The sequence below is a fragment of the Pteropus vampyrus genome, unplaced genomic scaffold (genome assembly GCF_000151845.1).
Source record: "Pteropus vampyrus isolate Shadow unplaced genomic scaffold, Pvam_2.0 Scaffold125, whole genome shotgun sequence".
Classification (NCBI taxonomy): domain Eukaryota; kingdom Metazoa; phylum Chordata; class Mammalia; order Chiroptera; family Pteropodidae; genus Pteropus; species Pteropus vampyrus.
Window position 1 is genome coordinate 1,805,925 of NW_011888906.1, and position 57,392 is coordinate 1,863,316.

General features: G+C 46.5%; 1 protein-coding gene across 1 annotated transcript; it reads left to right on the forward strand.

Moving 5' to 3' along the window:
• The first annotated feature begins 24,127 nt into the window (after positions 1-24,127).
• BPI (bactericidal/permeability-increasing protein) lies at positions 24,128-51,907 on the forward strand. The gene is made up of 15 exons (XM_011366598.2): positions 24,128-24,342; positions 27,048-27,162; positions 28,396-28,524; positions 29,973-30,134; positions 31,372-31,435; positions 35,719-35,782; positions 37,186-37,277; positions 40,210-40,386; positions 41,465-41,524; positions 42,910-43,077; positions 44,194-44,261; positions 46,502-46,544; positions 48,914-48,977; positions 49,972-50,048; positions 51,549-51,907. The coding sequence occupies exons 1-15, from the start codon at positions 24,213-24,215 to the stop codon at positions 51,585-51,587; spliced, it is 1,452 nt and encodes a 483-aa protein (XP_011364900.1). The 5' UTR covers positions 24,128-24,212; the 3' UTR covers positions 51,588-51,907.
• The last annotated feature ends 5,485 nt before the right edge of the window (positions 51,908-57,392 follow it).

The window sequence follows — 57,392 nt, forward strand, 5'->3', positions numbered from 1 at the left end:
AAGCCCTTTCACTTCCTTGGATCTCCATTTGCTCATTCTTAATTTGAGACAAATAATCCTCAATAGTTCCACCATGCCACATAGCCTAGAGATTTCCTCAGCAGTGTTTACTAACCACCCAGGAGCCAGTCTGGGTGGTTTTGGTAGCACTACTTCAGACGTGAGTTTGGGAGAGAACAGACTGTCCAATGTCAAGCGAAGAATTCCACTGGGAGTTGGGGGATGTAGCTTGGAGACTCTGGAGTCCCAGCTTTGCAGTGAGACCGAATTGACATGATAGCTAGTGTTCTGGGGTTGCAGGCAACAGAGACTGACTCTGACTCCTGGAGAGGAGGTGCCCGAGAGATAGGCGAAACCTGGACTGGAGACACAGAGAGATGAAGGAGAGACACAGGAGGCACAAAAATAATGGATTAGCAGAGTGTCAGGTGAACACAGAATCAATGAAAAGGCTGGGGGTGCCTTTTTCTAGAAAGCACGGGAACAAACAAGATGCGCCAGGGGTCCCATTAGCAGGAATGAATTGTAAACCCTTAAAGATTGGTGGAATTATCTCAAGACAGACACACACACCAAAGTAGAACTTTCTATGTGTTGGGTACTTCTCTAAGTGTATAACAGTCATAAGGTAGATTCTATTATTGTCCTCATTTTACAGATGAAAAAGAACAAGGCACAGAAAGGCGATGCAGCTCGCTCAATGTCCGATGGCTAGTGAACTGTGGAGTCCAGAATTGGACAAGGTTATTCATTTCCAGAAGTTATTTTGTTTACCCCCCTTTCTGTGCTCTCTGAATGAATCTCAAAGCTTGTGTCATTCCTTGCTAGATGTGAAGACTTAAAGGAGAGATTCTAATTGGGTCATGTGCTCAGGGTCTGCTAACACTGGACATATCAGGAGTCGTTGGTCACCCAAAAGGAGATTAGATTGCCTAAGAAGGGTGGGAATGGATCTAAAAAGGCTTATAAATAACAAGTGCTCATTACGGCCCACCCTTTGGGCATCTTGACATCCTTTGCACCTTTATTCTCAAGCATGTTTTCCCAAAAATACTCTCTACTGACATGGTACAACTCCACACGCACCCAAAAGGGTACACACACACATACATACACCCTCGTATGGTGTGGCCTCATACTGTGCATGACCTCAAGGAGACTCACCTTTCGGAAACTAAGATTCATCCTTTGTAAGACAGAATATTTACTTCCTTATAGGACTATGCTGGGGATTAAATAAGTTAATGAATGTAAGGTGTTTTGCGCTGTGCCTGGTATGCAACAGAATTAGCATACAACACATGAAATAGTGTTGTTTATGTTAGGGGCCAATGGTTGTGAAATCAGTCTCCAAGTACACAGGCTTAACTGCTGAATTGGACTGGGTTCGTCCCTTGGGGACTTTCCAGAGAATTTTCCAAGGACTGTTTAAGTATTCATTTCCTTTCTCTTTGGTAAATGAATAACTGAATCATGCTCCAATTGCTACACTAGATTTGGAGAAATAGCAAAACCAGTCACTGGTCTTACACACAGTGGAGTGGAGAAAATGGGGAAGCAGTGTGGAAATGGGCTCCACTACTACTGACTTGCTGTGTCATTTTGTGTAGATCCTTCCCCTTTTGGGGTCACAGTTTCCTCAGCATAAAGTGGATATTATAATCCTCTCCTCATGAGACTTTCGTGAGAATCCACTTATAGGGCCTATCATGTGTCCCCAGCAAATGGTAGCTTCATCTGAGATTCCCAGGGCCAGATGCCAAGACATCTCACCAGGGGACAGTCTCACTTAGAGAAAGGGAATCGCCTAATTTAAACAGAATGTCATGTAGTTCAGAATTGATTCATTCAATAAGTATTTATTTGTTCCAACTATAATGATAGTGAATACTTAGCACACATGTTTATACTCGCCCCTCTCTTACCCATGGTAGATATCATTCATCAAGCATGGAACTTCCTGCTGAACCTTAGAAGCAGCTCCAGAATCCTCCTCAACACAGAACTCAGGCAACTCTGTCTGATTGGTCAGAATAGATTCTATCCACACCCTTAGGTGAGAACACATGATGGTGACTCTACCAGGACAGCATGGAGTGGAGAGAAGGTCTTCAAAGAAACCAGAAAGAGAGAGATGGAAACAGGTTAAGTCGACAGGTTAAGCTTTGGTGATCACCGTCCACTTCATGAACACTAGGAAGAAAAAAGATGGAAAAGACAGGGTTTTATCCTTCAGTGACCTACTCTTCTTGCAAGGGAAAATGTAAAGTTTAAGTGAGCTTCCTGATACCAAGTCTGGGAATGGGAGTGGAGGAGACCTGTGAATGCACAGGTACCTCAGACACTGTCCCATCCTCTCCTAGCATGCCCACATCTGGTGACAGGGACAGAGATGGAAACAACCCATGAGAACAAAACCTCTCGAAGCCCCTCAGTCTTGAAATTTGCTTTTTCAATTGTCCTAATTCATAGCAAGGAGATCCACTCAGAGATGGGTGACTCACACAGTGTCACACTGCCCAGCCAGGACAACTACCTGTCATACTTGGTCTGCTCCTAAAATTGCTTCATGGTACAGGAGCCCATGATACATATGTGGGGGCCCTGAGTTCAAGTCTCTGCCTGCCCACTAACTTCCTTGAGGGTCATGGGGTTTGCCTGAATTCTGTGAACCTCAGTCTTCTCAGCTGCACAATGGAACCAGTAACCTCTGCTTTGCCTCCCTCCCCTGCTGTTTGTGAGGCACTAGCCACGAGCATTTGTCATATCCTGCAAGGGACAGAGGTCATGAGATGCATTTATCGATCACCCACTCTATGCCAGGGACAGTGTGCTGAGTGCCGGGGAACATGATAGACAGCCCCTGCCCTTACATAGCTCACGGTGTAGTAGGGGATCAGATCGTAATGATGAATGCATCGTGAAAATGGTGGTACAGCTGTTAAAAAGGGGGAAAAGCACATATCGAAGGAATCCGGTAGGTTCTAAAGGTCTGCGAGAGCTGCTCTGAAGGCTTAAACTGAGATCTGAAGAGAGGAAGAATTAACTAGTAATCAGAGAAAAACATCCTCGTCGGAGGGAACAGCACATGCAGAAGCTCTGTGGCGGGAGAACAGGTTAGAGGCACAAAAGTGGCGGAGTGAGAGAGACAGGGGCACGAGAAGAGGTGGGAGAGGTGGGCAGGCTCTGCAGATCACAGAGAGTTTGAATTTTCTCCTAGGAGCCATGAAAAGCCATGGGGGGAATTAAGGAGGGAACAATATGATCAGATTAGGGTTTTTTTGTTGTTGTTTTTAATATTTCTCTAGCAGCTGGGTAGAGACAGTAGAAGGAGGGCAGGGGCTGAAAGGAGACCACCAGCAAGGGAGCTGCCATAGAGGGCTGGAGAAAGGTTTAGCTCCAAAGGCAGTGGACACCAAGACCAAGGCCCCAGGGGGACTTGGGGCCGGACACCCCAAGGCAAGGGGGTGCTAAGGGCGGTCCCATTTCCCCCAGCCCATGCCGTAGCTCATGCCCCTCTGCGCCCTGCACCCCCAGGGTTCTCTTTCCTCTCAGTCCAGCCCTTTCTTGTTATTGTGGGACAGACTCCATTGATGACTCATCCAAGACTTGGGTTTCTTGTTCCAGCCGTCTCCCCACTTCCCCCCTACTCGGAGCTCCTCAGGACCTTCAGACCTCGCCCCTCACCATCTGGGGAGGCAGCCAAGAGCCCTGCCAGCTGTGGGGAGGTCTAAGGAGGAAGGAGCTGGGACTCTGCCAGCCTTAGGCACCACCCACGCTTCCCTGCCTCTGTGATTTTGCCTAACCTCTTCCCCCTGCCACAGGACTTCCTTTCTGCAAGTCCTTTTCATCTTCCCAGGACCATCTCCTCTGGGAAGCTCTGCCCAGTGCCCCAAGGTGATTGTCCCTCCTCCGCTCGGCAGCACCTGGTCTTTTTTATTCATCCCTCAGGAGCTCACCTTCTGAGGAGGGAGGCAAGGAAGTGCAATGATGGAGAGCCGTGGAAACACGCATGATAGGAGCCTAGAGTAGGGAACCAGTAACAGCCCCCAGAGGTGGGATCAGAGGTTTCCCAGAGGCAGTGATGTTTGCATCTGGGTTGTGAAGGAGGAATAGAAGTTTGCTGAGAGGAGAAAGGGGGGAAAGCATTCCAGGCCAAGGAAATAGTGTGTGCAGGCGGCGACTGCGAGTCATTTCTGTAACGTGTGAAAGGGGCCCAGTGCATACAGATGTTTGTTGAATGAACGAATGGGGAGAACGTTGAGAAATTCGGTGTGGCGGCATCAGAGTTTGCAAACTGGTGATGTACAGGCCAAACGAGGCAAACACGGGGTTTAAAAAATAAAAACAAATACTGACAATATCTAACGATAGGGAGGCTTCACGTAAACTTCTGCAGCTGAGTAGCAGCCTGTCCCTTCATCCAGGCACGTGGTAGCCAGCTCGCCCGAGCCCCCACCTGGTTCAATTTATTCACTTACGCTACTTCGTGGACCCTGAGGCATTTGAGTTTTCACTCCTAATCCAGATGATATGTTCCTCAAGGTTGTGGACTATGAGCTGCTCCACAGGGCCATGCATACAGCTAGTGCTCAATAAATGTTGAACTAGGTAGATGGATAGTGTGATGGGTTTAAAACACGTCCACAAATTTCTTAACACTCCTCCCTTCCCAAGGTAGAGCCTCCTTCAACATGGGCTGGATTTAGAGACTCGCCTTTAAATGTAGAGGAAGCGATGGTGTGTGACTTTTGAGTCTAAGTCACAAGAGACATGTGGTTTCCACCTTGTTATCTCTTGGATCACTCGCTGTGAGGGAAGCCAGCTGCCGTTTTGTTAGGACACTCAAGCAACTATGGAAACTCCCGCGTGTTGAGGGACTGAGCCCTCCTGCCAATAGCCAGCACCAACTTCCAGCCATGCGAGCAAGCCACCTTGGAAGTGGCCCTTCTAGCCTTCAGATGGCTGCATGCCCAGCTGACAACTTGCCTGAAAACTCATGAGAGATCCTGAGCTAGAACCACCTAGATAAGCTGCTTCTAAAAACCTGATCCACAGAAACGGTGTGAAACTATAAATGTTTATTGTTGTTTCAGATGTCGAGTTGGAGGTTATTTGTTATGCATCAATAGGTAATGAATATGGATGGATGGATGGATGGATGGATGGATGGATGGATGGATGGATGGATGGATAAGTGGATGAATACAGAGTGTGTTAGAGAGGGTGGGAGATTCCATTGGAAAAGTGAATGGGGATCAGATCCCAACTGAGTTCACCCTCCTGGAGAGCTGGAGGAAGTTTGTAACCCAGGAGTGTTTAGTTTAACACTCTAAGTTTTAGGAGGAGATGTCAGGCAGCCAGGTATGGGAGGATAGAGTTGACAAGCCTTAAAGCTGAGAGGTAAGCAAGAGGATGAATCAGTCATCCTGGAGAGATGGGGTACCCTGTGTCTCCAAATTCCAACTTCCTCAAGCAGCATCTCACCCAGTCTTCCGCACCCAGTGCTCTTGGCTCCGTCATCCCTCAGCCCCAGCTGGCCATCTGAACTGTGGAGAAGGTCAAGAGTTCAGCATTTCTCAGAGGCCAAGTCATCCTCCTCACTCAGAGTCTTCTTTGTGTGAAGGAAGCCATTGCTCCCTCAGCTGGTGGGGGGAGGGGGAGGTCAGTGGCATTCAGAAACCCAAGAAGGGGACTGAGGAGCTGTGACTCTGCGGAGACCCCACTGGCCCCTAGGTGTGATAGGAAACCACAACTCCCAGCAACGCACGGGGGGTAGGTCAATCCTGATCCAGTCTATTGGGGTTGTTGGAAATAGCCCAATCACATGTTCTGGAAACATATGAGAAATTTTAATGCAAATCAAACTATGCTGAAATGCCATTTCTCATCCATCAAGTTAACGAAAGTTCAAAAGCTTGACAACACATGTTGGGGAGGCCTTGAGCAGACAGGCACTCTCATACATCGTCGGTGGGAATGCCAGTTGGTAACAGGGCTTATAGAAGGGAACTTGGCAATATCTAGCAGAATGACATATGCTGTACCCTCTGACCCAGGATTTTTCACTTCTAGAATTTATCCTAAAGATATAATTCCACAAATATGAAAGACACATGTATAAAGTTACTCATTGAGATGTTGTTTGTAATAGCAAAATGTTGGAACACCCAAATGTCTATCCATTGGTAACTGGATGGATGAACTATGGTACCGCATAGGGGAATATTATGCAGCCATAAAAGCAAGGAGGAAGATCTTTATGAACCTACGTGGAGGGATTTACAGTATATATTGTCAAGCAAAATAAAATAAAAGAGAAGCAAAGTATAAAGGACTGCATATAGTATGCTACCTTTCGTGTAAGAAAATTTTTAAAAAGCATTTTTTATTTATATACATACTTATTTAATTATGGGAAAGAAACTCAGAAAGGATAAATGAGAAACTTATTGGAAATGGTTACTCAGAAGGAATTAGTGGGAATGCAATGGAGAAGAAAGAGATGGGAGTGAGATTTTTCTGAATATATTTTTATATGGCATTGACTTTTTAACTATGTAAACATTTTACATTTTCAAAAATAAAATTAAATAAAAAGATGAAAACCTAAGCTCCAAATTTGAAAATAAAGAGGAAAAAAAGAGCTTAACTGTATGTATGTCAAATTAATAATAGAACCACACACAGAACATAAATAATTCAAGTTTCTTTGGCCACGGGACTCTGGCTTCTAACCTCTTAGTGGGATATATTCTAAAGACAAAAAGAACTAAGAAGAAATTTTGAACTTTAATTAGCAGAGGTGTTGATGTTATAAACCTGAAATTGTTATCTGTGTTGTACAGTAGAAGAAATGAGTAAATATATTAATGATTTGGGAACCTGGATTCTCATTATGGGAAAAGAAAGTTTAAAATATAGACTTGAAGGAGGATCTGTGACTATGAGTTTTAATTGCGGTCATCAGTGAGAGCTCATGCTTTAAAACACACACACACACACACACACACACACACACACACACACACACACACTCCTTAGCTCTGCGTACTGAGAGCACCGAGGAACTGCAACATCCCCATAGCAATTAGCACACCCAGTACTCAGATCTTGGTTGCTAAATATCATTCCCCACTAAATGAAGCCCTTAGAGAAATGGCTGATTCCAGGATTGAGTAGAGAAAGAGCAAGGTAAACCTGAAATATATTGTGTCAGAAAGCAAGGAAGCCCTCAAAGAACGATTTCAAGTGAAAGGAGCCAACTTAAAGGGTTTCTCATTGTTGGAGTGAGAAGTTATAGACAAGCAAGGGGCTAGAATGTTCCATGCGGTAATGGATTAGAGCTGGACACAGTATAAACTCATGCTTAGCTTAATATAGCTACAGATGTAAATAAATTAATAGATTTATAGATAGATACATCTAAAAATGTTTATAGATATGTGTGTCTACAGAAGTTAGTATATACACATATATTTTCTTGTTCCATCAGCTGAGTAGGCTTAAAGGCAAAGACACTCCATTAGCAACACACACCTAGCACCCAAGTCTTGGCTTCTAATACCATTCTCCAACAAAAGAAAACAGAGCTTTTTAGAGAAATAGCTGTTTCTAAGCCTGGAGTAGGAAATTTACAAGATGAACCTGAAGCATCTTTACAGTGCCAGCAAGTAAGAAAATGCTAAAAACAAACAAAGAAAATTCACACTGATGGAAAGGGGGCACAGAAAAAAAAAACAAAAGAGCTTCTACTAACCAAAGTTGAAAATGTTGAGTAAGAAAATAAAGTATTATAGTGATGCAAATAAATGAGTCAATAAATAAATAAGTAGAAGAGAATAGGCAAATCTCCCATGCAGAAGAATTCTAAATAATTTATGTAGATACTTCACCTTCCAGGAAGTGGAGCATAACTCCCCAACCTAAAGTGTGGGTGCACGTAGCGACTTTCTTCCAAAGAATACAGTACGGAAAGGAGGGAAAATAGCAACTTTATTGTGAAGAAACCTGACAAAAATGACCTCAGCCAGGTGATCAAAGTCAATATCAACAGTGATAAGTCCTGTTAATAGTATGTACCCTTGATATGCCATGCAAGAATAGTATAATTAAGTTACAGGCTACCTCAGACACCCTCTATTCCGCCCCTACTTGCCTTGCAGAGATGCCCAGAGAGGGTAATAGTCTTCACCAAGGCCACACAGCATGTTCATGGCAGAGTCAGGATTTGAATTCACTGTCCTGACTGGGGATCCATCTGCCTCCAAGTTCCAGAGTACTGAGAATGGCAGGCATCAAACAGCGCTAGAGCTGCCACTGTGAGGACACCCACTGAGAAGGTAAGGGGGCTCAGAGAGCTGGTGGGATTTCCCCACGTCATCTTGGAGTGGCAGAGCTGCAAAAAATAGGAAGTGAGGATCCCCCGAGCCACACCCCCTGCAAGGATGGCAGCTTAGCTTCATCTACACCCATTTCTGGGCTTCTCAGCCCTGAAATGCCTCCTTCCTCGTGGGGACAGTACCTTTCTCCCCTGGCCCCACTTTGGGACTCCAGGGCCACCCATGGACACCCTGGGCTTCTTCCACCCACTGACTTCCCCAGGGTGAAAAGGCCTGGGTAGGATGAACAAAACTGGGCAGATGGCGCTGTGGCGGCTGCGCCGGCAGAGGGGCTGAGGTCGTTCCGTGGCCTCTTCCCGCCAGCCGAGAACTTAGCTCCTGATGAAAGGGCTAAATTGTCCCGTGCAGCTGTGCCTGTTTTTCTTTTCCTTTTGGTCTGCAGCCCGAATCCGGGAAGGGGGGGCATCATCTTCTTCCTGCCCATGCCCTACCTTCCCCTGTAATCTTCTAGGACTGGGTCCTTCAGGGGCCATCGAGTGCCGCCTTCCACTCCTGGTTTCTTGTCAAAGCAGAATGTCATGTCTGTAGAGTGAAATTGGGTCTCAGAAGCCATGGTGTCTAGCCGTCGACACTTCAGCGTGACCCGCGGAGGTGCATTACATGCAGATGTGCCTTTCTTCTCCGGGATCAGAATCCCCAGGGTTAGGACAAGAAATTGTATTTTTAATAAACACAGCTGTTTCGTGAGACACCTGGTTACACAGACTGAGAAAAACTAGGGTCCGGGGAAGGACATGGACTTGCTCGGGGTCATGGAGCGAGTGTTATGGCTGGACCAAAGCAGATCTGTTCATGCATTCATTTATTCATTCATAAAAGTATTCACTCAGCACTGACTATACCAGGCTCTATGCTAAGGATTTACCAGACAGAGGGTTTGATCATAAGATGGTCACAATACACAAGCAAGAAAACAGCAAACAGATTTTTCAAAAACACAATGATAAGAACTGCAATTGAGATGTCCAATATTCTGCAGAAGCCCAGGGAAGGGTTCTTAACCCAGGCAAGGGGGCAGTGATCAGGGAAGGCTGCCTGGAGGAGGTAATAATCCAAGCAGAATCTTAAAGGAGTCATTGAAAATCTCTATGCAAAAGAGGAAAGACCCTCCGGGGAAGTGGATCAGCGGGAGCAAAGCCTTGGAGGTGAGAAGCAACATCTTGTGTGTGGGCAGCCGAAAGCAGTTAAATGTTGCTGGAGGCCAAAATATGAGACAGGAAAAGGCAAGCTTACTCACTGATTACGTCTGTTGAGTGCTTACTGTTTGCCAGACCCTATTCAGGCACTGGGTTTGGGCACAGTGAACAAAGCGGACAAGTATCTGCCCTCATGACCTTAAATTCTAGTGGGAAGGAGAGAATCACACAAAGTATAAGCAATTAAGTGCATAACATGTACGAGGTGATACGCGTTGAGGAGAAATATAAAAAGCAGGGTAAGGGGCTGAGGGTTCTAATTTCATGAAAGGCAGCCAGAGAAGGCCTTTGGGGATAACGGCCATTAGTGGAGACCTGAAGGGAACAAGAGACTGAGTTGTGAAGAATCTGCGTGGAGCTTGTTTTAGGAAGAAGGGGCAGCAAATGCAAAGGTCCTGAGGCAGGAGGGAGATGAGGCCGGAGAAACGTCGACAGGGCCAGTTCAAGGAGGAACTTATCCAACGTGCTAAGAATGTTCTTTTTTCTTCTTTTCTGTAAAGTATAGGAAGCCAGCAACAGGTTTAAGCAGAGGAGGGATCATGATCAAATTGAGATTGTAAAAGTCCTCTGGCTGCCATGTGGAGACCTGAGCAGGTGACAGCAGGAAGACCAGGGAGGAGGCTGCTGCGATTGCCCAGGCAGTGGTCTGTGGCGGGAGGACTGGCAGGGATGAGGAGAAAAGAAAGGCTAAACTAACTCTCCGGGATGCAAAATCCACGGGGCTCAACTGGTCGCTATTGTTGGGGAAGAAAACGTCCAGGATGGCATCAGGTTACTGGCGAGAGGCAGGGCCATCTCTTAGATGGAGGCATAACAGGACAGCAGGACTGAGAAGAAGATACATTTCGCTTTGAACTCCTGAGCCTGAGGCTCCTGTGGGACATCCTTGTCCAGGCAAATGACCATCGAAGGCTTTCAAGAGATCTGAGCTGGAGAGTGGAGCTGGGAAGTTGGCAGGAGAGGCGGGACCCACTGGTCCTTTGAGATGGCTCATGACTATTTGAGCAGGAAGGGAAGGGGTCCCAGGCCAGAACTCCAGGAAGCCTCTGGCTTTAAGGGGTGAAATAGACACCCACAAGAGAACCAGAGACAGTTGTCTTTAAAAGGCCACCCAGCTACATAAGCATCTGATGTCTATTTCATAGAACTTCTCTGAGAGGATATGCTTCTCACTGTTTGTCCCTTTGTATTTTGTACGTGTTTCCCTATTCTAATAAATACCTTAAAAAAAATAATAATTTCCAGCTGACGAAAAGAGTGTCCATTGAGTTTGGAAAGAAGTTCTTTCGTTCCTTTGAACAACAAATATTTTTATGGAGTTCCTACCGTGTGCCAGGCATTGTTCTTGGCACTGAACGGAGCAGAGTTCCTGCTGTCATTAGCTGGAATCGTGTGCTACGGCTGTCATAACAAAATACCACAGACTGGGCGGCTTAAACAACAGAAATTTATTTTCTCACAGTTCCAGAGGCTGCGAGTCTGAAATCAGGGTGTCGGGAGGCTTGGTTCCTCCCTAGGGCTGTGAGGGAAGGATGTATTCCAGACTTCTCTCCTTGGCTCGTGAATAACCATCTTTATGTTCACACAGCCTCCACCCTGTGTGTATGTGTGTCCAAACGTCCCCTTTTTATAAGGACACTGATCATACTGGATTAGGGTTCATGCTAATGGCCTCATTTTAACTTGATCGCCTCTCTAAAAGGCCTGTTTCCAAGTGAGGTCACTTTCTGAGGGACTGGAAGTTAAAACTTCAATGTATGGATTTGGGAGAACATAATTCAAATCATAACATCTGCCTTACAGTCTAGCGAGGGCGACGGATGGCAAGCAAATAAGTATATAATGCCTCAGGAGGTGAGGGGTGTTATGGTGAGACAGACATCAGGACAAGGGGATGAGCGGGCCAAGGAGAAGGTGTTGCTCTCATCTGTGGGGTGGAAGGTTCCAGGGGCTGAGTGGGAGGGTGGCCTGAGGGCAGCAAGTGGGAGTCTGGACCAGGGACTTTGAGGACGTTTGGCTGAGGATGGGAGGGAGGGCAGTAGCTGGAAGGAGGCCTGGGATTAAAGGGAAATTTTATCTGATTTTATGAGGGAGAATTTTGTGAGCTGAGAAGACTCTAAACATTTCAGAAAAAAATAAAAGGACGTCTAGGACTCTTCCGGGCCCTGAGAGGAAGGGAGGGAGGGAAGAGGCAGGTGTACATGCATGAGTGTTGGGGAAAAGTAGAAAAAGGGAGTGAAAGAGGCGATTCGCTAAGAGTGGGGGTGCAGGGGGTGGAAGAGAGTGAGAAGGGAGAAGGCTGAGGGCTTGGCTGAGGAACACAGGGAGCTCGAGGGTGGCGGCTCCCCAGAATGCCCTCAGTTCCCAGACCTCCCTCTCAATCCCCCATCAGTGCCTGAAGCCTCTGTCCTTCCCATTTCCTCCCCATGTCCCCCAGGACCCTCTTATGACGTGTCTGTGGGACACTCCCTCCCATCTGCTGTCTACTCTGATCAATGGATGCTGTGTTCTCTCTGGCACCCCCTCCACGCATCCCTCATCCAGGGACCACATGGGATGGTCACGGCAATCTCCATCTGGCCGAAGGGAAGTTCTGCCTCCACATCTCTGCCAATATTTGAAATTCTTAAGAAGTTGTGTTTTGTCTTCACAGCCATTGGACCCTGCCCCACCTTTTGAAAACCCATTGCTCAGAAAACAGAATCTAAATACTTCAGAGAAATTTCTAAGACCCTGCATGGTTTGGATTCTGTAGTACTTTAAAATAATTTTTTTGAAATAATTTTAATTTTGCAGAGGAATTGCAAAGATACTATAAAGAATTCCAATATACCCCCACCTAGGTTTCCCTAACGTTAATATTGTATATTAACGATATTAATATACTGTAGTACATTTATCCAAACTAAAGAATTAGCATTGGCCCAATGATGTGTTACTTTCAGAGTAAACAAAAATGCATATGGATTTCTTTCATTTTTATCGTGGCGTATTTCGCAGATACAAAGGCATGTATGTACAGTTTGAAGAATAATGATAAATGCCCTTGAACCCACTAGTCCATTTAAGAAATAGAACATCCCCGTAACCTTGATGCTCTCTCTACGCCCTCTCTGATCAAATTCCCAGTCTCAATGATTGTACCTGCAGATTTTAACTGATAGAAGTGACTAAGTGACTGCTAGGAGAGGCGAATGTCATGGAAAGAAAAATGTATTACTTACATTTCCCAACGGAAGGGGGCGCCCCATACCACGCGGGGCTACATGGGAACAGCATCTGTGCGGTCAGGAGACAGAAGCAGGGGAGAAGGAAGCACTTAGGCACAGTGTTTATTGGGGTTTCCGTGGGAAAGTGCAAGGCCGAGCGGGGCAAACAGTTTAGGATTGGCTGGTTTGAAAAATCCAGTGGACTTCGGGCTGTAGGGTTAGGTCTCCTATCGCTGGCCCTGAAACGGCTTCAGGGAAATACTGGCTTGGTGTATGAATTAAATAAACTGGACCCTAGTGGTTTGCCTATAAAAGGCTTGCTCTTGGCCGAGCCCCCTGCTAACTCCAAGAATTGGCTAGCCCTGGGAGGGCCCTGTCTCCTCGGCCAGCAAGATTTTTAAGATGTTAAAAGACCATAAGATACAGAAATTTTTTAAAAAAACATGGTTAATACACCCCTCTGTCCATTCTTCTTCCCCCTGCCGGAGGTAACCCATCCCCTTGCTAGGCTCTATAGTACTGCTGCTTATATATAGACCCCTAAACACAAGTTTCTTTTGCTTTGTCTGTTTTCAAATTGTATATAAATGGAGTCATAGTGAACATATTCTCTGTGACTTGCTTTCCTCCCCTGGACATTCTGCTTTTAAGATTCTGCCGTGCGAATATAGTAGCAGAAGTTCATTTGCTTTCACTGCCATATAGTATTTCATTGTCTGCATATTAAATGTGTACTGTACAACTGCACATTGCAATGTATCTATTTTCTATTGTTAATGACTATTTCGGCTCTCTCCGAGTTTTTTGCTATTGTGAACAATGTGTCTATGAATATTCTTGCATATGTTGCTGACGTATAGGTATCCTTCTTTTGGGTAAACCTGAGTAAAAGTGCGTGTGCATCTGTGTTCACATCACAGTGCAGCCTCTTCAGCTCTACGGAAGGTAATGGAAAACTGTTTTTCAAAGTTTATATGGCCACCAGCTCCTTCCAGACCCTCATCATCTTTTGGTGCTTTCTGAAATGCAAACTTTTGCTAATCTGGGAAGTGTGTAATGATATGTCATTAGATCTTAGTCTGTACTTCTTTGGCTGATAATGAAGCGGAGTGTCTTTTCTCGTGTTTATGGATCATTTCTCTTTCTTTAATGTAATTTCTGTTTAAGTGTATGCACATTTTCAATTTGTGTTCTTTATCAGTCTCGTATTGATTCACAAGCATTTTTATATATTACGGATACTTTTTGGTTAGTTACGTGTGTCATAACTAACCAAATTGTCGCCTGTCTTTTTATTTTCTTTAATGGGGTTTTTCGATGAATGGAAGTTCTCCATTTTAATGTAGTCAAAGTTATCAAATATTTTCTTTATGGTTTAAACTTTTTGAATCTTAGTTTAAAAAGCTTTGGTTAAAGAATCTTTTCATAAAGATACTCACCTATATTTTATCCTAAAGTCATAAGTTTTCCCACTTACCTTTAAATCCTTAATCCAGCTGAAGGATTTGTAATGTATGATATGAGATAGGAAATCTTTTTCATTCCCTTCCACATGAATAGCCAATTTTTCTGGTGCTTTTTATTGGAAAGGACATTTTTTCCTTCTGGATTTGCAGTGCAGGTTGTGTTGTATATCAGCTTTTTATATACGCGTGAGAAAAAATGTGAAGGAAAAAGTAAACCGAAATAGAGTGGCATGAAAGTCTTTGTCCCCGTAAGTCCATGTCTAGTAATTTATCCTAAAGAAATAAGCATAAATGTGAAACACTTAGCTCAAGGGTCTTGTTTATAAGAGCTAAAACAACAGCAACAACAACAACAAAAAAAACAGAAAACAATCTACTCGTATATCCAACAAGAAGGAGATGCTTAAATAAATTTCTGCACATCCATACAGTGGAGCATTGTGCTGTAAGCTACAAAGATATGATAGATTTTAATGTGGCGACATGGAAAGAAATATTGAAAGAACGCAGACTGTAGAACTATTTATATGGTATAATCCTATTTATATAATCTTGAGGTACTTTCATAGATGCATTTCGAAGAAGGAAAGATTTATATTAAACTGCTAGCAGTTTATCTGTATTGTTTGAGTTTTTTAATAATGATATCAGACAAATATAAATAAAACTCAATTTTTTAAAAAATGATGTTGAATACACTTAAGGCTGTATCATAAGATCCAGTAACCCCCGTCTTAGATATTTATTTACTGAAGAGAAATAAAAACTTATGTTCACACAAAAAGCTGTATATGAACGTTACAGCAATGCTATTTATAATCAACAAAACTGGGAACAACTCAGATTCCTTCAACTGGGGAATGAATAAACAAACATTCATACTATGGAATATTACTCAGCAATAAAAAGAAACGCTATTGATAGATGGATGAACCTTAATGCACTATTCTGTGAAAGAAGCAAGACTCAAAAGTCTATGTATTCTGTGATTCCATTCATATGATATTCTGGAAAAGGCAAATTTATAGGAAAAGAAAACATCAGAGGTTGCCAAGGACTGAGGTGGCAGCAGGGGTGGACTGCAAAGGAGTATGAGGGAATTTTTGAGAGGTGAAGGAACTGTTTTATGTGTTGATTATGGTGGTGATTACATGACTATGAGTTTGTCAAAACTCAGACATAAACACTAGGAAGGGTGACTTTTACTGTCTGCAAATTATACTTCAATAAAAATGCAAACTATAAAAGGTACTGTATGTAATACCTTTGTCAATTAAAATAAACCAACAATGGGAAAGCTAAAGAAAAATAGATTGTAAGAACATTTCATGCTATGGAAAAACATCCACGATGTTGCCAAATGAATATATCCACGTTACCCAACTATAGACTAGGTTTCCACCTGTTCGTGTACATACAAACGCACACACTGCTAGAAAATGGTGTCCACGAGTCTCTCTTGACTGGAGGGGTTACAGCTTATCTCTATTTTCTTTAGCTCTTATGTCTGTTAATTTTCCCACGATGATCATATTTTGTCCTGGCTCCTTGGAATCCCTCCCCCCACCCCAGGGGCGGGGAGGGGGCTGGGAGGGGGCTGGGAGGAGGCAGCCATACCACAGCTGGGAAAACAGCAGCCCCCAGATGAACCCTGGGCCTCGTCCTGTCAATGTTTGTTTTCCTCCCTGAGCAGACAAGGCAGGAGACTGGGAGAGGGGGCAGAAATTCAGACTCAGAAGCCCCCTTTCAGTTGTCACCAGGCAGCCTGGCCGTCTCAGAGCCAGTGGCCCCCACTAGCACACCCCTCCCCCTCTGCCTGGGCTCTTGTAGATGAGTGTAAGGTCAAGAGGGTGGGCTCACTAGATCAACTCCCAATTAATCACTTATCATCTGTGTGTCTCTAGGCCAGTTACTCAACCTCTCTGTGCCTCCACAGCCTCCCTTGTAACATGGGAATAAAGACAGCGCATACCTCATTGGGATGCTGTATGCGTATACATGCCTGTGTGCATGTGCGAAGAGTTTAGAATATTGCCTGGCCATCGAAGAGCTCAGTAAATGTTTAGGAGGAATGTTGTGAAAATCCAGCTGATAGATGTATGAGCGTGCTGTTTGCCTCTCGGGACACGAGGTGGTCACAAGATCAGAGTCCTGACATCTTCAAAATAATTTTAAAATGACTCAAGTTCTTCACTTGCGGTTTAGAGCAACCTGAAAGGAACATGGAGTCAGAAATACTTCCAATATTTCCCTCTCTTCCACCAGCAGCTGCTCTCACCACCATCACTATCATCTCTTTTGGGTTCCTCTTTCTCCAAACTCTCTTCATTCGGTCAAGTATTTACTGAGTACCTACTATGTGCCAGGAGCTGTTCTAGATACTTAGGATAGAGCAGGGAACAAAACAAATAGGAATCACCACCATCCACGTGTCCACACGGAGATTACAGAGCCATTCCTGGAGCTAGCCCAGCCAGGAGGCTTGGGGGCTTATAGAAGTCACATGGCTCCATCCCTTCTGAGGCCTCCACCTGGCCAGTCTCTCAACTGGTTCAGTCCTCAAGGCATCTCTATGAGCTCCATGGGACAGGCAGTGGGTGTGGTGGGGGAGGCCAGAGTTTGGACTTATCCTCAGCCCTACTTCATAGGAGCTGTGAGGTCAACAACCTTCCTGACCCCGAATGCAAATGTTAACCCCTTCCTTGGCAGAGAGGATTAAATGAGATGTGGCATTTAGAAATATTTTGCCTGTCTGCCCTTTTCTTTCACAAAAGAAGCCTTCAGATGCCAGGACACTGCCATTCAGATGCCAGGACACTGCCATTTGTGGTCTTTATTACTGTGGTCACCTCAGTCTCTCAGAGCCACACGTGCATGCGCGTGTGCACCACACAGACACACAGACACTTACGAGTATTGTACAAATCGGGGTTTCTAGTTGCAAGCAACAGAAAACAACTGTGGCTGATAATGAGCAGAAAAGGAATTTACGGAAAGGATAAAAGTTCGACTTATGAAATCGATGCAGGACAGGGCACATTCCCCCAAGTGACGGGGAGACCAAGCCCTGCATCGAAAGAAGAGGGTCCTTTGGTGGAGAGTGTAGAAAGAATTCGACACACACGCCAAAGTTAGAGTCAAAAGGAAAGTTTATTAGAAAAGGGATAGCACTCCACAGACAGAGTGTGGTCTCCTCTCAGAGACAGAGAGGGACAGTGGGGGGGACAGTAAAGGCACTGAGAGGGACCCTAAGTGTTTGGGGAATTCAGTTTATATATCATTCTTTAGTTCCTGTTGAGTTATAGTTTAAAAGACTTCGTTAACTCATTTCCTTTGACATGGACATACAGTGAGGAAGGGGAAGAGTATGTAGCCTGAAAAGGTAAGACTATGTAGAGTGAAAGGCCTGCTGGCAGTTCCCAAGTTCTCACTGGTCTTAGCCATAGGGAATGACTCTTGGTTCCTGTTTCCCATCACAGGTGTGGGGAACGGGTTATTAGCCATCCCAGCGGAAATCTTCCTTTATTCTGAAGGTGTCCTCCTGGCCTGGCCGCAGGGCTGATCAGCATATTGTGGTCTCTAAATGTAGCTTGATTTAACATTTTAATTCTCTTGCCTTCTCCCTATATTAAAATCATAGAAGTTCTCCAGGCCTCTACCCCGAAGGCAGAGTGAACTTCATCAGAATTAACTAGGAGGCACAGGTAGCCTCCTGCCTTGCATAGAGCTAGTACTCCATAAATGTTATCTGATAATAATAAAAGCTCGTCTTCTTATGTGATTCCTCTGCTTAAAATCCTTTAATAGTTCCTGCTGTCACCAGAAAAGTCCTGGCTGTGGACATTCGTGGTGGGGGTGGGGATGAAGGCTCTGAATTCTTTCCAGAGAGTAATGAAGCATTGTCTGGAGGCCAGCACACATGCCCAAGTGAGGGAAGAAACACTCTCACCCCCACCTGCTTCTCCTCTGTCCCGACTCTCCTTCCCCCTCCCGGAGGAATCTAGAATTGCTACTCTGATTGGCTGGATTCTAGGACACTGATTGGCCCTTGTTTTCTAGTGGGCAGGAGTCTCTGTGCTACAGGGCCACACACCCGAGTGCCCTTTCTCAGTTCCTGAAATTGTACCACGTGACTGGGAAGCTAAGCGGAGCTCTCTGCCCCCTCTCCTCCACCCAAGCCAGCCATCCTGGGCTTTCTCCCTTACACAGTCAGCCAAAGACTGGGAGGCGAAGGGGCTGGCAGTGGGAAGAGGCCAGCCCCACTGCCTTCTGTGCTCCCGCCCAGCCTCAGCCATTGGCCACTGGCCCAGCTGACTATGAATCAGTACTTTGTTTCTGAGCATGATAGTTTCTGGATTCAACTCCCCAGGTAGCGGGGGCCAAGGAGCAAGGAACTGGCAGGGCCAGTTTGGGCGTGCAGAGGTCCCTTAGCCAAACAATATCAAATGTCATCAAATATACTCTCCTTATTTCAAATGTCAGTAACTGGGGAGCTAAAATTTGCAAATTCATTTCGAAAGGTTGCTAAATTTGCAATGACTTGGTTTTTTTTTTTCCCCAACTTACTGGTTGCAAACCTAACTATCATTATGGGAGAACCCTCCTACTTGAAAAATTGGGAGAAGGGTCACTGGCCTCCCAAGAACCAGACCACATCATGATCTCATAGCCCAGCCCCCACCATGCTTCCCACCCCACACCTTGCAAACCCGCACTGCAGGCTCTGGGGATTCTCACCCTCAGTGCCTTTGCTTGAGCTCTTCCTTCTGCTTGGCCTGTCCTCCCGCCTTCAGCCCAGGCAACGTGTTGCTCCAAAAGTCCTGGCATTCTCTTCCATCACAGAACCTAACAGGAAGTGCCCCCTTCCTCATTTTGAAGCCTTTAACATCCATTTGCCACTTCTCAGTGTGTGGCCTTGGGCAAGCTACTTAACTTCTCGGAGCCTCAATTTTTTCAACTGTAAAATGGAGCCAATGAGATCAACTTTCAGGAACAGGTGAGGATTAAAAGAGAAGGTTCGCCAAGGGCTTGGCTTGGTTTCTGGTGCGGTTCAAGCCCTTCAGAGATGGAGCTGCTCTTATGGATGAGGATCCTGGAGCAAAAACTCATCCAAGTTCACATAGCCATGTAGAGGCGAGACAGGTCTCAAAGCCATTCCTCAGTGACCTCCCTCTAGTCCAGGCCTGTCGGTGTCCCCAGGCTGGGCAGAACTAGGCAAGAAGCAGTTTACTTTTTACCAGCAACAGTTTCCTTTGGGACCAACCCTTGGCCCCCTGGGGCTGACAGAGCACACACACCTATTTCCTAATGTGACTGAGGGGAAATGACTCTGGGTGTCGAGGCCCTGGGAAGTTTGGCAACTACCTTTTGCTTTCTATATCCTGTGATTTCTCCCTGGGGCTGGAGGAGGCCCAGCCTACTGCAGCCAACCCTGTAACAGGAGCAGAGCTCTTCGGTTTCCAAAGAGAAAGGAGAAGTGAGAGGACACTCTCCCTCCCCTCTGTTCCCCTCTGTTCCCCCAGAGTGACTTCCTTTCTGTTTTCCTTTCCCTCAGCCTTCAGCTTCCTTGAGAAATTGTCCTTCTTGCAAAGCTAATGCCTTCAGTATCAGAAGCAGCCCTCCTTCCATCAGCCCTGAGACAGCGAAGTGGGCTGCCATCCCAGGCCTAAAGTCTATTCTCACCTCCTCCTGGAAGCCTGGGGGAATTGCCAGGTCAGGCTGAGCTTGTCTTTCTCAGGCTCCAAACAATTATTGTCTGAGATTTATGCTCTGGGTTCTGACCCTTCTTTCATTTATTCATTATTAAATATATCTTGTGATCTAATCTGAGACTGCAGTAATAATAATAATAATAATAATAATAATTAATAATGCCATGAGAAAGACCTGCCCTCACCTCCAGGACCAAGGTACGTACCTTTTATGAGACTCGAGGCTCAGGAGACAGACACTTTTTAAGCATATCAAGGTAGGGGAGACAACCTCTCAAGACAGGGCAGATGAAGGGAAGGAAGAACGAGGGAATCTGGGGCTGAGGGGCAGGGAGAGGCGTATGAGGCCTCAGCAGACCACAGGGATGATGGCCTCATGGTCAAACCTGAGCATCTGGGCCTAACCGAGGGCCTGCACCTGAAGAGAGAATGTAGGGACAAGTAAGAGAACTGAGGTTCAGCGAGGTTAAGCTCAAACTCACACAGTGAGCCAAGTGGCAAGCTGGGATTTGTACTCAGGTCTGTAAGGTCCCAGCCCACAGCTTAACTGCCATGCTGTACTGGGACTGGCCACTTCTCTCAGTGGTGACCGAGTGGCAGGCTCACAGACACAATGCGAGCCGTGGATTCCTCTTTCTTTGCGTGTATCCAGCCCAAACCCAAAGACCAGAGCACCTAGATCTCACCTTGTGGTACCACCGGCATGTTTTCCTGGGGGCCCCAGGGCCCTCCAGCCAGCTAGTGATGAAAGTCGAATTATGACTGTTTACTGAGCACCTTCTCCAGGCAAATCGATTCACACTTATTATCTCCTTTAATCCTCAGAACAACCCCCATGACGGGCATTGTGTCCCCATCTTTAATAAGAAATCCAAATTTCAGAAGGGTCAAGACCAGATTCCCATACAGCGTAGGTAGCCTGGCTGGGACTCTAAACCCAGGTCTGCAGGCTCCAAACCCAATGCACTTCCTTATGGAAATAAGGACCAGAAGAAGACTGCAGAGTGGAAATGTGGACAGCTCCTGAATGAAGCAACTCTTGATCCACCTCGCCTCTGAATTCTTGCAGAGATTATGTATTTTCCTTATGATTTAAGCCATGTTGAGTTGGGATAGCAGGAGAGAGTTAGAGGGGATGATGGAATTATCCTATATCCTTATTGTGGTCCTGGTTACACATAGATATACATGTACTAAAATTCACAGAACTAAAAGAAATTGTAAGAAGTAAATATAGCATTATGCTAAGATTTTGTAAACCTGGGTAGTCTATTCTTATCTATATATTTGAAATATTTTGCAATAATAATAAAGACCAGAAAAGAAGGGGAAAGAGAGAAAGAAGAGGAGCAGGAGGAGGGAACATTGGAACAAGCCTGTTTAGATGCGATGGCTGGAGCTGCTGCAGCCATCTCATGACCATAAAAAAAGCAGCGTGAGGGTAAGTCTGAGACACTACGGTGGCAGAGGTGAGAGATGGAGAGATGGCAACTGTCTGTTAGCTGCTGAATCAAGCAGAACCTCAAATGTACTCTTTCTCTGGACTTCTTCTCTGAGGTAATAAATGTATTTATTATTGAAGCCAGTGTAAGTTGGGAATTTCTGCTACTTGGGTAGAAGACACTGTCACTTATACAGAGTAGAGAGTCAGATCTGAAACAGTGGGGAAACTCCATGGCCAGTGGCAGTACTGAAAGAGAGGTCAAAAGGTCACTAATGGACTCACCTGGATTTGGCTGGGCATGAACCGTGAACCATCAGAGGGAATCCAGGGGGGGTGGCTGACTCAGAAACTTGCTAGTTGGTTTTAAGATTCTGATTTTGTAGCAATGTAAGTCATAGTCATGTGAATTTCTTTTTTAAATGCTCTTTTCCTGTCTGCCACTCTTACATAATGCCATATCTGCCTGGGCCCAGGGGATTCAGGAATTTTGCGCAGTTAGAGCTGCAGGTATTCAAAACTAAGTAAGATAATTTTTCAAAAATCTCATTTTCTGACAGATCACCTATCTGTGTGTCTTGGCTGCTAATTAGACCTATCTTCCTTGTACAGATACAAACATCTGACTCTGGGGGCCCAGGAAGATAGAGCTAGGATGAGGACCCAGGGTGACAAGTCCTCCTGGCAACTGCCCTGGTAGGGAGAGGAAGTCTTCTCTCCATGAAAGGTAGTGTAACCTGGACAGGGACGTAATTGCTCTGTGCCTCAGTTTCTTCATCTCTAAAATGGAGACAAATTATTCTTCCCTCATTGTTTGTTTTTAGGTTTGGAGAAAATATATGAAAGTGTCTGGCATATAGTAGATGCTGTACATAGGTACTGTTTTCATTCTCGAGAAAGCCAGAAAGGTTCCTGATGTTGTGGATGGGGGCAGGAAGGGAGACCCTTTTAAAACCAGGCAAAAAAAGGAAAAAAAAAAACAAAACCAAAACCTCAGGAGATCTCCCATCTTCTTGCCTCAGGGGGCTTCATTAGACTTTCATAAAATCAGAGTGGGGAGACAGGGCACCAGGGGGCTGATGGGGACCCAGCAGGAGAGAAGCTGGCCTCCCCCTCTGCAGGCCCACCCCTCCTCTCATCACCATGGAGACTGAGCTGCCTGCCCTGCAGGGTTCCCACCCACCCAGGGCCTGAGGCTGCTGCAAAGGGAGGGGCAGGAGCCCAGCAGACAGAGATCTGTCTGGAAAGCTGGGGGTGGGGGTGGGAGTGGGGGTGGGGGGGAAGAGTGTCTACGCCTCCCCCAAACCCCCAAGGTGCTGAAGGACTCAGGCTGGTGTGGGATGCATCTGGAGTCTGAATCTCAGCTCAGCAGCTAGCTGTGTGACTGTGGGAAGAACACTTTCCCCCTTGAAGCCTCAGGTTTCACATCTGTCAAAGGAAAGGGTAACAAGAATGAAAACAAAAGCTCGATGAAGAAAACTGTGGGATGAGAAAGCAGTGAAATATGGCACATGTAAAATATTTAGTGCTGGGGAGAACGTTCGCTACGTACTGTTTATTGAAAAAAGGGAACTTTACAAACCGTCCAGTATAATCTCACTTTTATTTGTTAAAAAAAAAAAAAAAAAAACTCCACTATTTTATGCTTACAAAAAAGAGGGGAGGAGAAATACTCTAAAATCACGTCTGCTTGTTGTCTCAGGAATGGGGATTGCACATAATTTTTACCCTCTTGGTTCTTTCTCAAATTTTGGCCAACGAACATGGAATACTTTTAAAGTCAGAGTGAATCGATAGCTACCATTTGTGCACTCATTATGCAGGGGCTTTGTGCTAAGTGCTTCACATGGTTTAAAACCCTTTCTATCTTCATAATCATCCAGGGAGGGAGAGTACTCTGATTATCCCCACTTTACAGAAGAGGAAATTGAGATTCAGAGAGGTTAAGGGGCTTGACTAAGGTCAAACCACCAGAGAGTAGTGGAATTGAGATTTAAAATCACAGCTGAGATATTGGACTCCAAAATTCAAGCATTTAATTATTACCGCTACTGCCCCTCAGAACAAGAAAATGCTAAAGGTTCTGTTTTCTTAAATGTTTTACTATAGAAAATATCGAGAAAATCAAAAGTAGAAAGAAAAACGTATCTTTCAATTATAAAATGAGTAAGTTCTGGGGATCTAATGTACAGCCTAGTGACAGTAGTTAAGAAAACTATATTGTACACTTGGAATTTGTTAAGAGAATAAACCTTAAGCATTCTCGCCACACACAAATACATGATAACAAATAAATGAGAAGCTGGATGTGTTAATTAGTTTGGTTGTGGCCATCACTTCACAATGTATACATTTTTCAAGTCATCACGTCAGATACTTTAAATGTATGTAATTTTATTATATATGTCAATTACACCTCATTAGAGTAGGAAAAAAAAAAAAGAAAAATATAACGCACACTGATGTACCCACCACCCAGTTTTAGGAGGGGAACGATGCCAGGAGCCAGAGTTCCGAACTTACACACGCACACACACGCGCACAAACACCCCACTTACACACACCGCACACTCACACCTCCCAGGCTCTATTTCTGGCTGCCTTTGGGGCTGTAACCCCGACCAGGATGGGGAACGGGAAGCAGCTGTCCTCCCACCTCCCGCCTCCACCCACGTTCCTTCCTCCTTTCTACATTCTAGTGACTTTCATTTCCACAGCCAGCTCCTTTATAGGTCCCTGGTTCCCCGCCAAGGCCTCGAGGCTTTGGCAGCTCTGGAGCACAAAGACATGGCCAGGGGCCCTGACAACACGAGGAGGTGGGCAACCCTGGTGGCGCTGGCCGCCCTGGGCACAGCTGTGACAGCAACCACCAACCCCGGCGTCGTGGCCAGGATCACCCAGAAGGGCCTGGACTACGGTAATCAGATGCCTTTCTTCCTACCTCTCCCATCTCTGAGGGGCATTTATTGAGCACTTGCTGTGTGCAGCCCTTTAAATCCAAGGCATGGCATGCTCACAGCTTTTTAAAGCAGGCCCTCTCACCTGTCTCACATCTTCAGAAACCGAGGCGAGGCGAGTTGCCCTAGATCACAAGGTTGGGAAGTGGCAGCGCTGGGACTGGAGTGCGGGGCCTGGAGGACTCCAGGTCCAGGACTCAGGCCCCTGAGGGCCCTCACAGTCCCTTCCTTCCCTCTATCCCAAGCCCAACTCGGGCTTTCGGGCCCTTTACTGCCTTCCAAAGCTGGTTCTCAGCCCTGCTATTTGCTTCGAAGTTGCTGGCTCAGCTTTGAGCGTGGGCAGAGCTCAGGCTGTGAGGAGGCTGAGCAGGGAGCAGGGGAAGCGTGGGGAGGGCCCTTCTTAATGGTCTCCCTCAGGGCAGCCACACTACCCATCTGGGTGACCCAGAGAGGGTCCCTCAGACCACTCATCCAGGCCCAGGCAGAGGAGAAAGGGACAGGAAGCAGCCCCTGCTGACCTGCTCAGATCTGTGCCAGGCACTGTGCTAGGAGCTTTGAACGCACGATCTCGTTTCATTGTCATTTCAACCCCGGGCAGGACACGCTGTTACTAGCAACATTTACAGGTGAGCAAACTGAAACTTGGAGAAGGTACTGCGTAGGCCAGAGGGCAGGCTGGATTTGAGCTCTGGTCTGATGTCCCAGCGTGGGGTTGTTCGATGCTGCCTCCCAGTGGCAGAAAGCTGAACTGCAGAACAATTAAGGGCTAGCCTGTCCCAGAGAAATCCCACAGAGAAGGGAGAGCCTCATCTGCTGGTGTACTACTGGGGTCATCAGGACAGGACTCAGGGGGACCTGGTGTACCATCCCCGAATTCCTACTCCAGCCCAGGCAGGACACCCCTGAATACCAAGAGGGCAGACAGAAAACCACATGAGCTAGGAGAAAGGAGTATGGCCCTGCTCTGAATACAGGGCTAGGGTGGCCCTGGAGCCTTCCCCGGGAGCAGAGACTTGGGCTCAGCCTTCAAGCCCAGAAGTCTTCATATTCTGTCACAGCAGCCTCAGTCTCCCCTTCTACTCACACCGCATAGGGCAACCACAATGGGATTTCTGAAATGCAGCCAATCTGCTCATGTCCCCTTCCTTACTTACACTATTCAGTGATTCCCTCAGGCCCTCGGAAGATGTCCGCATTCCTTGGCATAGCATTTGAGATCCTTCGAAACCTGGTCCCTGCTAACTCACAGATCCCAGCCATCCCACATTTTCTTTCCTCTCCAGGCAGTGCCGATATATGAATTGCTTACTTTTGAATTCCCAGAAGGCTTATCTCAAGTCATAGGTTCTAGGCCTAGATTCAGATCCTGCCCCCATCACTCGTCAGCTGTGTGGCCACTTTTGTGAATCTCCGCTTCCTCATCTGAGAATTGGGGTTGGTAATGGACTTACTTCCTACGATTGTTCAAATTCACTAACGTAATCTAGTAACTGAACAGAGCCCAGAACAGTGGCTGGCACACAGTAAGAGCTTAAAAAATGTTTATTGTTGTCGTTGTCGTTGTTGTTGTTGTTGTTGTTATTACTTCCTAATTGGCTCTTAGAAAACACAAAGCCTAGGATCCTTCATTTTACTAGTTACTCCTTCTCAGGTAATGTGTGCCTTTTAGATGGTTATTCGATGCTGTTAGCCATGTGATAACTGATAGTAGAATTCCTGACATTGGGACAGTTACTCATTTATTCATTCAAGAAATATTAAGTGCATTATAATATTAAGAGCCAGTCACTGTGGTAAATGTAGGAAACATTTATTTACATTAGTAAGTAGAACGGACATTACCACTGACCTTCAGGGGCAGGAAGAGATATTAGTCAAGAAGTCACATGGATAAATGCACAGTTACAAACAGTACTGGGAGCTCCAAAGGAGATGCCCACACTATCAGAAGAATGATAATAAGGGGCTTGCTCTCATCTGCTGGGTCAGAGAAAGTTCCTCGAGGAAGTGATGGTCAAGCTGACTAGAAGTCGACCATGTGAAGATGGGAGGAAGGGTTTCGTAGGCAGCAAGAATGGCATGTACAAAAGTCCTGTGGCGAGAGAGTCCAAAAGCCAGAGAGATGGAGCACCTATGAGGACACAGCACAGAGCTAGGCACAGAGTAGGTATTCAATAAATACTCATAGGATTCAGGACTGGGTGTTTGGAGGGCAGTGATATTTTAGACTAGGGGTTGGCAAACTACAGCCCACAGGCTAAATCTGGTATAGCCTATGAAATAAGAATGACTTTTACATTTTTAAATAGTTGAAAAAAGTTTTTTAAAAAAGATCTGACAACATGTGAAAAGTATATGAAATTCAAATTTCAGTGTTCATAAATAAAGTTTTATTGGAACATAGCCACACCCATTCATTTACATTCTGTCTATGGTTGTTTGGGGGCAATAACATTAGACTTGAATGGTTGTGACAGAGACAGTATAACTGATGGAGCTGAAATATTTACCATCTGGCCCCTTTACAGAAAACCTCAGCTTTAGATCTCTTCGACCTCACTGTCCTTGTAATGGACAGGGGCGAGGGCCCAGAGCCTGCCCTGACCTGCCAGCTCAGGCTCCTGGGCTGCATCTGTGACCATTGCTCCCTGCTCTTTCCCCTCAGCCTGCCAGCAGGGAGTGGCCATGCTGCAGAAAGAGCTGGAGAAGATCGAGATCCCCTCTTTCTCAGGAAGCTTTAAGATCAAGCATTTGGGGAAAGGTGACTATAGCTTCTACAGGTGAGGCCTGTCTAGCTCAATCCTCAGTATGCAGGACCTTGTAGTGTTCTGGAGACACCAGGGCCTAGAATCGCAGAGCCACAAACTCCTAAACTCAGAGAGGTTAGGATCCCAAAGCTAGTTTTCACACCATCCCAAGGAGATACAATCTCCCAAGCCGAGTGTGGAGGAAACCATGAAAACTGTCTTTCAGGCATTCACCATGATTCCTGGAGGGGATGTCATCACCCCCAAAACCCTGTGCCAGGCCCATGTATCAATTAGGATTTGGGGGAGGAAGGTTCAAGGACAGAAAACCTAATCTGAAACCACCTAAGCCAGAATTTATTGGCTCACATAACTGAGATGTCCCTGAAATAGTCTGGCTTCAGGTTCAGCTTGAGTTAGGCTCAAATGCCACTGGACCCTGTTTCTCTCTGCCACCTCTCAGTATCACTTCCCTTGAGGAGATCTAATTCTCATGGAAGGTATCAGCACCTTCTCCAAGCAAAAACCCTAAGATTCACCCTGATTGGTCCATCTTAGGTTATGTACGCACTCCCGAACCAATCACTGTGGCCAGAGGAATAGAATATGCTAAATAGCTGATGCCCAAGTCATAAGCTCCACCCCTTGAAGATGGAAGTGAAGTTAACTTTCTTTGGAGTAACATGGAATATATGTGGGAAGGGAGTTCCTTCAAAGTTAGATGGCAGTTCTATTACCATACGAAGCGGGTGTGGGCGCTGGGCAGAAAATTCATAAATGTCCTATAGAGAATTTTATATACCAATTCACTCAGCAAATATTTTTGAGCACCTACTATGTGTCAGACACAGTAGGTTTTGCCACGGTAGTGAAAAAAGACAGACACATTATGCCCCTTTACAAAATTTGTAGTCAACGGGTTAATATTTGTTATCTTCATTGATAGTCATACACTCTGCAAGACAGAAATTATTGTGCCAATTTTACAAATGAGGAAACTGAGGCTCAGGATGATTAAGTGACATGCCCAGGGTCACACAACAATAAAATGAAGAGCAGGATTAAAATGCAGACTTGTCTGACTTCAAAGCTTAGCCACTCTGCCCAATCCCACAGAGTTCCCAAGACTGCTCTCATAGCTTCTGGGTTGTCCTGGAATGTATGGGGTGAAGGGCTGAGGTAGGCGAGGGGTGAGTCTACATTAACTATTGACTGAGTCCTTGTATGGGTTCCCAGGAGGCTAATTGAACATTTTTTTCTTTGCAGCATGGTTATCCATAGCATCGAGCTTTCCAGTTCCCAGATAAGACTATTGCCCAATGAGGGTCTTGAGCTCTCCGTGACAAATGCCAATGTCAAGATCAGTGGAAAATGGAAGGCACGAAAGAATTTCATGTGTGTTTCCAAGCTTGGGTTTGTTGAGTGTATGGGTAAGCTCTTGGTGGTACTAGAAGGGATGAGAGCCAGGATCTCAGGAATGCCCAATTTTTGCCTTGTTCATAACCACTTGTCCCCACGGGGTTCCTGGGGCTGTTTTTCATGTAAGAAGGTTCAATATAACCCTTGGCTAATAGCTGAACATTTGTCCTCGTCTCGATGAAGGACACTGGCAAGGCTGATTTCATGCCATGTGGCTTAGGATGAAAGGCTAACTGAGACCTTCAATTTATACCTTTATCAGTTAGCTATTGCTGTGTAACAAGCATCTCAAACTCAGTGACTTAAAACAGGTCATATATTATCATTTACGTATCTCTGTGTTGACTGGGATTCCCTGATCTAGGTTGGGCTCAGCTGTGCTCCACCTGTGTCTCCTCCTCCTCTCTGGATCAGTGGGCTACCCAGAGCATGTTCTTAATGATATCAGGGGAGCCAAAAGGGCAACCAAAAACATGCAGATGCCCTTAAGGTCTAAACTCAGAACTAGCCCACGGTCACATCTACTGATATGCCATTGGCCGAAGCAAGTTACATGGCTAAGCCAAAAGTTAAGAGCATGGAATTGCACCAACCCCCACCCCCGCCACCAACATAGGCAACAGTGAGCATAGGGATGCACAGAGGAGTGAAAAATTGGGGCAAATCATCCAAACCACAACTCTGAAACAAAATACTGGGCTCTCACCACAGTGATCCTGTCTGCTAATGGTAGTGGCCTCGGACTGACCAGTCACTTTAGCAAATTCTGTTTTGTGGGGAATCCAGGGAAAAAATGGAAGAGAAGACGCTTTGGTGGGGAGAGGGTTGTGAATCTTCTCTCCCTTACAAAGACCCCCAGGTCTGTCCATTCTCTATGACAAGAATTGCTTAACTCTTTACTTGGGCCCTTTTGCATCTCACTTCACTTACTGATCATAAAAAAGTAACAAGACTTCATTACATTATATAAGCGTTGACAAACGACATTCATGTCCACTGTCTTATCTAAAATATTTCATCTCCGAGGGAGGAGTTATTCACCCCATTTAACGAACAAGAGCATTCATTAATTAAAGTCATTGGCCCGAAACACCCAGCTTTTTAGTGGCAATACTGGTGTCTCACTTCTGATCCGGGGTCTGGGTAAGGAAACTGAAGCTCAGAGAAGTTAAGAAACGCTCCCAAAGCCACACAGCATGGGCAGAGGCTGAGGCAGTGGGTAAAAGCAGGGTTCTGTCAGGTGGACCTGGCTCTTTCACTCAGCTGCTGTGTGACCTTGGGCAAGCAGCCTCCCTCTCTGAACTCCATTTCTGCACCTGGAGTGGGAATAATGGCAAAACTACCTTCTAGCATTGAAGTGAATTTCGAATGGCAGTGGAGAAGAAAGTGCTTGCTTCAACTCTTTCCTCTTTGTCTCCTTTCAGCAAAACCAAAGGCAACTTTTACCTGAGCGTGGAGGGTATCTCTATTTCAGCTGATCTGAAGCTGAGCTGCGACCCCACCTCTGGCCACTCCACCATCACCTGCACCAGCTGCAGTAACCAGATTGACAGTATCCGCATACACATCTCAGGCAGCAGCCTGGGGTATGTATGACTTCCTGGGACTGCGGATGGGAGGACGGACATCAAGGAGAACTGTCCTAATCATCCCCATGTTCAGAAAACATGCACTGAGTGCCACCTCCATGCCAGGCCTTGTGCAGAGACCTCGGGTATAGGGGAGGGACAAGGGTCCACAGATGGAGTGGACGCCGTCCCTAACTTGAAGGGTCACTTGTTCATTCAACATGCATTCAGCAAACTTTACTGAGCACTGACTATATGCCCCAGGCTCTGGGCTAAACACTATATTTGCACTAAGTTTTACAATCCTCACCATAAAGCTATAGGCATTCATCCATTCATCCAGTCAACAAACATCAACTAAGAATCTGTTATGCACCAGGCTTGTGCAACGTGCTAGGGAAACGGCAGTGGCCAATAACAATTTAGAAATAGCTAACAGCTATTGGAGGCTTACGGTGCACCCTGTTTTAAGCATGTGCCTTATCCCATTCAATCCACACAATGACTATGAGGTTAGTTTACTATTACCCATTTTATATAATAATGGCAAACCAAGACACGGAAAGAATAGGAAATAACCTAGCGAGTACTGGGAGGGATTCAGCCCAGGAATATCTGGCCCCAGATTATTAGCCACACAGTCCCTATTCTCTTGCAGCTTCCAGCCCAGTGAGGAAGACAAACATTAATCAAATCATTGCATCAATGAGTGGCTCACAAAGCATTTCAAAAGGATATAAGAACTAAGAAAAAGAGGCACAGAGTGCTGCGAACACATAGAACAGGAAGATCTGAACTAGCCTGGGAGCTGGCCAGTTCTTCCTTTGTGAAAAGACATTTGAGTTAAGATGAAAAGAATAAGTAGGAGTTAATTAGATAGGTGTTGGGGTTGGGGGTGTTTTCAGCAGAGGGAACAGCATGTGCAAAGGCCCTGTAGTGGGAGGAGGCACGGCACACAAGAGGATATGGCAGAGCAGTGTGGCTGACCTGCAGAGAGGAAAGGGAGTAGTGAGAAATGAGGCTGAGAGCGGGCAGGAGCCCAGCTGTGCCCCTATTGAAGAAAGAACCTCCTATACAGGTAACTGCACACAGAGGGAGAGGTGTCTGATGGGGCGTGTGCAGTTGCAGCCCAGGGACAAGGGTGCCTAGGTCTATTTGGAATAGGAAGGACGGCTTCCCAGATGAGGCAGCCTACCGAGTACAGCTCAGGGACACCTGGGAAGCCTCATACCTGTCCCCACATGTCAATCTCCAGGTGGCTGATCCAACTCTTCCACAAAAAAATCGAGTCTTCGCTGCGAGACACCATGAACAGCAAGGTAGGAGGGGCTCAGGTTCTCCTCCCTGGTCAGAGCGGGTGGGGCCCTCCCCACCCACACACCTCATGCATCACTGGACACTTCTGCTCTCGCCCAGGCCTCTCCAGCAGTCCTTATGGCCCTTTGAAATGACGAGTCCGGATCTAAAATTCGGCCATGTCTATTTTTCTGTGGAGTCCAGTGAGAGACTAAGAAAGGGTCACATCACAACCCAGTAACCCCCGCCTCCCGCCCATGTCCACTTAGACTACTTCTCTCCCCTCAAGATTCCTGCCTTCAGAGAAACCAGCATCCTTTCCTTTAACCCTCTCTTCCCCATCCCCACCCCACCCTGAACCCCATCTGTGGTGCTCCCCACACAGAAAACATGCGATTAATGAAGCTGCTAGACTGGCGTGTGGCCAAACAATTTCCCGAGGCTGGAACTGGCCAGTGCTCTAACCCAGCCTTCACCCTAACCTGCCGCCCCCCACGCCAGCCAACTTCTTCAGTGGCGAAAAGGGGCCATTCATTGGGCTGGGTTTCCACCATCAACTTCTAGAAATCCCGTGGGCCTGTCTTGCAAGCCAAGTGAGCTTGGCCTTTCTCTAGAGGGCAGTGGGGAGGTTCTAGGCAAGGGGGTGACCTGGCTAGGTTTGTGCTTTAGAACAATTTCTCTGGCTGCTGTGAAATGGCTAGAAGGGCCAAGAGTGGGGGCAGCGCTCTTGGGGAGACTGAGGAGGCTGTGAAGTCTTTTAGATGGGAGACGCTGGGTTTCTCAGTCAAAGGCATCAACAATGTGGGCGGGGAGACATCAAACAAATGAGATCGTTTATCTGAAGGCACATTGTCAAAAAAAATTTTTTTTTAATCAATGCGCGGTTGTCAAAATGCATAACAGTGGATTATAGAATAGCTATTAGAGTCAGAATCTCTAGATTTTCATTCCGGCTCTAAGGATTAAATAGCCATGTAATCGTGAAACAAATTACTTGACCTTTCTGAACTTTACTTCCATCATCTGTAAAATGGGGACATTAATACCTTCTTCACCAAGCTATTGTAAGGATTGCTGCTATCCTTAGCATGCTCGCCCACTGGCCTGGCAGACCCATAGTTCAACTATCTTTGTAATTAAGTAATAATCGGAGGGGAGTGTTAGCTCATATTTAACATTCGGAACTATTAAAACAAGTAATTTCTTGATAATACCTTAAGAGTGGCCTCTCAATAGCAGCCTACCTAAAAAGTGATAATGCTGCTGCTTCTGGCGAAGATGATGATGATGGTGGTGGTGGGGAAGATGATAGTGGAGAAGATGATGCAGTGAAGATGGTGCTGGTGACCGTGATGGTGGTGGAGACGAGGAGGAGCAGAATGACCTGCATAGGCTGAGTGCTTACAGTGGGCTTGGCACTCTGTTAAGAACTCTTTACAAGGGTTCTAGAGTTTAATCCACACAAAATCCTTACAAGAGGGGTGTTACGGTTATCCCCATTTCACAGATGAGTAAACTGAGACACAGAGAGGGGAAGTGACAGTGCCAGGATGCCAACCAGGCCACCCCACCTCAGAGGCGAAGCTCTTAAGCATAACAAGATGTTGTTTAGAAACGAGTACTGGCTGGAACGAATGAACTGACAGGTGGATGAAAGAATGAATGAGGTGACCGGGTTGTCCACGGTGCTAGGAAGGGCCCGAAATGGGGAGGAGTGAGCTGAGGAGTGGACTCCCAAGGAAACCAGGGTGAAGGGTGGGTATCTGAGGGAAGGAAGAGCCTGCTTGAGTCTGTGTCAGGTATGTATGTGGGGAGTCTGATGGGATGGAGCATGGGAAGTGGGGGCCAGCAGCAGGAAGCCAGGATCCAGGCTGTGATGTGATTTTCTGTGTTTTGGAGCCATCTGGTGGCTCATGAGTGAGTGGCATTGGCGGCCAGCAGCAGAGGGACAGGCAGCCCAAGAGTCCAGCTGGCCCCAGCTGCCAGATGTGCTGCCCCTTGCACCTTTGGGCCACTTGGAGAAGAGGTACAGGCTCCTTAGAGAATAGCATTCTAAGCCCTCTTAGGACATGGGTGCATGTGGCAGGGTGCATGTGGAGTCTTATGAGATAGAAACACACTCCAGGAAAACAAAGGTTCTCCTTCCTTCATTCCTTTCTTCTTCCCTTCGTCCCCCAGATGAAATAACTTGATTGACAGAGGGGAAGGAGGAAGTGTGGAAGGTGCCCTCTGGGCAGATGAGGGGCAGCCCTGAGCGGGAGTAAGAAACTGAGAGGTTTGGTTGGGATGAGTTGGCCTTGGGGGCCTGTGGCTGGGAGGCAGGTGGTTCCTCAGGCTGGCGCTCAGGGGAAAAGTGTGGGCTGCACGCCCAGTTCTGTGTGCTGGCCGTGTGGCAGGAGCAAGGAGGAGGTGACTTTCTTGGGTCTACTTCAGGCAGGTGCTGAAACAAAGATTCAGGTGCAAGAAGTTTATTAGGAGGCCAACCTAGGCAGCGCAGCGAGGGGCGTGGGGGGAGCAGGGACAGGAGCATTACTGAGTGGGCTACTGCTGCGGGCAACTGGGACTCGGTCCTGTGGATGATTCTCGGAGGAACCGTGGGACACATGCCTCAGAACTGCTCCCAGAGGGTGAGGAAGCTGGGAAATTTATCCACCAACCCTCACCCCTTTTTGGTTGGGGCTGTTACTGGCAGCTTTAATGCCTCGGCACTTGGGAGCAAGGACCAGGGAGCAGGGAAGGTCCTCAGGCAGACAGAGTTGCCAGGTGTGTGGAGACCTGTTCACATCAGGTGCAGGTGACCTGCAGATGGACCATAGCAGGGGCCATGGGTGCATGTGGCAGGGCTCTGGGAGAGCATGTGGGTGCAAGCAGCAGGGAACCCGGAAGGAAGCCCCAAGGAGCTCTGATCCTCAAGAGGGAAGAGCAGCTCATCCGGGTGACCAGGGAAGAGTTGGTGAAGGGACAGGCAGAGGGGACAGTCCTTGGTCCCAGGACTCTAGAAAGAGAATTTCTAAGAGACAGTGATCCACCATGCCAAGGGCCGCCAGCAGTCAGAAAAGGCAAAGACTGGAGAGACTCAGTTGGATTAATGATGCGAAAGTCACTTGAGACTTGGGCTGAGCCACATGGTAAAGGTGGGAACTTATCTGGCCACTCTGCCTCCAGCCCCCATGCCTTCACGTTAGGGAAGCCTGTGATATTAATCCTGTTTTCCAGCTATCGGTTCAAAACAAATAGCTCTAAATATAGTATCATAAAGCAATTACCACTTTATAATGCTTATGCGTTCCGTGGATCAGGAAATCAACAGGCACGGTAGGGCTGGCTTAGCTTGTCTCTACTCCATGATGTCTGGGTCTCATCTGGGAAGACCTGAAGCTCGAGGCTGGAACCACCCCATCCATGATGCCTGGACTGGAAAGACTTGAAGGCTCCACTCAGGTGCAATTACCCGTGGCCTCACCATGGAGCTGGGGCTTCTCACAGCATGTCAGTAGGTTCCCAGAGGGAGTGACCAGAGAGGCAGCATTTCAAGACCAAAATAGAAGCTGCACAACCTTTCGTGACCTCATCTTTGAAGTTATACAATTTCACTTCTGCTGCAAGTGACCATGCCCTCCCAGATTCTAAGGGAGAGTACACAGACTCCGGGTGTGGCCAGGCCATATTCCAGAAGAGCAAGTGGAATGGAAAATATAACCTCCCGCATTCCATTTTACAGATGAGAAAATAGAGGCCTAGAGAAGTGGAGTCACTTCCTCAGTGGCAAAATCAGCAGGGGACCCAAGTCTTCTTAGACCTGTGCTTGTTCCCCTGTGGGTCATGTGAGGGGCAGGAAGCTCCTCTGGCCACGCTCAGCCAAGGTGACAGTGCCCACCCAGACTTGAGCAGAGGGCCCGCCTCCTGCTCCCAGAAGCACAGACAGAAGGCCAACCACTGATCACCTCCTGCTGGTTTTTCACTTCATTTCACAAAGGATCTGAGACAGTAAAAGCAAACCAAGAAACACAAACAAACAAAACCCTCGCATTAAATAGAAAACATAAATACCCATTAGGAAAGTTTCATACTACGGCAGGAAATAAAGTGCAGACATGTAGGTCATCCAGTCATATATAATTAGTATTTCCAGGCTACCTGTTGGACTCTGAGCTTCCTGGTGGCCAAAAAGAAAAGGGAAACTTGATTAGTTTCATGATTTTCGAAGAAACATTCCAGGAAATCAAAACGTGTTTAGATCATTATTCCCCAAGGACATTTTCCGCTATGGGAAGCCCTCACTGATCACTTCTTTCGTTCTTCCCAGATCTGCGAGGTAGTGACCAGTTCTGTGTCCTCCAAGCTGGAACCTTATTTCCAGACACTGACAAGTGAGTTCTGGGCAGGGCTGAGGAAGTTGGTATGAAGGGGTTTGGGGAAGGGAAACAGAGAGAGTGTGATGGATGGAGCCAGAAATTTTCCCACATGGGCTTGGGCCTGGGTGGGAATGGATAGAACAGATTATTTTCAAATGGCAGTTGGCATTGGATATCTATTGGCCCAGGTCCTTTTGGCAGGTCCAGACATGAGGCAGAAAAGCAGCTCACACCTGCTCATTCCCCTATCCCTGTAGAGGCCATAAAACCAAATACCCCCAGCTCTCTGAGGCCAGACATACATACTGACCTCAGATTTGAGGCCGGTCATTTCACCTCCCTGGGCCTCAGTTTCCATATCTGTAAAATGGGGACAATTCTCTTTAACCTCAAGGGCTTGGTAAACTGCGAAGAGCTATAGTGAGTGAGGGAGGGCCCCTCTGGCCTAGTGCTCACCATGGGCCATGCACCCAGCAGAATTGTCTCCTCTCAGCTTTCCTATTTTACCACGAGGAAACCGAGGCTCAGAAAGGAGCTGTGACTTGCCCAAGATCACAAAGCCAGTCAGAAGCAGAAGCAGGATCCAAATTCAGGTTTCCTTACTCCAGAGTCTGCGCCCCAAACTGCTACTTCGACTTCCTCTCTGGAAAGCCTGGCACGGCATGCACATAGTCCATGCCCATTGACAATGCATTGCCTTCTACCGGGCACCACCCACTCTCTCCAGGGGCAGAGCCCATCCTGGGGATGTTCAATGCCATTGCAGTGTCTAAAGTTCAACTTCATCAGGCAGGAAAAAGATATTGGTTTGAGTCTCAGCTCCGTCGCTCACCAGATGTGCCATCTTGGACAAGTTGCCATTTATGAGCCTCTAACATGGGAAGGAGGGGCTATTTAATTCTCATTGATTACTGCTGGGAAACAGAGAAACCATTCAGACCCGAGCCAGCCTGGGCTCAGCCTGGGATATTATCACTGCTCATATCAATGCCTTCTGGCTCTCAAGGCCCTACCATGTACAAGGCATTAGGCATACACCTTCTCATTCGCTTCTCCAGAACCAGTGAGCCACCAGTATTACCCCATTTTACAAATAACAAAAAGCGGCTCAGAGAAGCAAAGGACATGTCCAAGGTCATACAGAGTCTGATTCAAGCCCAGTTCTCTCTGCTCCTTGACCTTGTATTTCAGCCTCATCTAGGAGCTATTGGAAGAAGGGAGGAAGAGGATGTCTGTGAGTGTGGGATGTGGGTTCATTTTCCTTTAAAGGGAGCTCAGGGTGGGCTCTCTAGAGGCGATGTGAATGGAACTAGCACTGCAGTTTTTGATTCAACTTTAGGGGGTGCTGACCCTGCATCCCAGGCCCCAAAGACGCTGCCATGGGGAGCCAGCTCATAGTCCATCTTCTTCCCCTCTAGTGACAGCCAAGATAGATAATGTGGCTGGGATCGATTATTCACTGTTGTCACCTCCGACAGTCACAGCTGAGACCTTGGATGTGCAGCTGAAGGTGAGACTTACTCTTGAGAATCATATACCCTTGCTCCAGGGGTTCCCCATCATCATCTGAAACAAATCTTACAGTGATTCCACCCCCTTCCTTTCTGTCCTCAACCATTCCCCCACTCCACTCTCTGCATCTTCTGCTCCAGTCACCCTGGCCTCCCTGCCATTCCTGAAATGCACTTTGCCTACCCTCTCCTCAGGCCCTTTGCACTTGTTGCTCCTTCTGCCCAGAAGGCTCTCGCCCAGATATCCACATAAACTCTCACTGCCTTCCTTCAAGTCTTTGCTCAAATATCCTCTTCCTAGAGATGACTTCTCAGATCATTGCTCCTGAAACAGCTCCCTTTTCTTCCCCCATATCCTGCTTTATTTTTCTCAGCAGCACTTATTACTAACATACACACACACGCGCACACACACGCACACACGCACGCACGCACGCACGCGCAGTCACAAGTCTATCTCCCTCACGAGGATGAAAGAGAAGGGCCTATGACTGCTTTGTTCTTTATTGTATGTCCAGCACCTAGAACTGTGCTTGGCGTATAGTAGGTGCTCAATAAATATTTATTGGCTGGATGGAAGGATAGATGGATGGAGTTTCATTTTATGCCCCTTCCTCCTCACTCACCACCCTCCAACCAGATACACTGGACTGGTACTTTCTCAACACATCACAGTTGTTCCCTCATCAGGAACCTTGTCATATCCAGTCCCTCTGCCTGAACTCCCCTCCCCGCTCTACCCGCTGGCTTCTTACACTCCAGGTGGTTCTGTGCTAAACGTTACTCTCAGGCAGCCTTCCCCGACCATCCCAGCTGGAGTAGGTCCCCCTTCCTGAATTCTTTCTGGGTGTACCTCATTCAGGCTCTCCACAGTTGGTGATTATCTTGCTGTTTACTGTTTACTCGTTTGTTCTAAAACACATTTGTTAACAAAAAAGAAAAAGAAAAGAAAATTTAGAAATTACAGAGGAGCAGAGAAATAAACAAATAGGAAGGAAGAAAGAGAAAGATTATCTAAATACTACAACTCAGAGGTATGCACTACTGACATACAAGTTAGATTCCTCCAACCCTCCAGTAGTTGTCTATGCCAAGACCCAGGAACACACACACACACACACACACACACACACACACACACACACACACACACGATACAGAAACAAATACACATAAAAATCACATACAGACATAGAAATAAATATACACATTTTTACATGAGTGATGTTAGACATATTGTTTTACAACTTTTTAAAAGCAGAACAGTGAATTGGGCTCATCTTTCCAGGATGCCCTCCTGTAGCCCTTAAACTGGCTCTTGGGTCTTTCAGTGATGTGGTGACATTTGGGCTCTTTCCATTTTTTCCCCACAAACATAACCAGAGCTGCTGTGAACATTCTGGTAGGTAGATCCCTGCCCATCTTAGACTATTTTCTACAAGTGAAATTATTGGACCAAATAGTATGCTTTTTAAAAAAAAAATCTAACTAAATATAGTCAATAATATTATAATAACTATGTATGGTGGCAAATGGGTACTAAACTTATGGGGAGATCACTTCGTAAATTATATAAATGTCTAACCACTATGCTGTACACCTGAGACTAATATAAAATAATATCGAATGTCAAAAAAATAAAGAGGAAAAAAAAGAAAAATCTAAGTAATATAACAGAATAAAGGATTTAAAGGATACATACTTATCCCCAAGGAATGAGAGATGAGAGGGTCCTGTTCCCCACCCCTGCCCTATTCCCCTCCCCCTCTCCCAACCCCCTCCCCAAGTCTCCTACTCAAAAGTAATGACTGTCAGCCCTGGGCAGGGGTGGGAGGTTAGCCCTCCAGTTTCCAGGTTCTAGGCATTCGAATACTCAATCACAAAAACCCATCTAGGTTTTCCTGAAGATCTGTTCCCCTGAATGGATCCACACCATTCTTCCACTTGCTTTTCTCACCGAACGACATGTCTTAGCAATGAACCCTGGTTGGTACATATGTCCATCTTATTATTTTTAAGAGTCGCCTGGAATTCTATAATGTAGGTGTCATGGTTGTTAATTTTCAGCGATGAAATGATTCAGAGGTACAGCGACTATTACACACTCTCACGAAATCACCACCCAGATTTAAGAAACGGTACCATTTTGTCATATTTGCCTCTGATATTTTGGGAAATGAAATGTCATGGAAACAAATCGTTCAGGCCCCCTTGGGCCCCCTCTCCTAACCAGCTCATCCCACCCCCCTGGGGAAATCACACTGATGACACCAGTGTGCGTCCTTCATGTCTGTGTTTTATACTTTTACTCCATACCTTTGTGTGTCAATAATTCTTATGCAGTGTGTTTTATAGGCCTCTAAATTTTACATAAATGGTATCCTACCACATGTATCCATCTACAATTTGCTTGTTTATAACTCCGTGTTATTTTTTTTAGCTAAATAAATGATCTGCTTTTGTAGCATGTTGCCAAATTGCCCTTCAGAAAACTATAAACATATATTCTCCAGCAGCATATAAACGCTCACCAAAAACTGGATAGCATAGATTTAAATGACATATACAACACAAAAGTTTACTTCTCTTTTTAAAATCATTGCTAATTTGATAGATTAAAAAAAACACACAGAGCCTGTTGTTCTTTTAGTAGAATTTCTGTGCTTCCTGGCAAGGTTGAGGCACAGCCAATACAATGGATGGGACTGTGCTCCCGGACCCTGGAGGCCGGGGTGCAATTCCAGTTTGCCACTTACCCCTGAGTAACCTGGTGCAACTCACTTCACCCAAGAGGCATGTGATGCTACTGCTGGTTTCTGGCCATGGCTTCCTGCTCTGTGAACGTGTGGTTGGTACCCACAGCCGGTTTTTTTCCCATCGAGTTATGATTCCTGAAGGATGCCAGTCTCACTCTGTCGCCTCCATCCTCAGGGGGAGATTTTCAGTCTGGCCCACCGCAGCCCCCCTCCCTTTGCCCCGCCGGCACTGGCCTTTCCCACCGACCACGACCTCATGGTGTACCTGGGCATCTCCGACTACTTCTTCAACACGGCCGGGCTCGTGTACCAACAGTCTGGAGTCCTGAACCTGACCCTCAAGGATGACATGGTGAGGCCGGGCCGGGGTTGGTGTGGAAAGAGGACTCAGAATGCAGCAGACAGTCTGGTTTGGGGGAGATCAAGGTCTGGAATCTAGAGGCAGCCGGACCCGAGTTCGAATACCAGCCCCCTCTTTTGCAGCTGGGTCACTTGCTACAGATTTGGCCAGTGACTCAACCTCTCAGAACCTCACTTTCCTTACCTATAAAATACCAAGAACAATAGCTTCCTCTCAAGGGGGTAATGAAGATTAAATGAGATATAAACACATGAAAAGCACTCAGCACAGGCTTAGCAGGTAGGAAGTACTTGATGTGTAGTACAAGTACAGCTAACATTGAATGAGTTATGAGCTTGCTGTACGCCAGGCTCTATAATCCAGTCTTAGCATCATATTGCCATTATCATCATCACTGTCATTGTCTCAGTCTGTATGTTTGTGGCCGAGTCCTGCTCTGGGCCTCAGTTTTCCCATGTGTAAAATGAGGAGATGACCATCCTCTCCAGAGTCTAGATGCAACCAGATCCCAACCCAGTCACCAACCACGTGGGGTTCCTCCGATGCTGCTCCTGGAAGAGATGCAGATTCTCCCTCTCTGTAGGGCCACCAAAGGGGTGCTGAGCCCCACCTGTGCCCTGCGGAAGTAAACAAAGGCCACTCATTGAGAACTCTTCAGAGTAAGGGGGTCAGCCACCATCATTTGCATTTGGTAGACTCAAAGGTAGGCAAAGGGGTGGGAAAACTTTATAGTGAGAAAAAGAGAGGGCTTCAGGTGTGTGCTTAGGGAGATTGTTGACTTGGAGAAGGTGGATGTGGGCTAATAGAAGCTGGGCATCCTATGTGATTGATTTAGGTGTATATCTGGCTTTTTTGAGGGCAAAAAAATTGGGAAGCTGGTAGTCACTGACCAGTACTGACTGTTTTGGGTTGATTGCTGCAGAAGGTGTGGGTCAGCATTCCATTGTCATATGTGGTCTGGCCATTGTCTATTTATATATTTAGTCTCTCACTCCTCGTATGGTATTTGCTCACCCCCAGTTTATAACAAAATCCCCCAGAATTCCCTTCTCTTTTTCCCTTGCTACAGATTCCAAAGGAATCTGAATTCCGACTGACGACCAAATTCTTTGGAACTCTCATACCCCAGGTAAGAAAAGGCCTGTTCCCTTTTATAAAGTCAGCTCATGAGGTGGTCTGGGGGTGTTAGGAGGACAGGGCTCTGCTGAGTGGCCTGATGAGAGCCCCACTCCAGATCCAGAGGCAGTCCAGCCTGAGAGAGTGGCAGTAGCTTTGTGCAGCCCATCCCCGAAACAGAGAAATGCTCCCAGCAGTCAGGTGCCCAGGTGTGCGGGTGGATGCTGGGGCTCATCCATTCAACAAATATTTATTTAGTGCCCACCATGTGCCAGGGGCATCCAGCAAAACAAACCATATCCCTGCCCTCTTGGAGTTCCCATCCAGTGGAGAGAGAAACTTATTATTCAGGCACTCAAAACAATACAAAAGGAAATGCAAACTGTGATAAGTGAAGCCAAAAGGTTGATGAGATCACTTTAGACAGGGTGACCAAGGAAAGCCTCTGTTTCAATCTGTTCAGGCTGTCGTAATCAAATGCCACAGACTGCGTGGCTTAAACAATAGAAAGTTATTTCTCACAGTTCTGGAGGCTGAGAAGTCCCAGATGAAGGTGGCAGCAGATTCAGTTTTCGAGGAGGGCTCTTTGCCTGGCTGGTAGATAGCCACCTTCTTGCTGTGTCCTCAGATGACCTTTCCTGTGAGCACCTACGGAGAGAGTGAGCTTTCTGGTGTCTCTTCTTATAAGGAAGCTATTGAATCAGGGCCCCACCCTGATGACCTTATTGAATCTTAATTGCTTCCTTAGAGCCCCATCTCTAAATACAGCCACAATGGGGGTTAGGGCTTCAATATATGAATTGGCCAGGGGCGGGGGGGGGGGGGGGGGGGGGGGTTGACATTCAGTCCTTAACAGCCTCTCCAGTGGTAACACTCAGAAATTTTTGTACAGGAGGTACTGGTGTGGAGGAAGTGTGACTTATAAGCTTAATTTGCATAACGATCACATTATTTTTACTCAGACTGTGAGTGAGTTTACTTGGGGGAGGACTGGAGGCCAGCAGAGATGGAGTGTCACCAAAGCCCTCCTCATTCCCCCTTGAAGTCACCACTGCTTTCTGAGGAGGTGACATTTGAACTCAAACCTGAGAAAAAGGAAAGAATCAGGCTAGGGAAGAATAGAGGGACAAGCACTCAGGGAAAGGAAGCAGAAAGTGCAAAGGGTCTTGGGAAGACAACATGTCATATTTGAGGAGCAGGAATCCCACGTGGCTGGCATTGGAGGCATGTTGGGTGAGGTTGGCAGGGTACCAGTTACCAGATCGTGCAGTCTTTAGGATTCAGTCAAAAAGCAATGAGAAGACATTGGAGGTGTTTATTTGGGCCAGGACAAAGTAGGATTTAGAAACATTTAAATAAAATTGCTCCTTTTGTTGGTTGCCCCACTGGGGACTGCAGGTGGCCACAATGTTCCCCGACATGAAGGTGCAGCTCCTCCTGTGGGTCTCCTCCCCACCGCGCCTCACCATATCCCCTGCTGGCCTTGCCCTCATCCCTGTCCTGGAGACGCAGGCCTTTGCTGTCCTCCCAAACTCCTCCTTGGCCCCGCTCTTCCTGCTTGACATGGTAAGCTGTTCCCGAGTGTGGGCAAACGGGGGGGCCCTGGTCCGGGCCAAGAGCCCTGCTCTCAGAGTCAGGGAGACCAGCGTGAATCCTGTCCAGATTCAAATCTGGACTGTGTGGCTGCAGAACCTGAGACTGGAGCCAACATACTAACTGCTTCGGGCTCCTACAGGCATTCGTTTATTCAATTATTCGTTCCGGCGTTGACTTGAAATATGTGTATTGTTCCTGATTCATTCGCTCTTGTCTTTGGTCATTTCGTTATGTATTTGTGTATTGTTCATGTATTAATTTATTTATTCAATTATTACTTCATTCAATTATTCATTAGATTGCTAACTTGAAATATGCTATACCTTTTCTGGTTCATACATGCATCATTATTTATGTATTCATTTACTTATATCTTTGTTCTACTGAGCGTTCATTTGTATACTTACTTGTTCATTTATTCATCATTTATTCATCCACACATATCTTTGTTTATTCCTTCATTTGTGTGTTTAATCCTTCACTTATTCAAGTTCTTATTCCATTGTTGATTTGTGCATTCATTCGATCACTCCACGAATATTTGCTGGCATCCACACTGGCCGCTGGGAGTGAGTGTCAGACTCTCTCTCCGCCAGGAGGTACTCACAGACCTCAGGCAGTTCTGCCCAGTCTCAAGATGAGGACCATTTTATCTACTTTGCAGATTTAATAGTTTTTGGGTGTTGCCCAAGGTCACACAGACAGTGGGCAGGAAAGCTGAGGTGCGAACCTCAGTTTTCTGACTCAAATATTTGTTGAATGAATAAATTAATGAATGGCTGTAAGAATAGGGCTGGCCTGGACTCCACCCCCATGGTCTGGCTTACATAAGCCTCAGGAGTAGGCTGAGAACTCTGACATGGTCTCAGAAGCCTGGGAGAAAAAGGTACTTGGTCGACAGTCCAGGATTCATCAACAAACATAAAGCAAAGGAAGAGGCCCTTCCTCTTTGGGTTCTGTGGGTCTGACCTGGCCGTATTGGCTCCTCTGCTGGCCTTTCTGAAGCTGACCCTTCTGGTCTTGGAGGACTTCCAGAGCCCCCAAGCCCTGGGTCAGGATTTTACCTCCTGGGCTGTTGCTTTGCAGAGCACGAACATTTCTGTGGAAGTTGGCACCAGGTCCAATAGGCTTGTTGGAGAGCTCAGCTTGGACAAGTAAGTGGGCCTGTGGGGACGGGAGGAGGGGGCTTCCCATCTGTTCTGGTGTCCATAGGCTAGCAATGACCTTACGATGTCATCTTTGCTTTCCTGCGTCATTGCTTTCCTGCTCACCCATCACATTTAAGCTTCAAACAGTGCAGATGGCACAATATCCCCATTCTGCAGACAGTGAAATGAACGTTTAGAGATGAAGTGACTTGCCCAAGACCACACATTGTAGGGTGACCAACCATCTCAGTTTGCCTGGAGTTTCCCAGTTTTGGCACTGAAAGCCCCACATCCCAGGACACCCCTCAGTCCTGAGCCCACTTATGGCTGGACAGTGCAGGCTGATGATCCACTCCACATTGAACCACAGCAGCCCCCAGCCACCTCACGTCCCCAGCCTTCCTTGGCACTTGGAAAACCCACGTGAACTTCTTTGTCTCCACCCTTGGGATTTCATCAGTCCTCCCCCTGCTGGGAGATTCTGTGATCCATGTGCCTGGCTTTGAATCCCGGCAGCAGAGGTCATGGTTAGGAGTGTGGGCTCCGACGTTGAGGCCTGAATTTGAAGAAAACTCACCTTGGCAAGCACCAAACTCTCCAAACTTCAGTGTCCCTGGCTGTGAAATAAGCCTAATATTTGTTCTTTGCTAACAGCATCGTCATGAGGATAAAATGAGGTATTATTATGTGCTGAAGTGTTTGGAATACTGCAAGGGATGAAATAAATGCTCAGTAAGCAAGAGGGAAAGACAAAGAGAGACACACAGAAAAAGAGAAATGCAGAAATGGAGGGAGAGAGAAGAAAAAGAGAGACACAGAGACAGACAGACACTCAGAGACACATACACACAAAGGAAAGGAGGAAGGGGAGAGACGCAGAGCAAGAGAGACAGACAGACAGACAGACACGTTAAGAGGGAGCCTCTCAGAGAAAGACAGAAAAACACAAAAGGAAGAAAGAAGGAGAGATAGAGAGAAGGTGACACACAAAGAAAAAGAGAGAGGGAAACCCTCGGAGAGAGTAGATGTGATGACCCCAACATTTAGACCCGGCCTCTGCCTCTGAATCACGTTCACACTGTTTAACTCGAGTCTTGACCCACGTTCCTGCCCATATCTGCCTTCTTCCTGGCACAGAACCGTCCTTAACCTTGAGATCAGCTCCTGAGGTTTACATGCTGCTCATTTCCAGGGGCATCATTCTGACAAGTGTTACTGCTTTGGAAACATGTGGATTTAATTTTCCTTGAAACACCTGTGGGCCTCTCACGTAGAGGAGCCGGAGAGGATACAGCTGGATTATGGCTGAGCACAGACTTTCTGAAGTATGCAGGGGTAGGGGTTGAGAATCCATAGGGCAGGAGTCCTAGGGCTCCCAACTGTTGGAGAACAAGAGTGAGTTTTGCGAGTTTTCGAGTTTTGTAGGGTATTGGATACAACAAGAGTTTGGGCACCAGGGAGACCTGTTTGAAATCTTACTTTGCTAATTATTACCTGTGTGACCTTGGGCAGATTGCTTGACCTCTCTGAGTGTCAGTATTCTTATCTATAAAATGGGAGTGTGATGGCCCTTGCCTCTTGGAGTGTTATAGGAATTCACTGGGGAAAGTACTCAATATAGCGAATGATAGGGGTTCAATAAAATGCTATGTATTACCCTCTTTCTCTGAGATCACTGTTAAAATGCCACACAGGCTATAAAGAAGGGATAGTTTATTGGCTCAGATAATTGAAAAGTCTAAGGATTTCAGGCAAGAGTGGATCCAGATGCTTAAATAAAGTCCTTGTGACTGACTCTCTCCATCTCTTGGTTCTACTATTCCCTATGCTGGCTTCATTTCCTAGCAGGCTGTCACTAAGTGGTGGCAAAAAACGGTTACCGGCAGCTCCCTAATTTTCCTGGAGGAAAGAGAACACCTCAGTCCTAGTACTTCCAGTAGAGGTGCTGGGACCAACTCTCATTGAGCCAGCATGGGTCACAGGTCCATCCCTGAAGCAATCTCTGTGGCAAGGGAGGTGGACTCTGCCCTTCGGCCAGCCCACCCCAGAGCCCAGCACTAACCATGCGGAGAGCGAGTGACTTCTCCAGAGGAAAAATCGGGAAACTGTGACGAGAGGAGGGGGAATGGATACTGGGTGGAAAAACGAGACGACATCCAGTAGAGCAAGCCCCTTCTCCCCAGTAACTGGACCCTCATATGGGTCATGCACATGGTGGTCTCAGCCTCCCCCACCCCTTCTTACAGGCTGCTCCTAGAACTGAAGCACTCGGACATCGGCCCCTTCTCGGTGAGTCTGAGGCCTTTGGTGGCTCCTTCCTTCCCCTGACCTTGAGATAACTGTCTTGAGGGCTGCTCAAGCTCATGGCATCATTTAAGGAGGCCACTGGTTCATTTGCATATTATTTGCATGTGAAGTGATGATGGGAAGAGCTTTGTGGGCAGAGAGAGCTGAGCTAGAATCACTTTTCCATGTTTACTCACATCACTGTGGGGTTTGGGCAAGTCATTTCCCCTTTTGGAACCTCAGCCCTTCCCCACAAAGAAGGAATAATCCTTTCCACTCAAGTTAGTATGGTGAGGTTTAAATGGGATTAAACGTGCACAAGCTAGTATGGAAAATCTGCTCCACAAGTATTTGTTGAATGAACAGTGAATTAGTTTACTGAGCACCTACTAGGTGGCAGGCATTACCCCAAGTGTGGGGATATGTTTGTGAAGAAGACAGGCAAGTGACCCCATGTAGAGCCTTATATCATGGTGGAGAAACAGACAATAAGAAAAGAAGATCATTTCAGGCCAGATCCATACTATAAAAACAAAACGGGGGTGAGGTAGAAAGTGACGAGGAAGTTTGAAGATTATATGGTGTGACCAGGGAAAGCCTCTCTAAGGAGGTGATATTTGGGCCAAGGGAGCCAGCAAGAAGATCTGCTGTAGGCAAAGGGAATAGCAGGGGCAAAGGCCCTGGGGCTGGTTTCACCCCCAACCTTTTAGGCTAGAATAGATTTGGTTTGAAGGGCAGTGAGAAGTGATGAACTGTTTCACGCAGGAAGTGACATGAGCTGATTTATGTATACCTTTATGAAAGATGTCCCCAGCTGGGGTTAGAAAAATGGATTACAGGGGACAAGAGTTAGAACATGTGGAGAGGCATCTGTATTTGTCCATCTAAATGGAGAGGCAGATGTGTTTGTCCATCTAAGAGATGATGGGGCTGGGACTAAGCCAGGGAGGAAGAAGAAGATGGTGGATTGGGGACATACAGTACTTTTGAAGTAGGATTAGACAGAACTTGGTGAGATATTTGATATGTTCGCGAGGGAAGTGGCAATGAAGAATGACGCCTAGATTGTCGGCTTGAACAGCTGGGTAAATGACAAAGTCACTTACTGAGATGGAAATGGGCAGATAGAAGAGAGAGGAACAGGTATCTTGACAGACCAGGTAGATGATTCCGCTACCTGGAATCACTGACCATCATTAAGTAGACTCACCCCTGCCTCCCCTGCCCAACGAGGGCACTGGTGGTGAGTGGCCCACTCAGTAGCAGCTTAAATGCTCTTCAACAGCTATCCTCAATGAGCACCAACCTTGTAACTTACACTGGAAGTCAGAGTCTCCCAGGGGCCTCTTGTTGAACCCCGGAGAACATTTCCTTGGACCTCTGAAATACCCCCTCCAAGATCTCCCCCAAGTGGGTGCCTTGTAAGCCACCCAACCCCAAAATCAGACTGTCCCAATGTCCCCTCCAAATCTGATAGAAATGCAGCCAGCCATTTCCAGCCAATGAGATTGCAACAAACAGACAGACTCAAAGCAATCTCACTGTAATTTCACAGATTTCCTGATGATAAGCCTCTCCTAGTAACTTGACTCAGTGTGTAACTAACTTCTGCTTCTACAGAAAATAAAAATTTTAAGTTCCTAGATTCATGGGAAGAAGGGCACCACATTTGATGAGCCCAGAGAATTATAGCATGGGGAAGGAAACTCTATTGTTCTGGGAACAAAAATGTACATATTTACAAGTCGTAAATGTCGCCACTACAGGCAATCCTCTTGAGGGTGTTATATTATTGTTGAATTTTTTTTGTCATTGCAAAAGCAAAACATATACATTATAGAAGGATCAGACCCTGCAAAACAAAATATTTCCTATTTTCACCACTTCGTTAATAATTTGGAGTCTCTATCCTTCCTGACCTTTTGCTATGCATATTTGATAACAAAATGGAATTACATAGTTTCTACAGCCTGTTTTTCCATACTCAAAAATAGATTATGACTATCTCTGTAATGATAAATATATTTCTACATTGTTATTCAAAACCGTTGCATAGTATTTCCTAGTATCAAAGTGCCACCATGTCCTGCAGACGATTTCCCAAGATTTGGACATTTAAATACTCTCTGCTGACCTTCTTTATTTCTGCCTTATACCTTACAGTTCAGAATTTGCTTTGTATCTGGAAATTTTAGGGCAAAAGAGATCATTTCTGTGACCTTGATCTCGCTGCAGGGTTTCATGTCATCACCTGGGTCCACCTCTCAATGGTTTTCCAGCTGTGAGGTTGCCCTGCACGGGAGGGAGGGTGACAGAAGATCGTGGATGCCTCAGTGCCCTGACATGGGTCCCATCTCTCTTCTGATTTCCAGGTGGAATTGCTACAGACCATCATGAACTACATGGTGCCCACTGCTGTGCTTCCCAAGATTAATGGTAAGGAGCTTTGGAGAAACAATTGATTTTTAGTCCTAGGGGAATTGGTGGGGTTAATTCCTAGAGCTATTTAATGCCTGGTCCCAGTTGTGGGGGCTAAGGGGTGGTCACCTCAAATGAACCTTAAATTGCATCTGATGCAGAAAAGGAATGGAAAAAAGGCACCCCACCCAGGTGGAGGTCCTACTACATGCCCATCTAATCCTTATGATAGCCCCATGAGATGGGGGATTATTACTATCTCCAGTGTTCATGGGAGGAGATCGGAGAAGTTAAGGGACTTATTCCAGGTCACAGAGCAGGTGGACCTCAGTCTTTTCTCAGCTCTGGGAGGAAAGCCAAGGAAGAAGGGGCTCGGCTAAGGGCTTATGCTCACCACGCTTGTAAAGGCCCTAGGCAGGCCTGTTCATAACCTTGGCAGGGTCAGGGGCAACCGTACACATAGAGGCCCACATAACGTGTGACTAGAATATTTAATGATAAATTAATCTTAACGAAGGTAGCTTCATAATCACCTAGGAGACCAGGTTTGAATTAAGGATTCTCTAGAGTTCTGGTTCAAAGTGTGATGGTATAGGCAGAGCCTCCCCCGGCCACCACCCAGCTCCGGTTCCATCCTAAACACTGAGGGACTTCACGTGGACATGAGTAGACCCTCTAATCACATGTCCTCAGACTCTCCATACCCCTATGAGCAGCCTCCCCTGACTGTCACTCAGGCCTGTCGTCCACCAGCAGCACCATCCATCACCCTCAGGAGGGTGGTCATGGGCAAGACTCCTGCACAGGTCCTGGATGTGAGCTTGGGTGATGGGGCAGAAATGCCAGGGTCCCAGGTCCCTGGAGCATGATGGAGAACAGGGTGGGAGACTCTAGGGCAGCCTTCTTTGCCAATCCCTACCCAGAGCCAGGCACACCGGTTCAGGGAGGCCACTCGCCTGGCTCTCTCGGGCTCCCTTCTCCTCCCCTATCCTTACCTTTACCTCCATTGCAGAGAGGCTGCAGAAAGGCATTCCTCTCCCATTGCCTGGCCAGATGCAGCTCTTCAACCTAGAACTTCAGTCTCACCAGGTAAGTCTCAAAGCTCCCTTTTCACCAAATCTCCCACCACAACAGCAACCTGGTGCTCAAAGTTTTCTCTGTGCAAGCCCCATGTCGAGTGCTTTCTACCCTTAAAGCAACCCTGGAAGGTGGGTGCTCTTAATAAAAAGGGAAAGAAGACTAAACTCAGAAACGCCAAACAGCTATTGAATAAAGTTCAGGTCCAAAGCCATGTCCTTGCTTTTAACCACTGCCTGCATCATTCTCACACGATACTTGCTAAAAAATGAAACTCACGTGGTGGCCAGGGCCTCTTTCATAAGATAGCTGCATTTAAATACTGACACTTGTGTTGCGTGCCATCCTTGGCATCCAGAGTCATTCTAGGCCCGTGAGGTATAAAGCGTGGTCAGCATCTGGCAGATTTAGATGCCAGAATGGACAGCCTCCTCCTGCCTTTCCCCCAGCCTGACTTCCGACAGCATCGGACACTATTTACCTCATCTTTGGGAGCTTTCTTCCCTTAGTTGGGAAGCCCCCTGCCCTCACCCCCACTCCTCACCAGGCTTTTGCAGTCTCTTTTTCGCTGCTTCCTCTTTCTCCTTCCATCCCAAGGCGAGTTCTCCACGGTTCCTGCCCAGGCCTCTGCCCTTCCCCCACTACGGGCTTTCCCCAGGCACTTCCATCAACTCAGGCTTACCAGCCACCTTTGTGCCACCCAGTGACTCATTCAGCTGCACTTCCAGTTTCTGCCACCCTCCCGACTTGTGCATCTGCTGGCTTTCTTGGCACCTCCACCCCGGGGCCCCTTAAACCCAGCATATCCCAACGGAGCTGATCACTGTAACATAACCTTCAACCCCTGCTCCATTCCTTACCTTGGTCAAGGGCTTTCCTGATAACCTCGTGGCCCTCCTGGAAAACTCCTATCACCCAAATTCCTTGATCTCCCTCACTCCCAATGTCCAATCAACCCCCAGTTCCTTAGACCAGGGAACAAATGGAGCTAAGAGACTGTGGAATAATAGCTGAGAGAACAGAGGAAGCACATTCAACTACGTTCCCCGCCTTTAAGCAAGTTTATCCTTCCAGAAAAAAAAAAAAAAATGACCCCATGGCACGATTTAATTTCTTCATTTCCGAAAATTCTGAGTGAAGAGCACGAAGGAGCGAAGAGAAGTGGTTTTGCAGTCTTGACTGGAACGAGGTTCCCTTAAGCTGCCATGAGGCTAGGATGACAAATGAAGGCTTCCAGAGCTGCCTGGGAGTCTCCGCGTCTGAGAAGGAAGCAGCTGCCAGGGAAGCTGCTGACAGATTCACAGGCACTGGCGGCCACTGTTGTGCAGACTCCAGAGGGAGACCCCGAGTGCGCCCCGCTCACTCCTGCCTTTCTGTCAGCAGACAGGCCCAACTCTGCTCTCTCCTTTCCAACAGGCAGGGCCCCTGAGTTTCCTTCTAAAAACCCGGCAGCCCCACACTCACAACAAGCGTGCACTTCCAGCTGATGACAGTGTTCCCATCTCTCCCTAGGATTTCCTACTGTTTGGAGCGGATGTTCACTATGGCTGAAGTCTCCACGGGAGCTGGGGGTTGTCAGCCGCGCCAGGAGGTGATAGCTTGTTAGCATCCATTCCTGACGGGCCCGTGGGGCACAGGCCACTTTCTCCAGGCGTCCCTCTCTAGCTCTTGACCCAGACACCCTTGCAAACTTCTCTGAACTCAGGTTCGGAAATGATCTAAACATAGGGAGCCTTGTTCCTTGGAAAAGTGTGTGATATATATTTTAGGGATTATGAGCTTCTTTCAAAGGTTAAGCCTGCATGGACATTTTCTCCAGGGGTTGCATTTCAGTTATAACCACAATATTTCTCTTTGTACTTTGCAAAAATAAAAAATATATTTTTTTCCTTTGGAATTCCGTATGCTAGTATTGTTTCTTGTTTTATGTCCACTGATTCATTCATTGGCTATAATCGGCATGGCCTTCAGCGCTAGTGTACGACACAAATACAGTCACCTCTTCATTTCTCTAATTACTCTCTTGAGCGCCCCCACATCTGTGTTAGCAAAAAGTGCCATTGTTCCTTTTTGAGGATGCTCATTCCACACTGCCCAAGAGTACTTGGGGTTTACTTAGCTCTGTTCTTCCCGCTACTGCCACATGGGTTCGCTGTCGAACAGCTATCCTGCACAGCCTGACTTCCCTGCCCCACACTTGGTCTCCATAGTGATGGTTCCCTTAATCTATGCTCTCCTCTCCTGACCACCCATTGAGCCCAAAGCAGAACACTGGGCCAGGGGACAGAGGCCACTGGAGTTTTCAGTCAGTCACATTCTCAGCTTCAATTAGCACTTCTCCATGACTCTCCAGGCTGGGGTAGAAGCCAGATCACCAGCCAAGACGTTCCTTGGAGTCTTGGTGAGTTTCTTCCAGAGCTTTGAGACATTTCTTGCCATGGGACATCAGGTGTGCCTATCTCAGGCCATTAGATGGGTCCTAAGAACATTTTACTTCAAATCAATTGAGCATCCCTAGAAGGTCCCTTTGAGCTGTTGGCATTTGGTCTGAGACCAGAAGGGTGAGGAAGAGTTTGAAGCAGGCAGTGACATGTAGGGTAATTTAGTTTTTAAAATGTTTTGTTGTGACTTCTGAAAGCATTGGAAGGGCAAGAGTGGAAAGGGGTAGGCACAAATTAGGAATCTGTTGTTTTCATTCAGACTTCGTACAGGTTGGTGATAATAAAAATGGAGAGAAGCATTTGCAGCACTTTAAAGAAAAGTATACACATGTCTGTTAACATCATCGATTCTCTGTTAAATAGAGGTAGAGGCTCTGGGGCCACACAGGGGAAGGGAGGGACATTGATCAAGCACAGCACATGAATGACTTCATTTAATCTCTCAGTGCTCTCCATCCCCCCAAGGTGGGAAGTGTTCAATCCTTTTAGATTGAATCACCCTCCCTGAATCACACAGCTGGCAAGAGGCAGAGCTGGGATTCCCACCCTCCCTGCCGTCAGAGCTCATGCTCTTTCCATTCCTCTCGGGTGACAAAATCTTACCTGTTTGGTGCTTGGCATGTTTAAGGCAGGACTACTGTGTTTAGTGGCATAGGTTGCACACTGTAAAAAGCACCAGGCTGAGGGAACAAAATCCTTTCTCTAATTTGTCCACCAAGAGGATGGCACCTTTTTCTACATGTCCAGTGGAGTCTCTGAATGGGAACAGAAAAGCAGCCAGTGAGGCTGAGAGGAAGAGGGCAAATGGGAACACAACATGGCAATGAGGCTGGGAGGCCTTGAAGACTGCTAAGGATTCTGAATTTTGTTCCAAAACTAACTAACTAACTAACTAACTAACTAACTAACTAACTAACTAACTAACTAACTAACGGAAGTCATTGGCGAGTTTTGAGCAGGAGGATAACACAATCCAATTCACATTTTTTAAAAGTCCCCTCTGCTGGAGTGGGGAGCAGAGCTGGTAAGTACAGGGACACAGCCTTGCCTTCCCCCGCCCTCACCTCCTCTACCATCATTCTCTTTGGACGTAGTTAGCCACCTCCCACATCTACCCTCTACTTTTCAAAACATTCAGGCAGCCCCTGCACACTCTCTACAAGAAAAAGAAAAAGTAATATTTCTTGAAACTAAAGACTGGTGAGTGGACCATATTGTGCCCTGGGGACCTCTCTCTAATGGCTGAGAAAGAGGCAGTTGTTTGGAGGTGTGATTCAAGAAGCATTCTCCAAGACAATCCAAATTATCTGCCAGGCTGCCTACAAAACCACTATTTGAGCAGCTTCTCCCTTTGGGCTAAGCATTGCCTGCTCCACACGACTGCTAATGTGCACGGGATTTCTTTGGGGGGTGTTGAAAGTGTTCTAAAATTAGATTGTGATGATAGCTGCACAACTCTGTGACTGTAGTAAAAGCCACTGAACTGTTCCCTTTAAATGGGTGAACGTTATGGTATGTGAAATATTTGTCAATAAAGCTGTTAAAAAACAAAAAGAATTGTCTGCTCCAGACTGCCTGAAAGCTCACCATTCAAGCAGCTTCCCTTCGGGGTTTAGCACTGCCCTCTTGGGGTCCCTTCTGGAAATGCTGATATTAAATATGATGGAGGGATACCCTATGTGGGGAGATGAGGGGTGGGCCACGGGGAGACTAACCACTGTGTTCATTTTGCCACATCCCATTAATGGCCCCGAGTGCCCCTGCCCTGGGCCGATCTCTTCATGCTGTTTATCTTATTTAATCTTCATGACACCTCCAAAAGTAGACGAGGGGCCCCCACTTTCCAGATGAGTAGTCCGATGTTTAGGGAGGTAATGTAGCCTGCCTGAAGTCACACAGTTCAGTATTCAAAGCCTGGGCTGTGGAGTCACCTGGCCCTGGTTTCAAATGTCAACTCAGCCCCCCATGGGCTGTGCAACTTTCCAGGTGTTATTTGACCTCTCTAATCCTCTATTGCTTCCTCTGAAACTTAGAGATAAAACCTTGCCCTTGTCTTTGGTATGAAGTTGTTGGTCAGTAGTATAATTAAGAAGCTCATGGTGTGATGGTTAAGAGAATGGGCTCAAATCCCAGCTCTACTGTTTACCTGCTGTATGACTTTGGGTAATTAACTCTCTGGGTTTTCATTTTCTCACCTGTAAGGTGAGGATCATAATAGTGCCTACCTCACAGAGTTGTTATGAAAATCAAATTTACGTGAAATCTGTGGCGCAGGACCTGACAAGTAGTAATCAAAGGTAGCTTTAAATATTAGTAAACACAGTTCCTCTCCCTAAACTATAAGGATGATATCTGGCTTGTCATAGCTGTATTCATAGTGCCTGGCATACAACAGGTGCTCTGTAAATGTTCATTTTTTAAACGATCCGGGATTCAAATCCACATTCGAGTGACTTAAAGCCACTATGTCAGTGATTCTCAAAGTATGATCCAGGGCTGCCTGCCTGAATAGCCCTGATGCCAAGAATCAGAACTGTAGCCTGGCCAGAAATCTGGGTTCAATGCTGGACTCACAGTGTGACTTGGGTCAGTCCTTCTCCGCCTCTAGGTCTGTTTCCCCACATGTAACAGCAAGGGCCCTCTGGAATTCCAGGAAAGGAATCCAATAAAGTGAGCTCTGGCAAATATTAAAGAATCTTTTCTTGCTGAAAAATTTGCATTTTAGCAGAAGTTCCTTAGGGTCCCCAAAGCTATCAAGACCCAGTGAAAGGAAGCCACTTCTGGGATTTTAGATACTGTCAATTGCAGAGGCAAAGGAAGTGGGGAGGGAGAGAGGGGAGAGTTCTCAGGTTCCTTAGAGTCCCCCTGGGGTGAGGGGCTGTGTATCCATATGGCCAGCCCTGCTTCAGAGCATCTCTTAGCATTCCAAGTAGGCGACACACAATCTCCAAACCACACTGGATCATCAGTGACATTACTATTTTTCTTCTGTAAATAGATATTCCTCAGGGCTGTGTGTGTGTGTGTGTGCGCGTGCATGCGTGTGTGTGTGTGTGTGTGTGTGCGCGCGCACGCGCGCACGCACGCACACAGCTCTACAGATGATGGGCTGGGAGAGGGGACTGCTATCAATGTCAAACCCTCAGATACAAAGTACTCTACAGGGATCCAGAAAGGCCAGTCTTCATAACAACATTCTCTTTCAGCGAGAGCGCATCTTCTCAGGAGTGTGGGCACCATTAGGGAAATCTGCACTGAAGACAAAAGTGAAGAGTTACAGAATTGCTGAGCTTGGAGCGAACTCGGAGCTCATTTAGTCCCTTGCTCTCAAAAGGTCCGACATCAGCACCACCTGGGAGCTTGTTAGAACTGCAGCGTTGGCTCCAAAGAGAACATGAAGAATCAGAATTTGCATTTAAGCAAGATCCCTGGTATATATACACCACGAAATTATTATCCATTCATCCATCAGTGGACCCTTAGGCTGTTTCTATATCTTGGCTGTTGTGAATAATGCTGCAATGAACATGGGGGTGCAGATATCTCTTCAATCCTGTTTTCATTTCCTTTGGATATATACCCAGAAGTGGACATGCTGGGTCATGTATGGTAGTTTGTTTTTGTTTTTTTTTTTGAGGAACTTCCATACTATCTTCTGTACCAATTTACATTCCCACCAACAGTGTACAAGGGTTTCCTTATCTCCACAGCCAGAAATTGTGGTATATGTATATAATAATGGAGTATTATTCAGCCATGAGAAAGAAAGAAATATTGCCATTTATGACAACATGAGTGAAAGTTGAGGGCATTATGCTAAGTGAAATAAGTCAGACGGAGAAAGACAGGTACTGTATGATCTCACTCATATGTGGAATCTAAAAAAGCCAAAATCATGAAAACTAAATAGAATGGTGGTCATCAGAGGCTGGGGTTGGAGGAACTGGGGAGATGTTGTTTAAGGGAATGAACTTAGAACTAGTAGATAAGTAAGTCCTGGAGATCTAATGCACAGCAAAGGGATCAGAGACAACAATACTGTATTATAAATGTCAAAATTGCTAATGAAAGAGATCTTAATTGTTCCCACCACAAAAAAGAAATGATAATTATGCGATGTCCTAGAGGTGTCAGCTAACACCAAGGTCGGTGGTCATCATATTGCAATATATAAATGTATCTAATCAACACCTTGTATACGTTAAACTTATATGTCAACTATACCACAACAAAAATAAATTTCTAAACAAACAAACAAATAAACAAGATTCCCTGGATGATTTGAGAACTCTGTCCTGGTCCAACAGCTTCATCTGTATTTGGAGGAAAAGCGAGGATCAGAGAGGGGCATGTGCGCCCGTGTCACACCTCTCATCGGGGACAGAGCTTAGACAAGGAGCCAGGCTTCCTTGCTGCCCGTCTTTCCCATTTCACAGCTACGTTTCAGCACACGCTGCTCCCTCCTCCTGGACTGTCCGTCTCTCTCTCCTCCACAAAACCTCCACGTGACCTTCAAGATCCAGCATGATGTCACCTCTCTCTCCACGAAGGCTTCTTCAGTGGCCCCGGAGACTCTCCTGGTGGCAGAGCATGAGTGGCTGTATATTTTTAGTTCTCTCTTTCTCAGTCTACTGTCCCCACACAAGACCTGTGCAGACTTTGGAAAAGAATTCAGCTCTCTCCATGAGAGGAAGGCATTTGCTACAAAAGATCAACAATGCAGAAGAAATGTTCAGTGTGCCAACTATGACAACCAGAGTCCAGGCAGGAAACCAGAATCCAGCTCAGATGGTTCTTGGGATTCCAATGAAGAGGCTGTTTATAGAGCTGGGGACAGGCTTAAAGAAACCGGCAAAGGATGTTGAGGCCCCAGGAACTAGTATTCGTCGGCTTGAAGAGCAAAGAGAGGAATCAG

Coding starts and splice junctions, on each gene's coding strand:
- BPI (XM_011366598.2), top strand. CDS start 24,213: ATGGCCAGGGGCCCTGACAACACGAGGAGGTGGGCAACCCTGGTGGCG. Junction 28,525..29,972: donor AAGGCACGAAAGAATTTCAT/GTGTGTTTCCAA, acceptor GTCTCCTTTCAG/CAAAACCAAAGGCAACTTTT. Junction 31,436..35,718: donor GAGACACCATGAACAGCAAG/GTAGGAGGGGCT, acceptor CGTTCTTCCCAG/ATCTGCGAGGTAGTGACCAG.